The sequence below is a fragment of the Pinus tabuliformis genome, chromosome X (assembly GCF_031772625.1).
Source record: "Pinus tabuliformis cultivar Carrire ecotype Pingquan chromosome X, CPIR1, whole genome shotgun sequence".
Taxonomy (NCBI): Eukaryota; Viridiplantae; Streptophyta; class Pinopsida; order Pinales; family Pinaceae; genus Pinus; species Pinus tabuliformis.
The window spans coordinates 1,257,463,277-1,257,535,365 of record NC_142308.1 but is presented as its reverse complement, the minus strand read 5'-3'; the positions used below and the strand labels follow the sequence as shown (position 1 = coordinate 1,257,535,365).

The window sequence follows — 72,089 nt, the reverse complement described above, 5'->3', positions numbered from 1 at the left end:
TATAGTTGGATCCTTTGCTGTCGGGTTTTCTTGATATGCATGTCCATGATCCGATCACTTGTGGCTTGTTCCAAGTAGTCTGGATTTAACTCTGTAGGCATGAGCTGTTTTGCAATTTATGATGTGTCCAACAATGGTCGAAGGTATGGTTGAAGGCAGTCCACATTGAACACTGGATGCATACCAAGGAATGGGGGAATGCTAAGCTCAAATTCATTCTCTCCCATAGCCTTGGTAATTGTGTAAGGACCATATAAAAGTGGTCTGAGTTTCCAATAGGCTCTGGTAAGGCGTTCCTTTTACAAATGCAACCAGACTTTGTTGCCCACCTAAAACTTGTGTGGCACCAGATGTTGATCATGTCGCAACTTGTACTTGGCATTTGATTTCTCCAGAATGTCGTGGACCTATTGACGGATGTGTTGGATGTTCTCAATGAAGTTGTTTGCCTTGTCGGCTTCAGACTGGACATGAACTGAATCTTACTGAGTAGCTGCAAATGGTATGGCCACATCAATGAGACATATTGGCCAGAATCCCAAGCCCACCTTAAAAGGGTTTTGTCCAGTCAAGCTGTGGAGAGCCCGGTTGTAGTTGTGTTGGACATAGGGGGGGCTCTCATCCCATGTGCGTGGATGCTTTGAGTTGTACATGTGCAGAATGTGTACGATCATCATGTTGACGACCTCTGCCTGGCCATCAGTTTGGGGATGGAAAGTTGTGGACTTAGTGAGCTTGGTGTACAACATCAACTAGAGATTGGACCAAAATGTACTGAGGAACCTGCTGTCCCAATCTAAGATGATAGATAGTGGGATCCCAAAGTGTACCCACACTCGTTCAAAGAAGAGTTTAGGAGTGTCTTCTGTTGTGATATTCTTCTTGCAGGGCACCATAATGGCCATCTTCGAGAATATGTAGGCAACCACAAAAACGCAGTTGTTTCCATGTTAAGTAGAACGAAGGCCTGACATGTAATCCATGGAGATGGATTCCCAAGGTCGGCTAGGGGTGGGAAACAAAGTATAGAGGCCTTGCTTCTTGATGGTCGATTTGGAAATGACATAGATAATGCAGGATCTAATGTACTTCCCGACATCCTATCGAAGATTCGGCCAATAAAAATAATTCTCCAGTACTGCCACCATTTTCTCGACCCCAAAATGCCCAACGTCCCGACTGTAGTGCGCTTCCCAAATCATCTTGGCACACTTGCTTGAAGGAACAAAAAGGTGTCCCGGGTGGCATAACAATGCATCATGGAGGTGAAAATCTGGAACTTGCTGACCCTCCAAGACCGTTTGTTATGTGTGGCCACATTTTGGGTCGCTTTTGTAGAGAAGCGGTCAATCAAAGGTCTCTTGCCCACAAGAGTTAAGCATGGTGATTAACGCCATGATCGGTGGCCGGCTGAGGCAGTCTGCAACATTATTGGTGTTTCCCTTCTTGTACTTTATATTCAAATGGAATTGTTACAGGTATGTGGACCACTTCTAATGGCGATCATTCTACAATTTCCCTTGTGTCTATATGAACTATAGGGTCGGTGGTCTATGTGGACGACCTTTTCCTTCCTCAAAATGTAATGCATCCATCGTCGGTAGACTTGCACAATGGATTACATGTCTTTGTCACAAGTGGGATACTTCCGGACTGTGTCTGAAAGTGTCTCACGATGATATGCCACTGGATGCCCCTATTGAGTAAGCACTGCCATAGTGAGAGGCATCTGTCTCGATCTCAAATGTTTGTTGGAAGTCTGGTAATGTGAGAACTGGTGTAGAATAGAGGCGATATTTCAACTCTGTGAGTGTCTTCTATTGAGATTCAGACCAAAAGAATTTTTCTTTCGCTCCTCCCTTGGTGACTTGACTCAAGGGCTAAGTGCTATGAGATAACCCCAATAAGAACCTACGGTAGAAGTTAGCAAGACCCAGAAAGCTATAGAGCTCGGTCAAAGTGGTTGAGGCTCGCCAATCCCGAATGACTTAGATCTTGGCTAGATCCACATGCACCTTCCATTCATCAATAATGTATCCCAGATACTAAACCTGGGTCATGCCAAAAGTGTATTTCTCAAAATTGGCACACATCTTGTGTTTCCGCAATTTTAGGAGAACTTGTCGAATGTGATGGAGGTGCTCTTCCCAACCCTAGATGAAGATCAAGATGTCATCCAAGTATACCACTACAAATGAGTTGGTGAATGGCCACAATATGTCATACATCAACCTCATGAATGTTGCATAATCATTCATCAACCTGAAAGGCATAACCAACCATTCGAAAAGGCCCTCTTGGCTTTGAAGCCAGTCTTCCACACATCAGATGGTTTGATTGGTACCTGGTGATATCCAGACTTCAAGTCGATCTTGCTGAAATATTTTCCCCCCTTGAGTTGGTCCAGAAGGTCATCAATCCATGGGATTGGGTACCTATTCTAGACAATGATCTTGTTCAGTGCCTGATAGTCAATACTGAATATCCAAGTCCAATCCTTCTTCTGTACCAACACGATCGGGCTCCCACAGGATGATGAACTCGGTCACATTTAAACTTTCTGCAGCAACTCCTAAATCTGTCTCTTGATTTTGTCATTCTCCAGAACAAAGCGCAGATAGATTGGTCCATTAGGCAACGACACACCTAGGTTAGATCAATGGAGTGCTTGACCTGACAATGCAGAGGCACCCCTGCGGGGGAGGTGAAGATGTCCTTGTACTCCTCCACAACATTTTCCACCTGTTGTTGTCGTGTGAAGGGGCCCTGTCTGGAGATCATGGCCACCGTCTTCTTCTTTCCCCGAGGGCGTATCATTAGGAAAACAAATTTCCCAGTTTTGGAAATGAGTTTACTGCATTGTTTTGCAGTAACCAAAGAGATGGAGGTAGGCGGTGCTACCTATAGTATCTTGTATAACTTATTTCCCAAGGTAACATTAACAATGCAAGGCCTTGACTCATATACAACATGTCACTTCCACAAGTATGGTTGGCCTAATAATACATCACAAACATCAAGGGGAGCAACGTTACATAATACCTCATCCATGAAGGGCTTGATGTTGTATGGAAGGAAACACTGTTGGTTGAGGTGAAGATCCTGTCCTTGGTGAGATCACCTAGTGGTATACAGTTGTGGGTGTGATGTGGTCGGTAAGCCCAGTCGATTCACGACCTCCATTGAAATGAGGTTCTTTTGGCTTCCACTGTCAACAATGAACTGTAGCGGGGAACCTTTTACCCACATCTGGGAGTGGAAGAGGCTTTCCTCCTCCTCTGTATCTTCTGGTTCCTCCTTCTGGATCTTCATGGTGGAAACAGTGGCATTGGGCTATGCATCGATAATTTTCTTCTCTTTGTCATTTCCCTTGTCAAGCTCTGACACAGAGTCGAAACATGCATCTGACTCAGAAGCCTTCAGCTCAGTCACTAGTGACTGCTTGGTCCAACACTCACTTGTGTTGTGAGTGGATCTCTTATGGAACTCACACCACTTGTTTAGTCTATTTAGTGTCCTAAATTTCTTTCATGAATTATCAACCGAGGTTTGGAGACTGATGAAGTGTGATGCACTAGATGTGCTTAGTTAAATTTTCTCTTGCTTCGTTGTTTTGTATTTTTATGTATGTTTTGGGGGTTTCTATTCTCTGGCATCTAAGAATATACAATCTATGAGAGATTTACATGGATCTAATGAGTTTTAAAAGGAAGGATAGGTTACTAAGTTAGTCTAGTCCCTTAAAATGGACTAAGAATCATTTTTAACTAGTTAGGACCTAATAAGAGAAACAGAGCATCTAACTTATCTACCATTTAGTTCTAATCCATGGATCTAATTCCTACAACCAAAAGTAATATTGATGCAGAAGGTAATCCAATAATTGCATTCATTTAGCCATTCAACCATTCAATTTTGGAACATGATAGAATCAATCTCCTTGAGATGATTTTTTGGGATGTCAAGTGATGCAACTAATGACCTGAAAACATAAAAGAAAAGATGACAAATTGTAAAAATGACAATATGCTGAGTAAGCTCAATCACTACATGAATTAGATATTCAACCAATTAAGTTAGAATTGTCATTATTTTGAGAACATCTATTAATATAGATAATTGACAGTTCTATGCTAAGAAATGAGTAATCAAAATAGTAAGAAGCTAAACAATTGTGTATTCTCATTTCTTCATTTTTCATCAAATCATTTCTCATACAATATCTCAGAAGAATAAGACTTACACAGTTGTGATTTTTTACCCTCACACTTTTGGTTACAAACTGAAATGAAACAAAACTAAAGAAAATGGACTTGCAGAAAAAATAGAGTAGTAGAAATTAAAATGAAAACAACAAGTGAAAAACCTCCTTCAGTGTAGGGGCCCTCTACAAACTAATGTGGCTAGGTAAAAACTAATTAAAGATGCACTTTTAAACCACCATTTACAAAATAGAGTTTGTATTATCAAAAAAACGAAGTCTGAATAGAGTTTTTAACAAAAAGCATGTAATCCTTCCTTAGCTTCGAACTACTTCTCGGTCTCATTTAACCAATATTTATAGAAAAACAACATAACTATCTAAGAGAAAATCTTGTTACAGGTGGCTTAATCCGAATCTATCATGACTATTTATAGAAAGACATGCTACAAATGGCTTAATTCAAATTGTAATGAGACTGTTAAACTTCTGAACAGCTACAGGTGGCCTGATATGCATTAACTCCTCAACTCCTGATCAGCTACAAGTGGCTTACTCCGCATTAACTCTTCAACAAAACTGTTAGACTCCTGATCAACTACGAAATATCAAGAGTCCTACTGCTACTAGATAACGTATTTGACTCCATCTTTGACCAAGACTTTAGGCATGCTTTTCTATCGACCTGGATTGAGTGAGTAGGATAGAATCCATGTAGAGATGATTCTAGAGATGCCCATGTGGCCCAGTTCTTCATTTGACACCTATAACCTGCCAAACCATGAGAGTAGCTATGGAACCCACAATTAGCTGCAGAATAGGTTGCGTTCTGTAGCTAATTTTCAAAAATCTATTAAAATAGCAAGAACATGAAAATATAATATGGTGATCATTTTAATGCTTTCCTAAGACAAAATCTAGCATTTATCATTGATTGGATCTGTAGTCTTGTGAGAAATCAAGAGAAAAAAGTAAGAAAAAATGTCAAGGGGAAGGTAATTCTGAGGTTCAACATACCCCCACTGCAAAATCATTGCATGTCCTCATGTAATTTGCCAAAAATGTGAATTCTTCTTCTCTAATGCATTTGCTCAGACCTTTTGTTAATACATCCAATTTTCTTCTTTTGCTCTTCTTTGAAGTGACTGTCATTTTGGGTTTCCTCATAAGAAGCCTGTATTTTCGGTTGATGACTGTTTTGTTCAGACTTCTATTCTTCCTCTTCAACTTCCTATTTTCTTATACCACAGTCCTAGATGCAGAATGATATTATCATGAATAGCCTTTTCCAATTTACTTTGTTCCCTCAAGGTTTCATTCTCCTTCTTAATATGTTTGTTCAATATCTCTAATTCATAAATTTCCAGTTTGAGAGAGTCAATTAGAGATTCATGTGGATTGACAGAGGGTCTGGATTCATTGAGGAATTTTTCTTCTCCATTGATTCTATATAATAATATATTTGTTATTGTACTAGGTCTATGCCTAGAGATCTTCTGCTTGGGCTGCCTTCAAAATGATGGTCATGTGAGTTTTGAGGATTGTGTGCAGAAGAGATGTTAATAGGAGAAATTTCTGGGGTTTCCTCTTCTAAGTTTATGAACTCTGTCCCTTTTGACGGCGTTTTCTTTACCAACCCTCGAAGTCTAGAGCTTCTTTTAGGTTGTGGATGACTTACATTCTCTTTCTCTGTGATCTTTTTCTCTTTTCTTATCTTTCCTCTTGCTCTGATTTGTTTCCTGATTTTTGTCAATTCTTTAGATATTAATTTTTCATCATCTTTCTATGATGAAGACACAGGTTTGTCTTCAATTACTATACCAATCTTCTTTCTTTTGCATTTTCTAACATTATCTTCTTTGGGTGACTCTGGTGCTTCCTGAAAATGATTTCTAATGAGGAAATCCTCCCAGGTATCTCCTATGCCTTTTAAATGAAACTCAATCAGTATCTTTATCAACCATGATGGTACATGGTTGTGTCTATGAATTCTATTTTTTTATGCACATTTGAGGCCATCCTTCTTAAATTATTTAGTAGGAAGAAAGGAAGATTGATTTCTCCATTTTCTAGGAAATTCATCAATAAATGTATATGGTAGACATACATGCACCCGAATCTCCCCTCACAGGTGATAAATCTTTGTAATATCAAAAGCATGCTTCTCCATTTACTTTTAAGAGTTGAATTGGGAATTCCTTTTCTAAAAATAGAGACATCCATACCTGGGTTCCTGAGGATTACTTTCCATGATTCATTGTGGAATTCCTTGTTTTTGAACCATCTTTCACCATGCCTTGGAAGTTTTGTAGCCTCTGTTATGAAGGATTTTGTTACTGCAAACTTAATATCTCCAATTTCTACTTCTATACCATCAAAACATCTAGAAAAAGATTTTGTGATCTCTTTATGAAAACCATCAAATTTTTCGATGAATTTGAGACATCTAGCCTTCTGCAGCATTTCCTTGAGCTGTGGGTATCCTTCCATATATTTTTCTCCTACCGGTTCTGACTTGACAATGAGTCCCTTGTCTTCTGCTTCGCAAAATTCCTTAACCTTCAGAATTAGCCCTCCTGGTTTATGAAATGGATTGACTGCAGGTATGGTGAAAAAGAACTATGGGTTTGCGTGGAATAAGTAGAAGGTAAGGGTTTTGGAGAGACGTGGATAAATATGTCACGTCGTAGTCATGACCGTTAAAATAATGAGGGAGTTTAATTATGGAACGTTATGTGACGGAAGATGGATGGTGTGGTGGATATGTAGTATGATAGAGATGGGAATCAAATCAAATGATGATTTGTCATGGAGACATATGAATGCCCATATTATACATATTCTATGTTCTAACCTTTCTATTTTAAAACAATTTTTTGCACTTTTACCTCTTGGAGCTTAACTGTTTTTTCTTTGATGTTGATCTGCAGATACCCTTCTTAGCATATCAGTCTTAAAATTTTTTTATTCAATTCCCTACAATCAACATTTATCTGGAACGGAGTTGCGGACTGGAGTTATGGCTGCAGAATCAAACTGGCTGCAGAATGGAGTTAGCTGCAGAACATGATAAAGATGAAATATGGCTATGGAACATGGATGTGAAATAAAATGTAAATGGAGTGTAATGAAAGGAAAATGGAATATAATAGTCAAAGGGAATGAAAGTGAAGTGAGATGAAATAAATTTGCAAATTAGGTACTACAAATGAATGTAGCTTTATGTCACTACTTATTACAGATAGAGAAATAGGAAATATAGGATGTCAGAGATATTTGATTTTCACCAGGTATTTCCTGTATAAGTAAGCCAACAAACAATTGGTTTTCAGACTTATACAATTTATTTATATTTTTTTATGTTTTTTCTTTTTTCTTTTTCTTTTATCTATATATATGTACACGAAAACTAAGTTAATGGAGAAGAAGAATTTTTCTTCACCAACTTCATCTCAGTGTTATTTTGGAAATTTATGACAAAATCCTCCCTTAATTGGCTTATGATATATCTTTAATTGATGACCATTTACAAGAAGATGTACCTTTTTCTCATCTATTGTCCTTATTCTCACTGCTCCATTTTTAAATACTTCTTCAATCTCATATGGCCCAAGCCAATGGGTCTGAAACTTCCCTTGTAAATCTTTGAATTTTGAATCAAACAAAAGTGCCCAATCTCCTGCTTGAAACTTCTTCTCATTGATATACTTATCACGCCATTTAGCCCTTTGCTGTTGGACTAAACTGGTTCTTTGAACTACATCTTGCCTGATTTCATCAAGCTCATTAAGTTGCTCCAATCTATGTTTCTGTGCTTCTGATAAATCCAGTCCCAATTGGACTACCATCTTGAAGGTTCTAATTTGAAAATCTATAGTGAACTGGACTTGTTTCCCATAAACAAGCTCATAGGGAGTATGTCCTGTTGTGTTCCTCCATGTAGTTCTGTAGGCCCATAAGGCTTTAGGAAGCCTTTCTGCCCAATCTTTTCTATGTAGATGTACAGTCTTAGTGAGAATTCCTTCTATCACCTTATTGGTAGATTCAACTTGACCGTTTTATTGTGGATGGTAAGGAGTATACTTCCTATGTTTTATCTTGTATTCTTCTACAAGTCTTTCCACCATTTTAGATGTCAATTGAGATCCTTGATCTCTCACTATTTCTCTTGGAACGCCAAAATGAGTGAAGATGTCCTCAAAAAGAAAATTAACTACAGATTTTTCATTAGCAAAAGGAAATGCTTTAGCTTCTACCAATTTAGTGACATAATAAGTGCATACCAAAATATACTTCTTTTGTTTAGATGGAGGATTAATTGGTCCAACAAAATCCCAGGCCCATTTTTCAAAAGGTTCAATGAATACTTGAGTTTGTAGTGGCATTCCATCTGAAGGAGCAGATTTCCCTACCCTTTGACAATTGTCACACCTTTTGACATACTCTTTGGCATCTCTGAAGATGGAGGGCCAATAATATCCTAAATGAAGGATTTTATAGGTTGTCCTTTTTTCAGCAAAGTGTCCACCCAAAGGTTCATCATGGCATGCCTTAAGAATTTCAGGAATTTCATCTTCTCGAACACATCTTCTTATCATGAGATCTGGACCAGTTTTATACAATTCATTAGTAATCCATGAGTAATTTTCACTTTCTTTAATGAATTTTCTTTTCTACTTAGGAAACAGATGTGAAGGTAATTTTCCTGTGACTAAATAATTAGCAATATCTGCAAACCAAGGAGTTTGAGTAGTTACTACAAAAGATATTCATCAGGAAATTTATCTTTAACTAGAGTGTTATCTTTGATATTTTGAATTCTAGACAAGAAATCAGCAACTGTATTTTGTTCTCTAGGTCTATCTAACACAGTGATGTTCAACTCTTGCAGGAGCAATAACCATATTGTAACTTTTCCATTAGTAATCAGTTTATTCATTAAGTACCTAATTGCAAAGTGATCTGTATGAACAAAGGTTTCATAGCCTGTTATATAATGTCTGAACTTGTTGTTAGCATGAACAACAACTAAGAATTCCTTTTCAGTTACAATGTAATTTAACTCAGTGGGAGTCAAATTCTTGCTTGTGTAGTAGATGGCATAAGGGATCAAATCTTTTTATCTTAATACAGCTCCGAGAGCTGTATCTGAAGCATCTGTTGAAATATGAAAAGATAGTTTCCAATTTGGACCTCTTAAGATGGGTGCCTCAAAAATTTTTGCTTTCAAGGTCTCAAATGCCAACTAGAAATCAAGATTCCAATTGAATTCACAATCCTTGGTGAGAAATTTGAAGAGTGGTGATGCTAGTTTAGTGAAATTTACTATAAATCTTCTATAATACCCTGTGAATCCTAGAAAACTTCTAACATCCTTTGGACAACTTGGAATTGATAACTTAGAGATGACTTCAACTTTAGATTTATCAACCTTAATTCCGTCTCCCGAAATGTGATGTCCTAAAACAATCCTTTCTGTAAACATCATAAAACATTTTTCATGGCTTAGTGAAAGGTTTGCTTCCTTACATATTTTAAGAACATTTTCCAAATTTTCTAATGCTTCCTCAAATGTATTTCCATGAATTGTAAAGTCATCCATATATACTTCTACACAATCATGTATCAAATCAGAAAAAATTCCTCGTACTACTCTTTGAAATGTTGCAGGTACATTGCATAATCCAAAAGGGAGTACTTGGTAGGCATAAATTCCCCATAGGCAGGTGAATGTGGTTTTATCTTGATCTTTAGGTGCTACCTGAATCTGATTGTAACCACTAGAACCATCCAAGAATGAGAAGTACTGTTTACCTGCTAATGTATCTAACACTTGATCTATAAAGGTCAAAGGAAAATGATCTTTCAGGGTAGCTTTAATCAATTCTCGATAATCAATACATACCCTCCATTTACCATTCTTTTTAGGCACAATCACTAGAGGAGAAACCCACCGACTATTTGAAATTGGGCAGACAATATTTACATTCAACAATTTTTGCAACTCTTCTTTCATAATTTCACTAAGATTTGGATTCATTCTTCTTTGAGCTTTTTTGTTAGGTTTGCAATTTTCCTCAATGCAGATGTGATGTATACAATTCGTAGGACTAATTCCTTTCATATCAGTGTATTCCCATGCATATGCAAAAGAATGTTGTTATAAAGTTTTGATTAGCTTTTCCTGTTGTAATTTTTCCAAGTTATTGTTTATGTTCAATGTTTTCCGTGGAAAGATTTCGACTGTAGAGCTACCAAATTCTTCCATAGAATAAAGAAATATCTGCCTAGATGATAAATATTCAATATTAGATATTTATTGAAACTGATCATGTTCATATTCTGGAGATGATTCAAAATTTTCCATTGTATTCAAGATTTGACTATCTTCACTAACGGTTGAAATAGTAAAGAGAGTTTGAATATCATTTTCATCATCAATCCATTCTTTGTCATCTATCTTTGTGATTGTTCTTTCTAGAGGATATACAGTGAATTTCTTAGTTGAATTACCATCAGAGATATACATATCACCAAATCTACAGCTAATGAATGCATCAACCATAGCCAGCCAAGGTCTTCCTAATATAAGTGGATGTCCTCCTAGATTTCTCTTTGGGGTTAGGATCATAAAATCAACGGGGTACTCCCAAGAGTCTAAGGAAACTGAAATATCTTCTAACACACCATCTGCTTTGATTACAAATCTATTTGCTAATTGCAGTAATGTAGGTGTATAAAGAACACTGGGAAGTTTGAGTTGTTCCATGGTTTGTTTGCTCATAATTTTTATTGCTGCTCCTAAGTTAATCAGTGTATTTGGGGTTTCCACTCCATTGATAAGTGTTTTTACAACTGGATTTCCTGGATCTACATATTTTTGTATCGCAATTTTTCCCATCATTATGTCTGCTATTTTTCCTGCTAGGTGAATTCTTTTTACTTCTTTTATTTTTCTTCCTGGTTTCTTCATGCTCAACTCTTTTATTGTTTTAGCTAGAATTGGAATCTCCTTAATGGCTTTTAACAAAGGGATTTTGATACAGACATTTTTCAATTCATCTAGAAAATCATAATTAGGCAGCATAATATGCTTTTCTACCCCTTTATCAACTTGTAATATTTCTGGAAAAGGAGGTGTAGAAGTAGATACTGGTTGTTGCTCTATGATAGGAGTTTAGTTTATTGGTTCTTCCTGTTTTTTATTTTCAGTGTTCTGGTTTTGGGGAGATGTTCCTTCAAAACTTTTATTTTGCTATAGAGAATCTTCCTCAGAATTGTCTTCTTCTTAAATAACCACAGAATGTTTTTTCTTTTCTAATATTTACCAGATCTCGATTGGACATCATTGAGATCTAATGGAGTGATCATGTAAGTTGGAAATTGTTGTCCTTCTACCATGTAGGTATTCTGAGGATTTTTATTGTTGGGGTTAGGTAATGGTTGGGCAAGTAACTGATTTGGTCTTTGTGGAAATGGCAGCGAAATTTGAGGGTTTTGGTTTTGAAGTTTGCGTTGTTGATTTTGTTGAGGAATTTGTTAGGGAGGATAGTTTGGATATGATGGAGGATATTAATAGTATGGAGAGAATCTTCCATAAGGATTCTGCATTCCTTGAGCCCAAGGTTGAGTTTGAGACAGAGATTGAGGCCAAGGTTGTTGCCAAGAATTCTAATTTGGAGGGGGCTACATATACATTTGGTTGTTAAAACCCTGATTTTGCCACCCTTGCCAAGGTCTTCTAGAGATAAATCAAAGAGTCTCTATTGGATTTGAAACTGTTTCATCTTGAAAAATAGCCTTAAGACCAGGGATTGAAGGACAACTTTTGGTCTCATGATTTTCTGAACAAATCACACAAGTCTCTATAACTTTTGCATCTAAAGGGAATTCTCTTAAAGCGTGCTTCTTTCTGCATTTGGGACAGAAAATAGCCAAAGCATTAGTCTCGGTTTTCTTATTTTTTTGTAACTTAAGGGTGTCTATCTATTCACTAAGGCTCCCTAGAATATCTGTTTTAAATTCATCAAACATGTTTCCAATTTCTGCCCTACTCACTGATCTAGTTACAAATTTATTCACCTTAACAAGAGAAGGATCTCTTGGACCTTTCCCAGTTTTGGATTTTCTCTTGAGAGATGAACACATAATTCTCCTATTTCACTTAATGGGAGTTGAGAGATATCTCCCTTCCCCATCATGTTAAGGATATTTATTCACTCATCTCTAATGGCTTTTAATAGAAGAGCTTTTAAAGTATCTTGATCTAGGTTATCCATTTTTGCTCTTTTTAAGTTATAGTTGAATCTCTCAATTAAATCCTCTAAATTTTCATCCTCTCTTTGCATCATTTTGAACACTTCATCCTTGTGATTGATAGGCATGCAATAATCCAAATATCTGTCCAAAAACATTTTCTTCATCTCATTCCATGTTCTAATGGACTGAGTGACCAACCCCATGAACCACTTTAAAAGAGCTCCTTTCAACGCTGAAGGGAACAATTTGAGTTTTTGAGAGTCTTGTAAATAATCATAAGTTCTACAAAAGACTTCAAATTCAAATAAGAAGGTTTTAGGGTCTTCACTTTTTAATCCATGAAAGTTTGGGAGGACAAAAGGTGAGATATTTTTCATTGTGGCATCTGTTTCTTCATCAACTATAGGGAATCCAAAAGAATTATCAACTTCCCTATTTCCTCTACCTCCTCCATTATTTCCTTTGCCTTCTCCATTATTTCCTCTACCTCCTCCTCCTCCAAACAGTGTGAATTCTCCATCCTCTCCTTCTTCTACCATTATAGTTTCTTCAGAGTCAATATAAGATTCAACCTGCAAGGTAAATTACTCTTTCTCTGGTTCCTCTATTAATGGTATGTGGGAGAGAGGTTCTACTTCTTCTTCTTCACTAGGTATTCTTAATTCTTCAACTAAAATATGTTCCCCTGTGGAGGTGAAAAAGGCTACTCCTTTTGTTGGAGATCCAAGATTTTCCTCCTCTAGGACTGCCTCAATGGATGAATTTGGAGATCCTCTTGATTGAATTTCTAACCTTAGAACTTCAGGAGGTCTATGGATAGGAATATGAGCTTGGGATGGAGGTGTATCTCTTCTTAGTCTTGGTGGAGTAGGCGGTGTTGTAGGAATTGAACTCCTGCCTACAGTTACAAATCTACCCCTAGAGTCTCTTTCTCTACGCATATCATTTTTTCTTTTGAATGTAAGAGATAAGGTTACCTAATTACACTTCCCCGGCAATGGTGCCAAAATGTTTAGTCAATTTAGTGTCCTAAACTGCTTGCATGAATTATCAACCGAGGTTTGTAGATTGATGAAGTGTGAAGCACTATATGTGCTCAGCTAACTTTTCTCTTACTTCGTTGTTTTGCGTTTTTATGTCTGTTTTGGGGGTTTTTGTTCTCTGGTGTCTAAGAATATACAATCTATGAGATATTTACATGGATCTAATGAGTTTTAAAAGGAAGGGGAGGTTCCTAAGTTAGTCTAGTCTCCTAAAATGAACTAAGAATCATTTTTAGCTAGTTAGGACCTAATAAGAGAAACAGAGAATCTAGCTTATCTACCATTTAGTCCTAATCCATGGATATAATTCCTAAAACCAAAAGTAATACTGATGCAGAAGGTAATTCAATAATTTCATTCATTTAGCCATTCAACCATTCAATTTTGGAACATGATAGAATCAATCTCCTTGAAATGATTTTTTGGAATGTCAAGTGATGCAAATAAGTAATGACTTGAAAACAGAAAAGAAAAGATGATAGATTGTAAAACTGACAATATGCTAAGTAAGCTCAATCACTGCATGAATTAGATATTAATCCAATTAAGTTAGAATTGTCATTATTTAGAAACGGTTTTGAGTTAATACAAATAATTGACAGTTCTATGCTAAGAAAATGAGTAATCAAAATAGTAAGAAGTTAAACAACTGTGTATTCTCATTACTTCATTTTTCATTCAGTCATTTATCATACAATATCTCATAAGAATACTACTTGCACAATTATGATTTTTTATCCTCACACTTTTGGTTACAAACTGAAATGAAACAAAACTAATGTGGCTAGATAACAACTAATTAAAGATGCACTTTTAAACCACCATTGACAAAATAGAGTTTGTATTATAAACAAAACGAAGTCTGAAAAAAGTTTTTAACAAAAAGTCTGTAATCCTTCTTTAGCTTCCAACTACTTCTTGGTCTCATTTAACCGATATTTATAGAGAAACAACATAACTATCTAAGATAAAATCTTGTTACAGGTGGCTTAATCCGAATCTATCATGACTGTTTATAGAAAGACATGCTACAAATGGCTTAATTCGAATTGTAATGAGACTGTTAAACTTATGAACAGCTACAGGTGGCATGATATGCATTAACTCCTCAACTCCTGATCACCTATAGGTGGCTTACTCTGCATTAACTCTTCAACACAACCGTTAGACTCTTGATCAACTACGAAATATCAAGAGTCCTACTGCTACTAGATAACGTATTTGACTCCATCTTTGACCAAGACTTTAGGCATGCTTTTCTGTCGATTTGGATTGAGTGAGTAGGATAGAATCCATGTAGAGATGATTCTGGAGATGCCCATGTGGCCCAGTTCTTCATTTGACGCCTATAACCTGCCAAACCATGAGAGTAGCTACGGAACCCAGAGTTAGCTACAGAATAGGCTGCGTTCTATAGCTAAGTTGCAAAAATCTATTAAAATAACAAGAACATGAAAATATAATATGGTGATCATTTTAATGCTTTCCTAAGACAAATTCTATCATTTATCATTGATTGGCTCTGTAGTATTGTGAGAAATCAAGAGAAAAAAGTGATAAAAAATGTCAAGGGGAAGGTAATTCTGAGGTTCAACACCACTTTCCCATGTCATTCTTCTGCTTCGTGGTGTTGTTATTTTCTTGCAGCTTTGGTGGTTTGTCCTAGGCCACCCCACCTTGACTTTGTCCTTTGTTCTTCGGTTTGTGGGCACCTTTCCCTTGCTTCAGATTCGCGGATACAAAGTATTGCTTCTTTTGTTTAAGCTTATGCTCGATCTTGACAATGTATCGGTATGCCATGTCGAGCGAGGAGATGTCGAAGAACTCCATCTCATCCTGGATATACCTATGTAGGCAGCCACGATACTTGAGTACCAAATATTTCTCAGAATCCTTAATACCCAACTTCATGCGAAGCATATGAAAGACATTGGTAAACTCCAACACATCTTGGTCACTTCCTTGTCGCAGCGTAGTCCACTTTATGTATTTATCCTCATAGCTCCCGATAGGGTAGTACTAATCCTTGATTGTGTCACGAAACGAATTCCAAGTGGGTGCGGCTGACAATAGTGAGGGTGTACTTTCATCCTTCTCCTCATAGTAGGTTTCCCACTAGTCGTTCATGTGGGGGGCGACTTTGAGAAGAGAAAAATTAATATTTTCTCGGCTGGAAAAATCATGAACAGAAAAATATCCTTCTAGCATATTACAAATTATTCTATGGCGTCTGCATCTATTTGATCATCAAATATGGGAATGTCAAAGTTTACCTGTACCTTAAAAGGAGTGGCACCACTAGAGTGGTTGTTGGATGTGGATGAGCCGCTGGTGGGCAACCGTTGAAGAATCTGGGCAAAGTTATCCATCATCACATTACTTTATTTCTCGAGGGCCTCCTTGAGCAATATTTTGATAGGATCTCCTACTTCCTCGTCTTTTTTTTCTTCCCCCATGGGAGGTCGTTGGGATTTACGAGGTTGGTCTTGCAAAGGTTCGAACAATTCAAGCCCTAACTCCATATATCCCGACCTCGTTAGGGACATGCAAAGAAAAATAGAGAAAGAGCAGACCACTTTGATACCACTGATTCTAATTTAAACAAGAATGCAACAAATTATGGATATAACCATAAATACAGAGATGCAGCAGGAATAACACTTCATTTCATTAATATCAAATACTGAAGTATGCTTACAAACAAAATGGAAATAAGACTAGCTCGGTCGATGGTAGCTTATTTATGAGAAGAGATGCGGCGGCTACATGCCTATGAACTCTATTACAATGAGGCTCAAAAACTTATTTATTATTAAGAAACAATGGAAAATGCTAAACATCCAAAAACCTAACCCTAGGAGACGAAGCGCCAAACTATGGGCCCCGTTTGGGTAAATTGGTACATCAACTTCCCGGGGTCGTAACTTTGGCATACGATCTCTATTTGACACGCAAAATATCTCATTAGAAAGATCTTTTTGAGGAATACAAATTTCGAGTGGCCAAGATTGGTTTTCCCAAAAAATGTTGTTAGGGCCTCAAAACGGCTCCGAAAGTTCAGGAATCGAAAAACTGCCAAAAATAGTAAATTGTGCTACAAATAAGGAAACTTAAAAATTGAAATAAATAATGGTGGGGGTCCAAGTGGAATAGGTGATTGGCCACCAATATCCACCTGGATCATTCCTCCCACATTAGGAAGCAGTGGTCCCTATTGCGTTGAGTTCCTCCATGAGATGAGGAAATTTTTTCTGAATTTGGTCCCTGGTCAGCCACCTGCCCTGATAAAGGAGTTGGCCTACTTTTACAACTCAATATAGTTGGATCCTTTACTGTCGGGTGTTATTGATCTGCATGTCCATGATCCGATCAGTTGTGTCTTGTTCCTTGTAGTCTGGATTTAACTCTGTAGGTGTGAGTTGTTCTGCAATGTTTGATGTGTCCAACAATGGTGGGAATTATGGTTGAAGGCAGTCCACATTGAACACTGGGTGCAGGCCAAGGAATGTAGGAATGTTGAGCTCAAGTGCATTGTCTCCCACAACCTTGGTAATGGTGTAAGGACCATATCAGAGTTGTCTAATTTTTTGATAGGCTCCATTAAGGCGTTCCTTCTGCAAATGCAACCATATTTTTTTGCCCACCTGAAACTTGTGTGGAACCCGATGTTGATAATGTCAGCTTGTACTTGGAATTTAATTTCTCTATAATGTCATGGACCTACTGGAGGATGTGTTGGATGTGCTCAATAGATTTGTTTGCCTTGTCAGCTTTGGATTGGACATGAGAGAAATCTTCCTCAGTAACTGCAAATGTTATGGCCACATCAATGGGACATAGTGGTTGTAATCTCAGGCTCACCTGAAAAGGTTTCTGGCTAGTTGAGCTATGGAGAGATTGGTTATAGGTGTGCTGGACATACGAGAGCATCTCATCCCATGTGCATGGATTCTTTGAGTTGTACATGTGCAGAACGTGTACGATCATCCTATTGATGACCTCTGTCTGGCCATCAGTTTGGGATCGAAAGTTGTGGACATAGTGAGCTTGGTGTCCAACATCGACTAAATACTGGACCAAAATGTACTAAGGAACATGTTGTCCCGATCCAAGATGATAGACTGTGGGATCTTGAAGTGTACCCACACTCGTTCAAAAAAGAGTTTAGGAGTGGCCTCTATTGTGATATTCTTCTTGCAAGCTGCCATAATGGCCATATTCGCTAATCTGTTGACAACCACAAAAACGCAGTCATTTCCATGCTTAGTAGAAGGAAGGCCAGACATGTAATCCATGGAGATGGATTCCCAAGGTCAAATAGGGGTAGGAAACAGAGTGTAGAGGCCTTACTTCTTGATGGTCGGTTTGGCAAAGGGACAGTCAGTGCGGGATTTGATGTACTTCTCGACATCCTGTCGAAGATTCGACCAATAAAAATAATTCTGTAGTACTACCACTATTTTCTCGACCCTGAAATGTCCAGCGACATGACTGTAGTTTGCTTCCCAAAGCATCTTGGCACACTCGCTTGAAGGAACACAAAGGTGTCCTAGGTGGCATAAAAATGCATCATAGAGGTAAAAATATGGAGCTTGTTGACCCTCCAAGAGCATATGGTATGTGTGGCTGAATTATGGGTCACTTTTGTAGAGAAGTGGCTAATCAAAAATCTGATGCCCACAAGAGTTGAGCACGGTGGTTAACGCTATGATCGGTGATTGGCTGAGGCAGTTTGCAACATTATTGGTGCTGCCCTTCTTGTACTTGATATTCAAATGGAACTGTTGCAGGTATGTGGACCACTTCTGATGTTGATCATTCTACAACTTCCCTTGTGTCTGTATGAACTGCAAGGGTTGGTGGTCTGTGTGGATGACTATTTCCTTCCCGAAAATTTCATTCTTCCATTGTCAACATACCTACATAATGGAATATATCTCTTTGTCATAAGTGGGATACTTTCATATTGTGTCTCACTGTGATATGCCATTGGATGCCCCTGTTGAGTAAGTACTGCTCCAATAACATAGTCAGAGGCATCTATCTCGATCTCAAATGGTTGTTGCAAGTCTGTTTATGTGGGAATTGTTGCAAAAAAGAAGCGATGTTTCAACTCTATGAATGCCTTCTATTGAGATTCAGACCAAAATAATTTTTCTTTCGCTCCTCCCTTGGTGACTTGACTCAAGGGCCAAGTGGTATGAGAGAACCCAAACATGAACCTGCGGTAGAAATTGGCATGATCCAAAAGGATGTATAGCTTTGTTAGAGTAACTGCGGTTGGCCAATCCCGAATGACTTGGATCTTGGCTAGATCCAAATGCACCCCCATTCATCAATAATGTATCCCAGATACTAAACTTGGGTCATTCCAAAAGTGCATTTCTCCAAATTAGCACACAACTTGTGTTGTCGCAATGTTTGGAGAACCTGTTGCATGTGGTGGAAGTGTTATTGCCAACCCTAGCTGAAGATCAAGATGTCATCTGAGTATACCACTACAAATGAGTTGGTGAATGGCTGCAAGATTTCATCCATCAGCCTCATGAAGGTTGTAGGAGCATTCATCAACCTGAAAGGCATAACCAACCATTCTAAAGGGCCCTCCTTAGCTTTGAAGGTATTCTTCCACACATCAGAGGGTTTGATTAGTACCTGGTGATATCCGAACTTCAATTCGATCTTGCTGAAATATTTTCCCCCCTTGAGTTGGTCCAGAAGGTCATCAATCCATGGGATCGGGTACCTATTCAGGACAATGATCTTGTTCAACACTCGATAATCAATACAAAGTCTCTAAGTCCCATCCTTCTTCTATACCAACACAATCGGGCTCCCACTGGGTGATGAACTTGATTGGATGTGGTCTTTCTACATTAGCTCCCAAATATGCCTCTTTATTTTGTCGTTCTCCATAATAGAGAGTCAATAGTTTGGTCCATTGGGTAATGACACACTTGGGTCAAATCGATGGATTGCTTTACCTGATAGTGTAGAGGCACCCTTGTGGGTAAGGTAAATATGTCCTCGTACTCCTCCACAACCTTGTCCACCTCTTGTTGTCATGCGAAGGGGCCCTGTCTGGAGGTCATAGCCACCGTCTTCTTCTTTCCATGTGGGCATATCATCAGTAAAAAAAATTCCCAGTTTTGGAAATGAGCTTACTGCATTGTTTTGTAGAAACTAAAGAGATGGTGGTAGGCGATGCCACCTTCAATATCTTGTATAACTTATTTACCAAGGTAACAATAAAAATGTGAGACCTTGACTCATATACAACATGTCGCTTCCACAAGTATGGTTGGCCTAATAATACATCACAAACATCAAGGGTAGCAACGTCACATAATACCTCATCCGTGAAGGGCTTGATGTTGTATGGAAGTCGACACTGCTGGCTGACGCAAAGATCCCATCCTTGGTGACACCACCCAATGGTGTACCATTGTGGGTGTGTTGTGGTCAGTAAGTTGAGTCGTTTCATGACCTCTAGTGAAATGAGGCTCTTTTGGCTCCCGCAGTCGACAATGAATTGTAGTGGGGAACCCTTTACCCACATCTAAGAGAGGAAGAGGCGCTCCTCCTCCTCTAGATCTTTGAGTTCCTCCTTCTGGATCTTCGTACTGGAAATGTGGCGTTGGGCTCCGCATCGATAATCTGCTTCCCTTTTTCATTCCCCTTGTTAGGTTCTAACTCAGAGTCAAAATATGGATCTAATTCAAAAGTCTTCAACTCGGCCACTAGTGACTGCTTGGCCCGACACTCACTTATGTTGTGAGGGGAGCTCTTTTGGAACTCACACTAGTTTATCGTGTCCTTCTTCGGCTTCGAGGTGTTGCTTTTTGCTTGCGGCTTTGGTGGGTTGTCCTGTGCCACCCCACCTTTGATTTTCACTTTGTTTTGTGGTTTGGGGGCACCTTTCCCTTGCTTCAGATTCGCAGATACACAGTCTCACTTCTTTTGTTTAAGCTTCTGATCGATCTTGACAGTCTATCAGTGTGCCGTGCCAAGCAAGGAGATGTCCAAGAACTCCATCTCATCCTTGATGTACCTGTGTAAGCAGTTGTAGTACTTGAGTACCAAATGTTTCTCAGAATCCTTGATACCCAACTTCGTGCAAAGCGTATGAAAGACATTGGTAAAATCCGACACATCTTGTTCCCTTCCCTGCCACAGTGTAGTCCACTTTATGTATTTATCCTCATAGCTCCCGACAGGGTAGTACTGCTCCTTGATGGAATCCCAGAACGAATTCCCAGTGGGTGTTCCTAAAAATAGTGAGGGCGTACTTTCGTCATTATGCTCATAGTAGGTTTCCCACTAGTCCTTGACGTGGGGGGTAGCTTTAAGAAGAGAAAAAGTAATATTTTCCGTGTTGGAAAAATTATGAACATAAAAATATCCTTTTAGTAGATTTAACCATTTATTTATGACTTCTACATCTATTTGGCCCTCAAATATGGGAATGTCAAAGTTTACTTGTACCTTAAAAGGAGTGATGCCACCAAAGTGGCTACTGGATGTGGATGCACCACCGGTGGGAAACCGTTGAAGGATCTGGGAAAAGTTATCTATCATTGCGTTCCTTTGTTTCTCAAGGGTCTCCTTGAGTAATATTTTGATAGGATCTCTTGCTCCCTCGTCTTTATTTTCTTCCCCCATGGGAGGCCATCGGGATTTGTGAGGCTGGTCTTGCAAAGGTTTGACCAGCTCAAACCCTAACACCTTATGTCCTGACATCGTTAGGGGCATGCAAAAGAAAAAGAGAGAAAGAGCAGACCACTCTGATACCACTGATCCAAATTTAAATAGGAACACAAAAAATTACAGATATAACCATAACTATATAGATGCAACAGAAATAACACTTCATTTCATTAATGTCAAATACTGAAGTATGCTTATAAACGTAATGGAAATAAGATTAGGTCGAGTGATGGTAGCTTATCTCTAAGAAGAGATGTGGCAACTACATGCCTATAAACTATGTTACAATGAGGCTCAAAGGCCTATTTATTATTGAGAAACAATGGAAAACCCTAAACATGAAAAAATCTAACCCTAGGAGATGAAGCGCCAAACTATGGGCCCCGTTTGGGTAAAATTGGTACATCAACTTCCTGGGGTCGTAACTTTGGCATACAATTCCGTTTGACACACAAAATACCTCGTTAGAAAGATCTCTCTGAGGAATACAAATTTTGAGATGTAAACATTGGTTTTCCCAAAAAAACATCGATTAGGGCCTCAAAACGACTCCAAAATTTCAGGACCCAAAAAACTGCTAAAAATAGTAAATTGTGCTACAAATAAGGAAAATGAAAGAAGCAATTGTGCGGGTCCAAGTGGAATAAGTGGGTAGCCACCAATATCCACCTAGATCATTCCTCCCCCCTAGGAAGAAATGTTCCCCATTGCGTTAAGTTCCTCCATGAGATGATGAAACTTCTGCTAAACTTGGTCCCTAGTGAAGGAGTTGGCCTACTTTAACAACTCGATATAGTTGGATCCTTTGTTGTCAGGTGTTCTTGAAATGAGTGTCCATGATCTGATCAATTGTGGCTTGTTCCATGAAGTATGGATTTAACTCTGTAGGTGTGAGTTGTTCTGCAATGTCTGATGTGTCCAACAATGGTGGGAAGCATGGTCGAAGGCAGTCCACATTGAACACTCGGTGCAGGCCAAGGAATGGGGGAATGTTGAGCTCAAATGCATTGCCTCCCACAACCTTGGTAATGGTGTAAGGATCTTATCATAGTGGTTTGAGTTTCCAATAGGCTCTGCTAAGGCCATCGTTCTGCAAATGCAACCAGACTTTGTCGCCCACTTGAAACTTGTGTGGCACTCGATGTTGATCATGTCATTGATTGTACTTGACATTTGATTTCTCTAGAATGTCATGGACCTGTTGGTGGATGTGCTCAATGAAGTTGTTTTCCTTGTCAGCTTTGGCCTGTACATGAGCTGAATCTGCCTGAGTAGCTGCAAATAGTATGACCACATCAATGGGATATAGTGGTTGGAATCCCAAGCCCACCTGTAAAGGGTTGTGGCCAGTCAAGCTATGGAGAGCATGGTTGTCGTTGTGCTGGACATACGGGAGTCTCTCATCCCATGTGTGTGGATTCTTTGAGTTGTACATGCGCAGAATGTGTACGATCATCTTGTTGACGACCTCTGTCTCGCCATCAGTTTGGGGATCGGAATCTATGGACGTAGTGAGCTTGGTGTCCATCATCGACCAGAGACTAGACCAAAATGTACTAAGGAACCCGTTGTCCTGATTTGAGATGATAGATTGTGCGACCCTAAAGTTTACTCACACTCATTCAAAGAATAGTTTAGCAGTGGCTTTTGATGTGATATTCATTTTACAAGCTGCCATAATGGCTATCTTCGAGAATCTTTTGACAACCCAAAAAACGCAGTCATTGGCATGCTTAGTAGAAGGAAGGCCTGACATGTAATCCATGGAGATGGATTCCCAAGGTTGTCTAGCGGTATGAAATAGAGTATAGAAGCCTTGCTTCATGATGGTTGGTTTGTCAATGGCGCAGGCAGTGCAAGATATAATGTACTTCCTGACATCCTGTCGAAGATTCGGCCAATAAAAATACTTTTGCAGTATTGTCACCTTTTTCTAGACCCTAAAATTCCCAACGACCTGACTGTAGTGCACTTCCCCAATCATCTTGGCATGCTCATTTGAAGGAACACAAAGGTGTCCCAGGTGGCATAACAATGCATCATGGAGGTTAAAATATGGAACTTGTTGACTGTCCAACAACTTTCGGTATATGTGGCCGAATTTCGGGTTGATTTTGTAGAGAAGTGGCCAATTAGAAGTCTTGTGCCCAGAAGAGCTGAAAACGGTGGTTAACACCATGATCGGTGGTCAGTTGAGGCAGTCTGCAACATTATTGGTGATGCCCTTCTTGTACTTGATATTCAAATGGAAATGTTGCAAGTATGTGGATCACTTCTGATGGCGATCATTCTACAAATTCCCTTTTGTCTGTATGAGATGTAGGGGTCGGTGATCTATGTGGATGACCGTTTCCTTCCCTAAAATGTAATGCTTCCATTGTCAGCATGCCTACACACTGGAATACATCTCTTTGTCATAAGTAAGATACTTCTGGATTGTGTATGAAAGTGTCTCACTGTGATATGCCACTGGATGCCCTTGTTGAGTAAGGACTGCCCCAATAGCATAGTCAGAGGCATCCGTCTTGATATCAAAGGGTAGTCGCAATTCTGGTAATGTGAGCATTGGTGTAGAGCAGAGGCGATGTTTCAACTTTACGAATGCCTTCTATTGAGATTCAAACCAAAAGAATTTGGCTTTCACTCCTCCCATGGTGACTTGACTCAAGGGCCAAGTGATATGAGAGAACCCCAACAAGATCACACAGTAGAAATTGGCCTGAACTAGAGAGTTGCGGAGCTTGGTCAGAATTGTTGGGGTTGGTTGATCCTGAATGACTTGGATCTTGGTTGAATCCGCATGCACCCCCCATTCATCAATAATGTATCCAAAATACTGAACTTGGATCATGTCAAAAGTGCATTTCTCCAAATTGGCACACAAATTGTGTTGCCATAGTGTTTGGAGAACCTATTGGTCGTGGTGGAGCTACTCTTCCCAACCCTTGCTGAAGATCAGGATATCATCCAAGTATACCACTACAAATGATTTGGTGAATGGCTGCAAGATGTCATCCATCAGCCTCATGAAGGTTGTAGGAGCATTCATCAACCCGAAAGGCATAACAACCATCCGAGAAGGCCCTAATTGGCTTTCAAGGCAGTCTTCCACACATCAGAGGGTTCGATTGGTACCTAGTGATATTTGGAGTTCAAGTCGATCTTGCTGAAATATTTTCCCCCTTGAGTTGGTCCAAAAGGTCATCAATCTGTGGGATCGCGTACCTATTCTGGCCAATGATCTTGTTCAGTGCTTGATAGTCAATACAGATTCTCCAAGTCCCATCCTTCTTCTATACCAACACGATCGAGCTCCCATAGGGAGATGGACTTGGACAAATGTGAAATTTCTGCAACAGCTCCCGAGCCTACCTCTTGATTTCGTCGTTCTCCAGAATAGAGTGTTGATAGATTGGTCCATTGGGAAACATCGCACCTGTGGTCAGATCGATGGAGTGCTTGACCTGACAGTGTAGAGGCACCCCTGCAGGGGAGGTGAATATGTGCTCGTACTCTTCCACGACCTTGTGCACCTGTTGATGTCGTGCAGAGCGGCCCTGTCTAGAGGTCGTGGCCATCGTCTTCTTCTTTTGCTGAGGGCATATCATCAGGAAAACATATTTCCCAATTTTGGAAATGAGCTTATTGCATTTTTTTGCAATAACCAAAGAGATGTCGGTAAGTGGTGCTACCTTCGGTATCCTATATAACTTATTTCCCAAGGTAAAAATAACAGCGCGAGGCCTTGACTCATATACAACATGTCACTTCCACAAGTATGGTTGGCCTACATCACAAACATCAAGGGGAGCAACGTCACATAATACCTCATCCATGAAGGGCTTGATGCTGTATGGAAGGTGGCACTGCTGGTTGACGTGAAGATCCCATCCTTGGTGAAGCCACTCGATGGTGTATGGTTGTGGGTGTGTTGTAGTCGGTAAGCCCAACCGCTTCACGACCTATGCTTAAAACAAGTTCTTTTGGCTCCCATTTTCGATAATGAACTGTAGCAGGGAACCCTTTACCCACATCTGGGAGTGGAAGAGGCACTCCTCCTCCTCTGTATCTTTGGGTTCCTCCTTCTGGATCTCCATGGTGGAAATTGTGGCGTTGGGCTCTACATCAATAATCTACTTCCCTTTATCATTACCCTTGTCAGGTTCTAACTCAGAGTTGAAACATGCATCTGATTTAGAAGCTTTTAGCTTGGCCATCAGTGACTGCTTGGCCCGACGCTCACTTTTGTTGTGAGTGTATCTCTTATGGAACTCACACCACTTTCCTGTGTCCTTCTTCAACTTCATTGTGTTGTTCTTTGCTTGTGGCTTTGGCAAGCTATCCTAGGCCACCCCTCCTTGGCTTTGTCCTTTGTTCTGTGCTACTTGAGTACCAAATGTTTGTCAAAATCCTTGATACCCAACTTCGTGTGAAGCGTATGAAAGACATCAGTAAATTCTGACACATCTTAGTCCCTTCCCTGCCACAACGTAGTCCACGTTATGTATTTTTCCTCATAGCTCTCAACAGGGTAGTACTGCTCCTTGGTGGTGTCCCGTAACGAATTCCATGTGGGTGCGGCTGAAAATAGTGAGGGCTTACTTTCATCCTTTTGCTCATAGTAGGATTCCCGCTAGTCCTTGATGCGGGGGGCGGCTTTGAGAAGAGAAAAAGTAATATTTTCCCAGCTAGAAAAAACATGAACAAAAAAATATCCTTCTAGAAGATTTAACCATTTATCTACGACTTCTGCATCTATTTGGCCCTCAAATATGGGAATGTCAAAGTTTACTTGTACCTTAAAAGGAGTTGTGCCACTAGAGTGGCTACTAGATGTGGATGTGCTATCGATGGGCAAATGTTGAAGGATCTGGGTAAAGTTATCCATCATCGCAGTCCTTTATTTATCGAGGGCCTCCTCAAGCAATATTTTGATAGGATCTCCTGCTCCCTCGTCTTTCTTTTCTTCCCCCATGATAGTTCATCAGGATTTGTGAGGTTAGCATTGCAAATATTTGACTAGTTCAAGCCCTAACTCCTTATATTCCAACCTCGATGGGGACATGCAAACAAAAATAGAGAAAGAGAAGATCACTCTGATACCACTGATTTGAATTTAAACAGAAACACAACAAATTAGGGATATAACCATAAATAGAGATGCAACAGAAATAACCCTTCATTTCATTAATATCAAATACAAGAGTATGCTTACAAACATAATGGAAATAAGACTAACTCGGGCGATGGTAGCTTATCTCTTAGAAGAGATGTGGTAGCGACATGCATCTGTACTGTGTTACAATGAGGCTCAAAGTCCTATTTATTATTGAGAAACAATGGAAAACCCTAAACATCAAAAAACCTAACTTTAGGAGATGAAGCTCCAAACTATGGTCCCCATTTGGGTAAATTGGAACATGAACTTCCCGAGGTCATAACTTTGGCATACAATCTTCATTCGATGCTCACAATACCTCGTTAGAAAGATCTATCTGAGGACTACAATTTTAGAGTGGCCAATAATGGTTTTCCCAAAAAACGTCGTTTAGGGCTGTCAGAAAATTATATATTATAAGAACACATAAAATATATTGCAGAAATATAAACACATAAAACAAGAGAGACACAGATATACGTTGTTCACCCAATTTGGGCTACGTCCATGAAGAAACAGCCAATCCTTCCTTTTATATTATCCAACAAAATGAAGAGATACAACCTACAACAAATTCGATGTAATTCCCTCTTCGCTTTCACACAATCCCCTCTCTCTTTCTCACTCAAAATATTGATCTACATAGACGCAATAAAATTCCCTCATATATAGTGAGGGGTTATCTTCTAGGGAAAAAAAACCATAAATTAAACATAACTTCTAACATCATAGCTCTGTCTACTGAACGACCCAGATTGACTACGAAATTACAACATTTTACAAGGGAATTTTACATCTATTTTTAGATTCGGGGGTGCTGCCCCGGATCCCCCGCCAGGAGGGGGTTCCCAAAGATCGCAGCCGCCCCCCTTGGACTCCCCTTGCAGCGCAAATATTACGGGTAGCGTTGCTACTACATTATGAACTGGGGTCCAATGCGGTGATACCTCTGAATAAAGAAGATAATTAGGCTCCACACACAACAATCTCCCACTTAGAGACTAATTATAGCAACTCCACCACTGCTTCATTCGCTGGACAATGACTCCACTTTGGACCTGGTTGTTTCTCATCCTCTTTATCATACTTGAAGACCAATTGAAACTGAGCAGAATCTCAGTTTCTCCCTGGTTACAACTTTTGTTAACATATCTGCAGGATTCTGGCTAGTATCTTTTCTAGCTTCAATTGTCCATCTTCCAACACTGACTGTATGAAATGGTACTTGAGCTGTATATGTTTAGTCTTGGAATTAAATGTAGAGTTCTTTGCAAGATGTCCGACACTCTGGTTGTCACTGTATAACCTGCCCAACTTCTACTTCTTACCCAATTCATCCAGAAACCTTTGTAAGCAAATCATTTCTTTACTAGCATCTGTAGCAGCAACATACTCTGCTTTCGTTGTTGAGAGAGCAACAACACTTTGCAGTTTTGAAACCCAATTGACAACTATTCCACCTACAGTAAACACATACCCTGTGGTGCTCCTCATGTTATCTCTATCACTTTCCATATCTGCATCAACATATCCCTGCAGAGCAATGTTTGAACCACCAAAGCATAATGCTTAATTTGTGGTACCTCTCAAATACCTGGGAATCCACTTCACCGCCATCCAATGTTATTTTCCTGGATTGTTCATGTACCTGCTTAAAACTCCCATTGCATGTGCAATATCAGGCCTTGTACAAACCATTGCATACATTAAGCTTCCAACTGCTGATGCATATGGAACTTTAGACATATAAGCCATTTGTTCCTGAGTCTTGGGACACACCTCTTTACTTAGTTTGAAATGGCTAGCCAAAGGTATACTAACTGGTTTTGCATTTTGCATATTAAATCTTTTCAACACCTTTTCTATGTACTCACTTTGAGACAATGTTAATTTTCTATTCGTCTTGTCTCTAGTTATTCTAATACCAAGGATTTGTTTTGCACCACCCAAATCCTTCATTGCAAATGAGTTTGCCAATTTTCTTTTGAGCGCATTTATTTCCTGCATGTTAGAACCTGCAACAAGTATGTCATCTACATACAATAACAATATAATATAGCTGCCATCATTTTTCCTTTTGAGATAAACACAATGATCAGAGCGGCATCTAGTATAACCTTGTTTAGACATAAACCTATCAAATTTTAGATACCACTGACTTGGAGCCTGTTTAAAGCCATACAAGCTCTTCTTCAACCTACACACTAGTTTCTCTTTCCCTTTAACCTCATATCCTTGTGGATGTTGCATATATATCTTTTCCTCCAAATCCCCATGGAAAAAGGTTGTCTTTACATCTAACTGCTCAAGATGCAAATCTTCAGCTGCTACTAGACTTAAAATAGTTATGATTGAAGTCATTTTAATAACAGGAGAAAATATCTCATCAAAGTCTATACCCTTTTTTTTGTGCAAGCCCCTTCACCACAAGTCTAGCTTTATACCTTTTTATGTCTCCATATTCTTCCTTCAACCTATAAACCCATTTATTCTGCAATGTTGTTTTACCTACAGGAAACCTGACTAAGTCCCAAGTCTGGTTATGTGATAAGGAGTCCATCTCTTCTTTCATGGCTTTCTCCCCACTTCTTCCTACTTTTGTACTTGCACTGCTTCTTCATAACGTTCTGGTTCACCAGGAGCGTATCGTTCAGGGGGTCTACTTATCCTGGTAGATCTTCTAACACCACTTTCAGGTGTTAGAGGTGTTTTTTGTTGTCATGGTTGTTGTTGTTGTTGTTATGGCTGTTGATCATTATGATTTTTAGGCACCATCACTTTTTCTGTGATCTCATCAAGCACTGTGTATTCTCTATTTTCTTTTTCCTGTTTCTTTTCCTACAGCTGATCCTTATACAAAACTTTTTCATTGAATATGATATCTCTACTTCTAATGATTTTTCTTTTTTCATAATCATAAAAGCGATAATCAAAATCATTAACACCATATCCAACAAAGGTAAATTTCTTTGATTTTGCCTCAAGTTTCGTTCTATTTTCTTTATTAATGTGGACAAAGGCTTCACAACCCAAAGTCTTTAAAAATGAGTAGTTTACCTTTTTACCTGTCCATGCCTCCTCTGGAATACCACCATACAAGGAACTTGAAGGCCCTCTTTTTATTAGATAAACAACAGTATCTACAACATCTTCCCAAAATTGTAAAGGTAATCCTGCATGCAATCTCATGGACCTTTCACACTCCATGATTGTCCTGTTCATCCTTTCTAACACACCATTTTCTTGTGGTGTTCTTGCAACTGTCTTCTCTCTGTGAATTCCATTCTCTTAATAGTACCTATCAAACTCTTTGCTGCAATATTCACCTCCATTGTCTGATATGAGACACTTCAACCTTTTTCCTGTCTCATTTTCAACCAAAGCTTTCCATTTCTTGAAAGTATCAAATACATCATATTTATTTCAAATACAATAAATCCAGGTTTTTCTGGTTGCATCATCGATAAAAGTAACATAATAACGAGAGCCACTGAGAGATGATACCTGAGCAAGTCCCCATACATCTGTATGCACAAGCTCTAATTTTTTGCTCTTATTTTCTTTACCAACTCTGGACAATCTGACTCTCTTCTGTTTTCCATAAACATAATTCTCACAGAATTTTAAATCAACATGCTTCAAACCTGGCAACAGATTTATTGAGTGAAGAATCTGCATCCCCTTTTCACTCATGTTCCCAAGCCTATGATGCCATAATGTCGTATCTTCTCCTGTACAGGTTAAATCATTAACAAAATTAGAAATACCATTGCATAAATACAATGTACCAACCTTTTCTCCTTTTTCTATTACCAGGGATCCTTTAGTGACCTTCTAGGTTTTATCTATAAAAGTAGTCACATAGCCTTCACCCCCCAACTGCCCTGTTGAAATTATATTTTTCTTCAGATCTGGGACATGCCTTACCTCCTTCAATAGCCATTGATTTCCATTACGTTGTTTTATGAAAATTGTACCCATTCCAATGATTTCACAGGGTTTATCATCACCCAATCGAACCTGTCCAAAATATCCTTGAACATAATCATGAAAATGTTTCATATCAGGTGTAGCATGGAATAAGGCCCCTGAATCTACCACCCAGGCATCAATAATATTTTCTAATGAAAGAATCAAAGCATCTTGCAACACATCACCTGTCAAATTCACTTCATGATTGTTTTCTTGTTGCGCGTCTCCTTCTTTTCCCTTCCGAGACTTGCAATCTTTCTTCAGGTGTCCTTTATTACCGCACTTCCAGCACACTATCCCTGACTTGGACTTGGATCTGCCTTTCATTGACTTACTGTGATATCCTAGGTTATTTCCTCTTTCCATTTTTCTTCCCCTAGTCTCTATAGTCAAAGCATTACCTGATGTCTCATCGGAGCTTTTCTATCGCATTTCCTCGCTAAGGATTTCACCAACAACATCATCAAACTTTAAAGTGCTAGATCTAGAGATAGAGTTACTAATGGCCATAACTAAACCATTCCAACTTTTTGGCAATGAGCATAGAAATAACATAGCCCTAACTTCATCATCAAAAGTTACCCCTACAGAACTTAACTGACTCGTAATTGTATTAAATTCATTTAAATGATCAACAATAGATCCACCTTCTGACATCCTCATATTAAATAAACACTTCATAAGAAATACCTTATTTGAGGCCAATGGTTTTTCATATAGTTTGGCCAATGCTGACATTAAACCCTCTATTGTCATTTCCTTTGAAATATTGAAGGCTACTGACGTCACTAGGCACAACCGTATTGTTCCAAGTGCCTTTCTGTCGAGAATATCACATTCTGTATCTATCATACTCATTGGCTTCATTTCCTTTCCGCTCAATGGTTAGTACATATCTTTTTGGTACAAATAATCTTCCATCTACATCTTCCATAGCTGGTAGTTTTGACTGTTAAATTTTTTGACCCTAAACCTACCATCTTTCACCATTGCTCCCACTCGAACTAGGAACCCTTCTCTCCCGCGAGTTTATCAGCGAAATAGACCTTCGGCTCTGATACTAGATGTTAGAAAATTATATATTACAGAGCAATGGAACACATAAAATATATTGAAATATAAACACATAAAACACATAAAACAAGAGAGACACAGATATATGTGGTTCACCAAATTGGGTTACGTCCACAGGGAAACAACCAGTCCTTCCTTTTATATTATCCAACAAAATGAAGAGATACAACCTACAGCAGATCCGTTGTAATTCCCTCTTCTCTCTCAGACAATATCCTCTTTCTTTCTCACTCAGAATACAGATCTACATGGATGCAATACGATTCCTTAATATATAGTGAGGGGTTGCCTTCTAGGGAAAAAAACCCTAAATTAAACATAACTTCTACTGTCAGATCTCTGCCTAATGAACGACCCAGATTGGCTATGAAATTACAACATTTTACAAGGCAATTTTACATCTATTTTTAGCTTCGAGGGCGCTACCCCTAATCCCCCGCCAAGCGGGGGCTCCCAAAGATCGCAACCGCCCCCCCTGGACCCCCCTTCTAGCGCAAATATTATAGGCAGCAACAAACTAGAGTCAAATGCGGTGATACCTCTAAATAAAGATGATAATCAGGCTCCACACCCAACAAGGGCCTCAACGGCTCCAGAAGTTCAAGACCTGAAAAATGGACAAAAATAGTAAATTGTGCTACAAATAAGGAAACTGAAAAAATGAAAGAAACAATGATGGGGTTCTAAGTGGAATAGATGGGTGGCCACCAATATCCACCTAGATCATGGGGCTTGGTTTTCACCCCCAATAACTAGGAAAAATATATGTCTTTGTGGCAATGACTAAAAATAACCATTGTAAGAAGAATCGTCAGATTGATGGTATTTCGGGACTTTATGATAGTCATCCAAATGTTGAAAAAACTTAAGGAAAAATGCAACCTCCTTAGTTACCCTATATTGCAAAGAATCACATCACAACTAAGAAATTTTGAAATGATTTAGTTTTATCCTGTTAAAAGACAATTGAATGCAAAGGAAAATACATTGGCCAATAAAATCTCAAGCGTAAATCAAGGTATGTTGGATTAAGATGGTACCACAATAAAATTCAATCTGTTACCATGACTATGGGAATCATCTGCATGGAAAGGCATGTGGCATAAGAATAAGTGAATGATAGAAGGAGAAATCTTCAAAATACTGGATGGCACCAACCGCATTCTCATTTAGCAGAGCTCTTTCAAGGGCAGTTGGAATGGCATCCCATTAAAATCGTTGAACGTGCTTTAAAATTCCCACTTCATAAAATAACCCATTTGTCGTAGGTAGAAGACATCAACATGTGGTACATCTGGAGGAACAACCATATTCACAAAAATTAGGAAAGGAGTTTGTAGGGATTCAACATAAATAACCCGACTAGGATGGCACACACAAATTATGGAGTTTTAATGGAGAAAATCTGGAGAGATATCAAGGTAACAATCAATGAGGAATGTTTGGGTGACTCCGTGAATGTGGCAGGACTGATCTTAATTTCTATTGAATGGCCACCTTGGGTGAGGAGAGTCAGAATACAAGGTTGGTTAATTTATTAAAGGACCACAACTCTGTCTCATTTACGTAGCCCAAGGGGGGTTAGCAGATAACAAGGAATATCAATTGGGATTGTAGAGCTCAAGATAGGTATGAGAATGGAGATAGATATACCGACTCTTCTAGCCATGGAGTAGGAGAAATGAAGCTTCTTTTGGATAATTTAATAAAGACATTAGAGTGCATTCTAACCCTACTCAATAGATGAAGTGAATGGAGGCAAAGGAGAAGGAAGTGTAGTTGGATTTATTGGATCTAAAATGTGATATGTTTCAAAGAAAATTTGTGAAACTTTAGGCTTCTGGAAGTGGAGGTGGCGATACTGGACCTAAGGCTAAAAAGGTTAGAGCGAGATACCAACAAAGAAGCATGAGACCCTTTTATAGGAATTAAATATTCCAAGAACATGGAATGGCATGACACACTTGTTTAGGCATAACAGGAGCAGAGAAAAGCAACTACATGAGAAAAGAAAAATTCTGAAGCTAGGTCGTCCAACTAGGTTAGACAATATGTTTTCTGCAGATTTATGTACTACATATACATTTTGTCTTTAGGTGCTTTTTGGAATCAAATTAGGAGATATCACTATAGATACATAGCTAACATAAAGCAGGGTGAATGGATGAAAAGGAGAAGCAATTGTAGTTGATTTACTAGATCTAAAATGTGATATGTTGCAAAGAAAATTTGTGAAACTATAGGCTTCTGGAAGAGGAGGTGGAAATATTGGACCTAATGCTAAAAAGGTTAGAGTTGGATACCAACAAAGAAGCAAGGGACCCTTCTGTAGGCAGTGGATATTCCAAGAACTTGGAATCACATGACACACTCGTTTAGGCATAGTAGGAGTAGAGAAAAGCAGTTGCATGGGCAAAGAACAATTCTAAAGTTTGGTCATCTAAGTAGGTTAGACAATATGTTTTCCATAAATTTATGTACTGCAGATACATTTTCTCTTTAGGTGTTTTGTGGAAACTACTTAGGAGATATCACTATAGGTACATAGTAAACATAAAGCACAATAGGATAAACGAGTTACTGAAAATGTAAATGCCTTCAAGTAGATGAAACAATTGAATCTATAAAGGTACTAGCCTTGTAACAAGATCATGTTTATAACATAAGCTTTTACTTGTCTCTTAACAAAAATAAGAAAATGAAATATTGTCTTTTAAATTTAGGTTTAAATTTTATTTATAACACGTTTTTCTTTATAAATCAATTATTAATATAGTTGTGAGTTATTAGAAATATTTTAGTATGATTTATGACTAAAAAGATACAATAAATACTAATTATCTCTATTTATTTATAATGGAAAGAAATTGTATAATGAATATATTTTTTCCCAATTTTTTTTTTAATAGAAATGTTCTCAATCATTTCCCTATATTTTGTGAATGGTGTTACCTTAAATCAATCAATTTTCATTATGACCCTAATTGGATAAAGATAGATATTGAGTGAAGCATACAATAAAAGCAATCAATCACTCCAACTAACTAACTTATGTATCACTCCAACTAACTAACTTATGTATTACACAATAGATATACACATTTTTTTTAATAAAATACATTTCTTAAAGATAGTAAAAAAAAACACTTCTCTTTACTCTATGAATAATATTCAAAATAAATAAAATTCTTTGAAAAGTAAAACCATATATTTATTAAATGGAGACCTTTTCAAGAATCGGAATGGCGAGCGTTAGGGTTTGAAGAGATTGTAGCGCGGCCGCAGCCGGTCCAAAGAATGTTGCAGAGGCCGACGGCGTTCCAGGGTGCGGGGTTACGGTGAGCAGCACTCCCTACGCTGCTGTAAGGGCCTCCTCCGGAAAATGGCGCAGGCAAATGGATCAAACCTTTGCAGACTACCACGGCAACGAATCTTTGAGGTTTTCGGCCTCAAGGAACCAGGTTTTCTGCCATCATGACAAACAGCACTTAGAGGCAAGAACGAGCCAGTCACAGATCATGCGGAGAAATGGCATACGGGGTCTGCATGATACAGATCGGAGCCCCCTTTTAATACGTTGGCCAGAACCTCGCAGATCCGTGCTAGATCTACCTGTTCCAGCCAACAGCCGAGGCCCCAGGCAGCAGATCGATGACATCAAGCAGAGGACTCGTAGATCCAGACATGCACAAGGAAAGACGACTCAAAACGAGGTCAGATCTGGAGTTTTGTTCGCAGCCAGGGAAGGTAAGAACAAATCGTTTTCAGATTTTTGTTAAACCCCCTGCGGGGAAAACTCGAATAGTGTGGGTTCATGCAGGAGACACCATCTTGCAGCTAAAACAGCAGATATGGACAGAGATGGGATACCCAGTCCAGATCCAACATCTGGTCAGGGGTAGGTGGTCCCTCCAGGACTCCAGAACAATGAAAAACTATGAGATCAGCCCAGGAACAAACATTGTTCTAAATCTGAGGATGAGAGGAGGGGCTTAGCCTCAGGGGCAGTCAAGCTCCTCAGGGGGAGATAAGGGGAAGACAGCACCCCAACAACACCCCAAGGGAGGCACATCCTACAAAAACATTCTACAAGGCAACAGGAACTCAGGGCCCTCGCCAGACAACGGAGGATATAAGCCCAGGCCATACATAGTAGATCAACTGGGGCAATCCCCAGCACTGAACCTTGATGCAACAGGACTTGAGGATTTCATAAAGTCCTACGAAACGCAGGCCCTTATATGCCGTTTTAACAGTTTTTGGCCTAAGCCATTGGATCTATTCCACTGGATCTTCACCAATTGGACCATGGAATGTGATATACATCTATGCTCCAAGGGGTTTTTTATTGTAAGATTTACAGACAAGGAAGTCAGAGATACAGTCATCAGCGCTGGGCCTTGGTTTTGGGGAACAGCGGGGCTGTTTATGACCCCATGGTTTCCAGACTTTGATCCAAACAAAATGACTGTAACCACAGTGTCGGTTTGGGTCCGCCTACACAACCTTCCACTTCACTTCTGGAGTGAACAAGTACTGGAAGGTATTGGGAACAGCATAGGGAAATACATCAAAACAGATCTGGAAAGGATTGATGAAAGGATCTACACTTTCGCACGCATTTGTGTCGAAGTAGATCTAAGCAAAGGATTGCCGGACAACATCAGGCTGATTTACAAACAACAAACTTGGTTGCAAGTATTAGACTATGAAAACACCGCTTTCAGATGCAGGCTCTGTAGGCAGACAGGACACTTGCAAAGCACATGTCCAGAAGCCAAGAAAACAAACAGTAAAAAGAAGCAGAAAGGGAAGCAGAGGAAAGGATGGCAATTCTCCACCCCAGACTTAGAAGACGAAGAATCACAAGCAGCGGAGGAAGAGCCTCTCGCAGAGAATGCAGAGTTGGCCCAAGAAAAGGAGAACCAGAAGGGTACCACCTCAGTCACAAAGGACTCACAGTTTCACGCAGATCAGGCAGAGAAGAATCAGGCAGAGATGTCAAGAGCGGAACAAAGTATGGGAGGCATCAAACGGCATCACCTCTCAGATACCTCAGACTCGGACAAAGAAATCGGCACACAGAATACAGAAACACAGCTAGTCATTGCATCGATCGAGCCCACTCAAGGAGAGTGGCGCAAGGTCGAAAAGAAAAAGGGGAGAAAAACTTGAAGCGTGAGTTTCACTCATTGCCGGAATTCAGTTCTTTTTGCCCTTTTTCTTTCTCTCTCCTCTCTTCTCTCTTCTTATTCTTTATGCACGTTAGTCCCCTAACGTTGCGTAGGGTGCGAAAGCACTCATGCCCATGTGGCAGCTTACGGAATGCTTCAATGCATCTGCTAGTGTAACTTTTCATTAATTTCGTTAATAAAAGGTTACCGTTTTTTTCCTTGGAAAAACCATATATTTATTAAAACCTCAACATTATTATTTATAAAAATAAACATCAAATCTAAAAAATAACATTCTTCTTACCTAAATAAAATCCTTTAAAAATAAAACAATATTTTTTTTAAAAAATTCAACATTATTATTTATAAAAATAAATATTAAATCTAAAAAATAACATTCCTCTCACCCATCCAAACTAAATTCAGTTAACTAGATTAAAATATTATATAACAAATATATATTAACAACTTACATCTATTTTAATTCAAACATTTTTTAAATAATAAAAAATTTTTATATCTCAACTCAATTTAATTTAATTTTAAAATTTATGAAAGTTAAATAAATTTATATAAGTATGAATTAAAATTCATTTATATTTTTAAATGGAAATATAAATGGATTAAATATTATTATATAATTAATTTTATTTAAAAGATTAAAATTTTTATTTTATATATTAAAAATAATTTATATATTTTAAATTTGAAATGTTTATATAATTAAAATTCATTTATATTTTTAAATAGAAATATAAATAGATTAAATATTATTATATAATTAATTTTATTTAAAATATAAAATTAAAATTTTTATTTTATATATTAAAAATAATTTATATATTTTAAATTTGAAATATTTATATATATTGAATTTAAGTAAGTATATAAAAATTCTTCATGGTGGGTACACACTATGACACTTTTCTCCACACATCTATCATCACTTGCACCTGTAATAACGTGGCTAGGGTAACATGTATGAATGAACAAACTATGTGTTAATTTGATGACAAAGGCAATTACAGAAATCATGTTGAGCCTAGTATAGACTCTTCGATGTACACTCTCTCACTTAACCACTATTGCAATTCAACCCTTGTGCACTCTTCAACTATGATGACACCGATCTCATTGCTATGAGTAGCTAGTTTTTAAAAGGTCCATATTGTTGGAGGGACACCCAACTTTGTATGTTATTTGGTTAAGTTACATTTAATTCTCTACTTTTATGTCACATTTTCCAATCTTGTAGGTATCCTTCGGTGATTTCTGCCTTCAATTTGACCTTCCACTCTATCATATTGGGATTGCATCCTCTTTGTTTATTTCCCTACCCTCTATATCTGCATGCCTTTGCTTGCTATTGGGCACAACTCTCTCCTCTCTTTTCTCTATGCACTCCCCACTGATGGTTGGCATCGGGTCTAGTCGCTCTACGCCCTGCCCTCCAAGCTTGTATCCTTTATATCCCTCCCATCCCTTGCTTGAAATTTATCATGTTGCACAATAGCTCTTGACATAACCATCATGGAAAATTTTGGAGAAGGAAACCTCCCTGTTCAGGGCATCAAGCAAACACAGAATCTTCGGTTTCCTGTTATTGAACACACGAATTCCATAGAGCTAGGGAGAAAATAGACTTGGTTGAACATAAAACTATAGTAGAAAGGAGGTTTATATTTGAAACAAAGGTAGAAGAAAACATAAGTTAATGAATACTAGACATGAGAGACATCTAATCTTAGCATACCAAATATATGTAGACAATCGGTATCTATTGGTATATCAAAACCATTATGGGCAAAGTATTAGTGGAACTATGCAGGCACAACAAGAAATATTACTTAGCATTGATGCCTTGTTATTGTAGCTCACAAAACAAGACAACATAGTTTTTTTGCTTGCAAAAAAAGCTGTGGACTTGGTCCTCCCTAATAGTGATGAGGAAAAGATTGACCTTGTAACCATTTAGGCAGAGGCTTCCACTGCTTAATTGATGATATTTATTTTGACCTTTTTCCACCTAAGCATGCAAGCTTGCGTAGCTAATAACTTAAGTTATAGGATAATCAACAATTTTCCTAATAGACCTAGGCCTAGACTCAATATTTACTATAAATATGTTTTGATAAATACACTAAAATTTTTGATGAAAACTTTATACCTATATCACTAGTCCAATTTCCTAAGTTATAAACTAGCTTTACAAAAACATTACCCTTCCCTTAAAATAATATAAAATTATCACTCATTATGAATATATAAATAAAATAATAATATAATAACCCAATATTAAATATATATATATATATATATATATATATATATAATATAATAACAATAATGCTAACATAATTAATCGAATTAAACATCACTTTGATTTATAAAATATCTTCTCCTGAATGAATTTTTTATTTCCAAAAAAAATCATCTTCACATAACTATTTATTTATTAATTAAAGAAACAAATATTCACCTAACCATTTATTTATTAATATTTAAAAACAAATATTATTATATAAAGGCACCCTACTACGCTACAATATAATAGCACACCGACAAAAATATTAAGAATCAGTGATGCATCAAACGCCAATAATGTAAATATTTTCACTGTGCAAGTTGCTTGGAGAATGTAACTAAAAGCAAATAATCATGAGATAAGTTGGAAGGAGAGTAAAGTTAAAGAAAGCGTTGGCATAATAAAGACAAAGGTGTTATGGAGCATAATATTTGTATATGTACATCAAGATTCCTAACCCATGAAAGTATCATTGTCTTTTTAATAGAGACACATTATGAGCCTTTTAATAGTTATTACCAGTGGAGAATTCCTTCACCAACCTCTCTCTTTCATTCTGTGTGCAGCACTGACTTACTGTCACAACAAGTGGCATTTTATTCATAAATTCAGGAAATAGTTTATAGTTTTCATTAATTATTAAAAGTATATAACTATAAATAAACTTTGTGCTTGACTCTACTCTATTAGGGTATGTTTTCAATTTGATTTCACTATTAATTTTGATTATTTTTAGGTTAATATTCTAAATTTTGTATTTTTTATAATATTATTATTATTGTTGAAAAATGTAGTTAGAAATTTTCAATTTAATTTTGTTTTTATGAAATTGAGAAAATTCGAATTTTTATAATAACAGATAACTTGAATGATGTTAACTTGTGTGATATGGCTTGTGTCACTAAGTTTACTTAATAAATTCAAGTTGGAGGAGTTAGAATTTAGCTCTACATGTGTGATTGCTAATCTGTAGCAATTAAGGTTAGTTATTTCAGGTTGTTTTCAGTTAAACTAGTTCCAACTTTTGGAGGAACTAGTGAAAAGTTAGTTAAGTAGTGAGACTTTAGTCAAACTCAGTTATCATCCAGTTAATTGATCAATCAACCTAAAATAGCTAGTGCATGCAGAGAATTCAAGTTCCCCAGGCTTGGTGAAGATTCCATGGCAGTGTAACATCAGTTATAGACTAGTCTTGGGTGTACAAGTGTTGCATGCAATCAGAGGATCAACTTAAAGGAATTGCACAATCAATTTGAGGAATTTCCTAAATAATAGGGGCTCAATTCCTTAAGGAACAATGCAAGGAAATAGGATCTCAAGTAGAGGAAAATTTTGACTAAGTCTAGGTTAGAGGCCTTTAGTGAGAAGAGAGATAGGTTATACACTTATAGGTTGTGCTCTCATGAGCAAAGCAATTGTAATACATCTCTATTCTTTTGATTTAATGTAAGCAAACATTGGGGTTTTTAGCAGTTTGTTTTCCCTGGGAAAAATACTTGTTGCATGTGTGTGATTTCTTATCCCATGTCTAAAACTTTTGTTCTAGATTGTGAATTACTTTCCGTAGAGTAGTAGAGTAGGTTTGTGTCTCGTGATCTTCATTAAAATTTCATGAGGAACTACAAATCTACATCGTAATTTCTACATGGTTTCAGAGTAGGATTCACATTAGAGTAGGAAGTTCGAAGTTGTTTCTCAGGAGGTTCGAATTTGGAGTTCAGTGCAGCAGGATATCTTCAGAGCTAAGAACATGACCTTCAATGGACTAAGGTTAGAGTATGCCTTGGAAGGCACCTCTAATTTTGTTGCATGGAAGGATCACATGGAGACTGTATTGGACGACAATGGACTGCTAGAATACATCAAGAGAGATATTGCAAAGTTGTTGGAATATGATGCCCAGAACCATGCTTAGTGGAAGAAAGATGTAGCCAAGGCGAGGAGAATAATATTGGAGGGATTACTGGACCACATTGTCACCAATATCCACGAGAAAGAAACTCCTTATGCAACGTGGCAATCACTCATAGATTTGTTCTAGAATAAGTTGGCGCTCAAGGATAAACTTCGAAATATCAAGATGTAGAAGAATGACCCTATTCCGCAATACCTAAGCAAGTTCACAAAAGTTTGCGATGAGCTTGCAGGAGTTGGTGTTACTGTTTCAAATGATGATTTGGTAAGCCTAACCCTTCTGGACCTTTCCAAGAGCTGGCATAACTACCAAGATTTTGTGATCAGGGGGGAGAAATTACCGAATTGGGAGCGCTTATGGTTTGATTTGGTACAGGAGGAAATAAGGCGGAATATCAAAGATGAAGACTTCATCCAAGGGTGAGGATGATGAAAAATTTGCAATGGCTGGAGAGGTAAAGAAGGGAAAAAGGGAAGAAATCCCAATCCAAATTAGAATCCAGTCAAGGGGGAAAGAAGAAATATTTTTCAAAAATTAAATGCTTCCATTGTCATGAATTCAGGTATTGTGCCACGAAGTGTCCACAAAAGAAGGCAAGAAAGAAGACCTCAGGAGGAGTGGTAGGTGCAGCCTTAGCTTCACAATTCGAGCTTGACTTTACCCTCATTGCATGCATGACCAACACAATGATGGGGAGTGAGTGGTACTTGGACTCAAGTGCATCGTTCCACATGACAGGGTGTAGAGACATTTTTAGTGATATGGAGGAGAACGATTTGCAAATGCACATCTTGATGGGGGACAACGAAAGGTATAGTGCGACTAGTGTTGGTACAGTCCTCTTTCAGAGGGAGTTGAGCTCCCCTCTCAGACTCAAGGATTTCATGTTCGTTTTGGGTCTAAAGAAAAATCTTGCCTCTGTTGTAGTTTTGGAAGACCATGGTTATGATGTGATCTTCAACAAAGGAAAAACATTCCTAAGACACATAGCCACAAGACAGGTGAAGTAGATCAATGTTTGTGTGAAGAGAATGTATAAGCTAGATGTGTAAGATTGTGTTGCATTAAGCACTAAGGCGGAGAAGGCGCAAAGCCGCGATGTTGCTGAACTTTGGCATAGAATACTTGGCCATTTGCATCATGGCACCCTGAAGATTATGCAACAAATAACTACAGGCCTTCCCAAAGGAGCACTTGAGCAACATGATGTATGCAAAGGATGTACTTTAGGGAAGCACACAAAGTACACTTTCCATGATCGGGACAACAAAGCACATGTAGTCCTTGAAAGGATCCACTCTGATGTCTGTGGAACTTTCTTGACAACATCCACTGCTAGGCACAAATATTTTGTCATTTTTATTGATGACTTCTAACGGAAGTGTTGGATCTTCTTCATGCAGAAGAAATATGAGACATTCTCCAAGTTCATAGAATTCAAGGCATTGGTTGAGAAAGAAATTGACAAGAAGGTGAAGGCTCTCAAGTGTGATAATGGAAATGAGTACATGTCAAATGAATTTAAAAAAATTTATGCAAAAGAAGGCATTCAACGAGAGTTGACAACACCCCAAAACCCACAACAGAATGGGGTGGTTGAGAAAATGAACCGTAGCATTGTGGGAGCAACGAGGGAAATGTTGCATGACCAAGGTATACCTCTGCACTTTTGGGCTAAGGCATGAAACACAACAATCTATTTACAAAACCAGAGGCCTCATTGGATTCTGAGATGATTACACCAAAGTAGGATTTCTTAGGGAGAAAGTCAGATGTGTTGCACTTCAGGATTTTTGGAGCCTCTATTTACTTCCATGTCTCCAAATAATCAAGGAAGAAGCTAGAGTCGACAACAAAATTGGGGGTATTTGTGGGTTACACAGAACCTCCCCACAATTACTGTGTGTACTTGCCATCCCTCAAAATGACAGTTGTGCAAAGGGATGCAAAATTTCATGAGGAGAAAACGATGTAGTGCTCTCTTGAGAGGGAGCTTCATATCCCACTAGAAGCAAAGATTTTAGCTCCAATGGACGAACCTCAAGAAGTTGTGGAGCAACCAAAAATTGAGGAGAAGAGAGTGGAGACAACCACTCAAGCATAACCACCCAGAGAAGGTAGGAAAAGGACCAAGGAAGCTAAGAGACTTGTACATGATGCGAGGGAGAATGTGGGTCCTCCTTCAAATAAGAGCAGGCAGAGAAGGTCACCAAATATATAAACTGGTTGCATGGCTCTAATGACTGAGATTGTAGAGACTAAGCCATCCTCTTTTGAGGAAGCAATAGAGAAACATGTATGGGTTGATGCAATGGTGGAGGAATATGAATCCATTATAGAGAACAGTGTTTGGTAAGTGGTCCCAAGACCAACAGACAAATCAGTTGTGGGTTCGAGATGGATCTTCAAGGTAAAGTAGGTAGCAGACGGAAGAATAGAAAAGTGCAAGTCCAAATTTGTGACCAAGGGGTACTTTCAAGTTGAAGGAATTGACTATGAGGAGACGTTTTCTCTAGTAGCAAGGTACTCATCCATTAGATCAATTATTTCTTTGGTTGCATAGATGGGCTGGAAGATCCACCTGATGGATGTAAAAACAACATTCCTCAATAGAGTTATTGAGGAGGAGGTGTACATCGAGCAACCATAAGGCTTCGAGACTTTTGATCGAGAGTCTCATGGGTGTAGACTTAAGTGAGTGTTGTACGGTCTCAAGCAAGCACCATGTGCATGGTACATTAGAGGGAAACTAAGCACATTTTATGGTACCTCAAAGGCACTACCCAGTTTGGACTTTGGTATAGATGGACAGAGGGAGTGAAGCTATGTGGTTTCACAGATGCAGATTGGGCGGAGAGTCCATCATACCGAAAGAGTACATCAGGTGGAATTTTTAGTGTTGGTTTCACAACTGAATCTTGATATAGGAGGAAGCAAAGAGCTGTGGCACTTAGCTCAACAAAAGCATAATACATGGTTGTAAGTCAAGCAACATGTGAGGCGATTTGGATGAGAAAGATACTTCTTGGATTGTTTGGCCAAATGATGGATCCAACTGTGATCTACTGTGATAATCAAAGTTGCATCAAGCTCTCTGAGAATCATGTTTTTCACAATTGTTCCAAGCATATAGATATCCAGTATCACCATTTATGGAACTTTGTGCAGAGGCGGATAATGTTGTTGCAATAAATTTTGATAGATGAACAAGATGTTGACATTTTGGCAAAGGCCTTGTCAAGAGGGAAGTTCGAGTTCCATAGGTGTAGGATAGGGGTGTTTGATAATCCCTTTCTTACTGAGAGGGAGTGTTGAAAAATGCAACAAGAAATTCTCGATTTGGTTTTGCCTTGATTGAATTGAGAAAATTCAAATTTCCACATCAACAGACAACTTGGATGATGTTAACTTGTGTGACATGGCTTGTGTCACCCAGTTCACTTAGTAAATTCAAGTTGGAGGAGTTAGAGTTCATTTCTGCATGTGTGATTTCTAATTTGTAGCAATCAAGGTCAATTATCTCAGGTTGTTTTCAGTTAAACTAGTTCCAACTTTTGGAGGAACTAGTGGAAGGTCGGTTAAGTAGCGGGACTTCAACCAAACTCAGTGATCATCCAGTTAACTGATCAATTATCCCAAAATAGCAAGTGCATGCAGAGAATTTGAGTTTCCCATGATTGGTGGAGATTCCAAGGTAGTGTAACATCAATTGTAAACTAGTTGTGAGTGTATAGGTGTTATATGCAGTCAGAGGATCAACCTAAAGGAATTGCGCAATCAATTTGAGGATATTCTTAAATAATAGAGCTCAAATCTTAAGGAACAACGCAAGGAAATAGGAGCTCAAGTAGAGGCAAAATTTTACTAAGTCTAGGTCAGAGGCCTTCACCGAGGAGAGAGACAAGTTATGCACTTGCAGGTTGTGCTCAGTTGAGCAAAACAATTATAATACATCTCTATTCTTCTGATTTAATGCAAGTAGGCATTGAGGATTTTAGTAGTGTTCTTTCCCCTAGAAAAATACTTGTTGCATGTGTGTGATTTCTTATTGCATGTCTAAAACTTTTATTTTAGATTGTAAATTACTTTCCGCAAAGCAATAGAGTAGATTTGTATCTTGTGATCTTGGTTAAAATTTCATAAACAACTATAAATCTACATCATAATTTCTACTATTATTATCATTATTTAAAATAATTTTTTTATTTGTTTATTTAAATAAATTATATATTTTTATTATAATATAAATTATTTTTTATCTAAAACTTTTTAATTTCATAAATTAAAAATCACGTCAGAAATAATAAACATAAACCAAATAAAATAACCCAAACCAAATAAACCAATTAAAATAATAAACAAATAAGAAATTATCCAAATAAACTAATTAAAATAATAAACCAAGTAAGAAATTATTATGATTAGTCAAATCAATTTAATAACTAAAGACTACTTTATTTAAAATAATAAAGTAATGGGTAAGTCGATATTTAATAAAGACTAAAGACTACTTTATTTAAAATAATAATGTAATACACATGAATTTAGTAATTCACTACAGCATTTATATTGAAAAAATGTTAACTAGAAAACATTTGCAAAGTCATCCTAATCAAAACAATATTGGTTATGGGTAAGTCGATATTTAATAAATTCCAACTTATTAAATATTGGTTATAACTTTTGTATTTTATTCCAACTTTATATCTATATATATATATAGACACTTTAGTTTTGGATGGGAGTGAGATAGTGCAATATCATTTTTGTATTGATGGAGAACATGTATTGTTATTAATCTTATATAAATAAATAAGAATTAAAAGTGAAGATAGATTATTTTAAGTTAAGAAACACTTTAGTTTTGGATGGGAGTGAGATAGTGGAATATCATTTTTGTATTGATGGAGCACATCTATTGTTATTAATCTTATATAAATAAATAAGAATTATAAAATGAACCTAGATTATTTTAAGTTAAGAAACACTTTCTATAGAATAAGTGAATGTGTCACATATGATGATATATTTTTTTTTAATAATTAAAATAAATAGAAAATATAATATTAATTTAAATAAAGAAATAAATAAATTTATCTAAATTACATTAATAAAATATAATTTATATAAAATTTTCAAAACCTTTAAGTCAGTGATTATTTCTCTACAATTGCAACTTGGCACACAACATTAGGTTCTAGATTAAAAGCGTCTCAACTAGCATTTCCCCTCTTCCCCTCTACTTTCTTTATAGCCTCTAATACAACACCTTGCTAATATAGTTTCATTTTAATTAAATTAGTAATTTAATACACATTATTGTTGTGCATAAACTTCTGGCTAAAATCTAATCACTTAATATTGATTTCTAACATTCTTCACTATATTCATATAATCTAATTTCAACCATTTTAAATATCTTGAAAAAATCCAATAAAATTTATTAAATATCTTTCTCAAGAACGACAAATTTTTTAACTTGGAAATCCTTTCCCTTTTTATATAAAGTTTATTTATATAATCTAATTTCAACAACTTTAAATATCTTTAAAAAAATCTAATAAAATTTATTAAATATATTTCCCACAAACCATAAAATTTTTAATTTGGAGATCCCTTCTCTTTTCCATATAAAATTGTAGTGCCTTCTTAAATGCCATATAAATCGACAATTTTAAATTTATCACATAATTAAGTTTATATGAGCATAAAGACAACTTACACTCATGTAAAGAACAATCAAAAGGAAAATCTACATTCATTTAGCTTGAGAGCATGAGCCACGTTATAAATAAAACATGGAATTAGGAAAAGGTATATATAGAATTTAATTTTTATTATATAATTATATAAATTTTATTATTGATTATAATGATTATAACATATACACACAGCTAGAATTAACAATGAAATTGAGATAAGTGTAGAGAGTGTTATGACTATGAGTGATATATGAAATTATAAGTAATGGGAGTAAATTTTAGAAGGCTTTGGGGTTTTGGTGGTTTAGCTATTGTAATGGAGATCATGTAATGGATTACAAATATTTGACTCTTCAAACTCATTGACTTTTGGGATATGGATTCTTCACTTTTTATTTTACATTAATTTTGATATCAAATTAATATGATCCTTTTTACAACTTATAATTTAATCATTGAGTTCTTATCTTCCTTCTTCAAATGCATTAATTTAAATTTAGCATTATTATGTTCATATTTAAATCACATTAATTAAATAACATTGAAAATAACATAATTAATCTTATGATGCATCAATTTAAGCATAGAGTTCTTAAGTTCCTTATTAAAGTGTGCATTCATTTTAATGTATAATTATTATGCTCCCCTCACACTATGTTATTAAGTTATTTATTTCGATGTGTTGATTTTTGTAATAAGTGATAATGTTTCTTCTTACAAAGCATTGAATTGAGTTTTCTTATGTGTAATAGGATATGCCTATAGAATAAAATTTTTAACAAAACATAATTATCTTTTCATACTATTGAAATTGAAGAACACAGATAGGTAGTGCAAGGATAGATAGGAGACAAAGAGAATGAATCACATGAGAAAATGGAAGAATAAAATATGATGTCCCTAGATGCTTTCCTTGGACATCCAACACTAGCAACAAGGTTTCTTAAACTTAGTAACCATCTATGAGGCTAGACTTAATCTATATTAATAACACAATTTATAGATGAATATAAAATAGTAGTAATAAACATTGCATATTTAGAATTCATTCAGTACCCATTGACTTCAATACATCAACAAAATAGATAAACATCCCATAAGGAGATGACCATGAATACTTGTTTGCAATTAAAGCCATGTCCACCAAACTAGTTGTTGAGAAGCATTTTCCACCCAACCATAGGAATTAACTAAGGATACCGGTAGATTAAAGGAATATCCTATCGGCTCTAAGCTTACTTATCCCAACCCATTACTCCCATCACAAGTCTCTCAATAGTCTCTCATAGTACTCTTCCCTTACAATGCTCTTCAATTTGAATATAAAGAGTCCAATGATGTTTACCTTCTGGAAATACAAAAAGAACTTAGCCTCAAGATAGTCTACAAGCATAAATAACAAGGTTGTAGGTCTGAAGGTGCTATATCAATTATTACATACATTCCAAACTTGGTCCATCACTTCAACCATCCCATTTCATTCTCATTTCAATGGAAAGCTTTTCTAACTATTATGGATTTTCACTACCCATAAGCACATGGGAAACTCTTGTTATTTTTAGCCATAACACCGAAGGGAAAACATCCCCATAACATAGGAGCTTGTCTCCCCTCCTTAGCCAAAAATGGTTTCTCCCTTGCATAGAATAATAGAATTCCATGAAAAAGGCAATTCAAGACATTTATTATATAAAATCTACTTGATTCCCATACATGACGCTTGTACTTTGTACATACATATAAGTCAAATATTGATGAGACAACTTGTACAAAAGCACAAGCATGAAATGATAATATCTCCAAAGGATAATGACATGGTCCCATCACCCAATAACCACATTTCCTTTTCTCTTGTGTGGTATCATGGTCCCTGTGTTGCTTTCTTGAGCCACCATTTTGGTGGATTCATATTATTGTGTATTTTTCCTCCTCATACATGACTTGACATATATATAAGTATATCGGGGAAAATATATCCACCATGTTGTAAACATGTCCCCCACTTGGACTCCTATGAATTGACTAGTAGGGCCTTAGCCTTGAGCTCCATACTAGAAATATTTACAATGTATTTTACATATTTGCAACACATGTCCATTATATCTTAGCCAATGTGGTTTGATTCTAGTCACAAAATCCACCTCAAATGATAATACATAATGTATTAAACATGTTATATTCTACGGGTCAAAATTGAAATATTGCATAAATTGTGAATGACAAAGCTTGCAAAGAGCAAATAAGCCATAACATATGGCTCCAAAACAAAGGGGTGAGCAAACAAGATCAATTAATGAATTAAAAAATTGTAGTGAGAAAAATGTAGATATAGAATTATGGAAGATGTATTGAAATTAATTGTGAATAATAGAAAGTTTTACTTAATTAGAATGGTTAGATATATCTTTAAATTGAGTCTCCTTTATAGAAGATTTCCCTGTGTCTTTTTGTCCAGGTGTGAACTTTACATTTTATATATTATTGGAAAACAACTAAATTAAAAAGATTATATTTAATTAGCTTCATTAAAAAGATGAGAAATGTCAAATATTTTCTTAATGAAGATAATTTTATAAAGAAAAAAAATATTAATAACATAAAATATTTTGAACTTTAAATTTACTTTAAAATTCTCGTATTCTTGATAAAAAGTTAATTATATAATGATTCCAAACAATTTCCCTCCTCTTTTTATTTATAAAGTTAAACCTGAAATAAATTCTTTTCTTTTTATAAAATTAAACATGAAATAAATTCTTTTCCTGGTAAAGTTAAACCTGGAATACATCCTTAGTTAACTATATTCTTCATTTCCCTGGGTATCATGATATACATTTTAAAAAAATATCAACCTTGAATTAATTAAATTTTTAATTTCTTTTTACAACTATTATGCCTCCTCTACCATGAGAGTTAAGGGTTATTGTTTATACAGTGTTACAAACACAATCCTGGCTGAGCAGGTAGAGAGCAATCAATCACATTTAAACAGAGGACAACAATGTACAACTTGCAAACCTTTAAAGAGATTTTTGCCAAAGTCGGTTGAGGTCCCATTTTGGATTTGTAAGTACAGAGATTCGAGTTCCATCATACTTAAAGTTAGCTCTAGCTTCTAATTGTTGATTTGCTGTCCATGTTAGGCGATTTTTACCCATACAAACAAAATCATTTACATTCATGTATTAATTGTTATTTATCATTTATGTGGTGGCTTTCTTTCCTCTGTTACAGTGGATTGTCCATAATATGTTTATTTCCACAGAAGAAGATGGTTCTTCGCAAAAACATGGGACCACCAAATTTTAATGTTCTCTAGATGTTGGTGGCAGATCCTGTGTCTCTCTCTTTCGCTGGCTTCAGATTCCTGCAGCTGCCCATGGCATTTTTTTTCCCTTCTGTACAAGAAAAAGCAAAAAGAAGAAAATAGTTTATTTTACTCTCTCCCTTATTCACAGGAATACTCCTTTTCCTTTTCCAAACAACTAGAACATGCTTACACAGATGTCCAGCGCTGAGAGGACGTAATAACAATATTTTCATGTCTAAGTCTCTGTATTCTGAAAATCCATTCCCTCTTTCTTAGCCTGCAAAATGGAGGAAGAATACCAATTTGTGCACAAGAGATTTTTCCATTACAGGTTCTCACAAACTATTTTGATATTTGCAGCTCTTTCAGGTTTGTTAATTATTAAAGCTGCTGCTCAATCCAGTCTCTGTAGGACAAGCTGTGGTGGCTTACCCATCCAGTATCCTTTTGGCATTGATGATGGGTGTGGGAGTTTTGAATATAGATCATTGCTTGTGTGCACCAATGACACCAAACTTGAACTAAGGACACCCACAGGGAGATATCTTGTGAAGAACATCAGCTATGCTAATCCACATATAATTATCTCAGATCCTTCTATGTGGAGTTGCAGTGCAGGAGATGAACTTCCCCATAGCATAAGCTTTAGTCTTGACATCAGCAGAAAGTTCTCCATTTCAAATTTCAATACTTTTCTCTACTTCAATTGCAATGCGTCCTCTGTCCTTGTCAAGCCTCAGCCTAGTGATTGTGAGGACCAGACCAGCCGATGTGAGTCTATCTGTGATAGCAACAATTACCTCTGCAAAAGTTTGCCTGATTGCCCAAAAGCTCTCTCTAAGGTCTCTTGCTGCTCTTACTATCCAAGGACCTCAGATTCCTTGAGACTCATGCTCCAAAACTGTGAATCATACACTAGCATATATTGGGATATTACCAATGCATCTGGAAATTCTTTCTATAACCAAATTCCTGCCTATGGTATTCGCTTGAATTACGAGAATCTAAGCACAAATCACTGCCTGAGCTGCCAGTATGATGGGTATGGAAGAGGGACCTGTGGCTATGAGACAGAATTTGGCAATTTCCTGTGTCTCTGCAAGGACAGGAATGTCAGTACTTACTGTTCAGGTATGCTGGTTACAGACTGCAAACTACTTTCTAATCTGTATTTACAAATCTAAATTTGATGCCCCTTTTATTTGATATTATTTTTCGTTAAACACAACTTGTGCATGAAAACCAAGCCTGCATCAGTGTACTTACGAATCAGAAAGTTTGAGCCAGTTTCAACTTGAAACTGGTTTATTTCTTCTAAGTACACGTGACACAAGTTGGCTGAATTCAAGGAATCTCTGTGGATTGGTATTAGCTTAGTCTTGGAAACCCCGTTTAATCAGGAAGGCAATCCACTGCTGTTTCCTGGCCATCAAAATTTACAGATACTCTGAGATTGTTCTTGGGTATTTGCTCAATTGATTGCCAGGGGAAAAGGGAAAAAATTTAGGAGATTTAGATATCATTTTTAAATAACTAGACATTAACTAGAATACCTCTCTTTTAATTTAGGATATATTATTCATTAAAGTGGTTGGATACATTAAGATTTGCATCTTAAAAATTTTCTATTTCTGTAAAAACTTAGTTCCATAGTTAACATGATTCTATGTTTCTATATTAGTATAGATTCTATTCTTTATATTGAATTCAACATATCTCTGTAGTGGAATTTAAACATTTATCACTTTGATAGGATTGTGGAAACAATGTTTTTCTTTAAATTTTAAGCCGCCATGTGTAGTTTAATTGGTAATTGTCATGATAATGAAGTGTTATGTACCATTGCCAAAAGATTCGAGGTTCAAATCATCTGATTGACCCATGTCTAAGAAAGAAATAGATGTAGGCACCTATAAGTTGGGTGAAATCAACTCTGTACCCAGTTGCCCATTCCTTTAGTCATTAAAGAATAAAAGTCCACCTCTAAAGATCTATATCCATAGATGAAAAATTTGAAAATTTTGATGTTTGGAATAAATTTACAAGTAATCCTACCATATATTAATATCAACTTTCCGCTGATAACAAAATGTATCTTCCAAAAGAGGACTACAAATTTTAGCAATTGATATATGCTTGCTTGTTTACAGATCATGGCCATCTTCACCACAAAACCGGCCGGGTGATTGCAGGTAAAACATAGGACTCAATTATGGATTACATGAACAGTTCCAGTGGTTTCATTTGATCTGCTTTTATTCATGCATTTGAAACTTGAAAGTTAACGTTGCCTTCTTGGATGACAGGGACCGTGGTCGGGGTTGCTGTTGGTGGATTGATTTCTGCAGGTGTTATACTTTGGTATTTCAGGAGGATCAAACCAAACAGACCTGTGAGAATTGGGGTTGATAACAGTAGAAATGGCGATATGTAGTCAGTTTACCATTCTTAACTGATTTCTTTTCCTTTCTTAGATATGAGGCTTTAGGATTAGGACCTTATCTGATCAGACCTCAGGGCCAACCTTTTAGTCCAGGCCTTAAGGTATTGCCCATTTTTACAAAGAAAAGGCCTTACCTAATCTCAGATACGGTCTTGGTATTTGGTGAGTTACAAGTGTTGGTCTTTACATCTGAGTAGTAAGGTTTATATGTTGAAAACAAGGCCATGATTCTGCACTGCAGAATTTTACAGCAGTCGTCACCATGATCAAGAGTTGTGCAGCCATAGAAAAGATGCTGTTAGCCTTTGTGTGGGGTTTTCTGGGTTTTCCAGATATTTTATTTGTTCAAAGTAAATCATAAAATCTATACTTTACATATCCTACTGAAATAATAACATTTTTTTCTCTCAAGTCCACTGGTGGATAAATTAAGTATTGAGCTTGGAAACTTATTTGACATTACAATGTGAAATTTTGAAACTACCGTAACGGCCTGAAAAATATAATATTGGGAGTCCTATCTGTTACCTTTATTGGCCTTCACCATGTAGGCAAACCAGTTTCTGAGTTGGCCAGTTTGCAGTGTTCAGAGATTCTGTAAACGATATATGGGTTTTACACGTGGATTCATCGTATTCATCAATCTGATAAAAGATTCTCTGCATAAATTTTAAAGGAACATTAAAATTTATTTTATTTTTATTTAATTATATTTTTTCCGAAATATGATTGGACAATCTCACATCACAAGTCAGAGGAATAAGATACATACATATATCCACATTAGTGTTAAAGGTGGATTATCATCACAGATTTAATGTTGTTGGGGGCATTAAGGTGAAATAATATTTATCGTTGATATGGTTGAGAGTCAGTGAATTTAATCATGATATATATGAGGATTGATAAAGATTACGTTGAAGTTAGATCACCAAATTACTCATAGTTGATAATTAATAAAGAATATTTATTTTTATTTAATTATATTTTTTCCGAAATATGATTGGACAATCTGACATCACAAGTCAGAGGAATAAGATACATATATCCACATTAGTGTTAAAGGTGGATTATCATCACAGATTTAATGTTGTTGGGACCATTAAGGTGAAATAATATTTATCGTTGATATGGTTGAGAGTCAGTGAATTTAATCATGATATATATGAGGATTGATAAAGATTAGGTTGAAGTTAGATCACCAACTTACTCATAGCTGATAATTAATAAAGAATATTTATTTTTATTTAATTATATTTTTTCCGAAATATGATTGGACAATCTGACATCACAAGTCAGAGGAATAAGATACATACATATATCCACATTAGTTTTTTAAAGGTGGATTATCATCACAGATTTAATGTTGTTGGGGGCATTAAGGTGAAATAATATTTAATGATTGAAACTCGGGTCTCGTGTATTATGTGATTCACAACCAGTGTTGAAGTTAAGAGCTAAGGTTTTGTTGCATAATTACAATGGTTAGTTGTAACACAGTAAATAAACCAAAATGTATGCATATTGTTGTGAATAATTAGAGGGTGAACTTTTATATTTAATTATCATAAAAAATTTACCTCAGGTGTATTGTATTATTCCTTGTATATAGGGGTGTGACATAGGCATAAAAAAAGGGCAAAGATGAAATAGAAGCAGGCGTAATCATTATTAGTCCTTGCATTTTAGAACTGGATTATTTTATTGCAAGCTGACTGTTTCCATTACAAGTTTGATGAACTCTTGTCAAAAGTTTCAACTGTCATTAATTGGGACATACAAACACTAGCAGACTCAAGCCAATGAGTTCAAAGACAAATAGGGTTTTTTTAGTTACATTGCATTCATTTTTAATCGAAATGCTTGTTTTCATAAATTTTTGGGATGCATGCATTACTTTCTATAATTTTTAAGGTGCAGGAAGGGGAAATTAATTGTTTCTCTATATTTTCATTAAAATAATTAATGATAGTTTTTAATAATGTATTAATGGTGATATAAAGTAAACTCCATACTGGAATAACATCCTAGAGAAGATCCTACAGAACTAGAGAAGACCCCTTTGTGTAAGTCTAATCAAATTACTCAAATTATCAATTTTTTTTGGAAGCATGCAATTAGAACGAATGAATTCCATTTCAAACTCTGAGAGAAGGAGAAGTTCATAATAACAAAGTACATAAAACAAAAAATGATAATATCCACAGTTAAATATTGGTTCAGACAACTGATGGAATGGAATTCATGGACTTTACAAACGAACATATGCAATGGAATTCATGGAATTTACAAACGAACATATGCTGCAAAATAAAATGAGATGAGACAAATAGGGTTTTTTAGGTTACATTGCATTCATTTTTAATCGAAATGCTTGTTTTCATAAATTTTTGGGATGCATGCATTACTTTCTATAATTTTTTAGGTGCATGAAGGGGAAATTAATTGTTTCTCTATATTTTCATTAAAATAATTAGTGATAGTTTTTAATAATGTATTAACAGTGATATAAAGTAAACTCCATACTGGAATAACTTCCTAGAGAAGATCCTACAGAACTAGAGAAGACCCCTTTGTGTAAGTCTAATCAAATTACTCAAATTATCAATTTTTTTTGGAAGCATGCAATTAGAACGAATGAATTCCATTTCAAACTCTGAGAGAATGAGAAGTTCATAATAACAATGTACATAAAACAAAAAATGATAATATGCACAGTTAAATATTGGTTCAGACAACCGATGGAATGCAATTCATGGAATTTACAAACGAACATATGCAATGGAATTCATGAAATTTACAAACGAACATATGCTGCAAAATAAAATGAGATGAGATAATAATATTTACATTGCTATGCATTTAAACTTAAATTTCCACCCACGACCTACCAAGTACTGTCAACTGTCCATGTTTTAGCTTTTTCATCTCATGGCTTAAATTGGATTAAGCTTTAAAATGTTACTTTAATTAATATTTTTCAATATATATTTCTCATTTATTTAAAAAATTAAATATTTGCATTCTTCTATTTATGCTTTACAGCGTTTCCTTTGCAACATCTGGTGCAAATGCTAGTTAATAAATAATATTTATTTTTATTTAATTATATTTTTTCCGAAATATGATTGGACAATCTGACATCACAAGTCACAGAAATAAGATACATACAACAAGTCAGAGGAATAAGATACATACATATATCCACTTTAGTGTTAAAGGTGGATTATCATCACAGATTTAATGTTGTTGGGGGCATTAAGGTGAAATAATATTTATCGTTGATATGGTTGAGAGTCAGTGAATTTAATCATGATATATATGAGGATTGATAAAGATTACGTTGAAGTTAGATCACCAACTTACTCATAGTTGATAATTAATAAAGAATATTTATTTTTATTTAATTATATTTTTTTGGAAATATGATTGGACAATCTGACATCACAAGTCAGAGGAATAAGATACATACATATATCCACATTAGTGTTAAAGGTGGATTATCATCACAGATTTAATGTTGTTGGGGGCATTAAGGTGAAATAATATTTATCGTTGATATGGTTGAGAGTCACTGAATTTAATCATGATATATATGAGGATTGATAAAGATTACGTTGAAGTTAGATCACCAACTTACTCATAGTTGATAATTAATAAAGAATATTTTTTTAATTGCAATAGTAAGGTGAATTAACAATCTAATTATGATTTACTCGAGAGTTAAATATTTGTGTTTCTAAATTTTTAAATGTTTGGGTTTATGATAGATTTTGAGTTATTTAGAATGAGAGAGGTATATTAATATTGTAAAAAGAATAGTTGTTTGGTAAGTAAAGTAAGTTTTGAAATGATTCGTATGTTTAATTTATGGTTTAAATAATTATGATTTAGGGGTATCTAAGTCATCAAAATTATCCAGTGATAGTACTCGGGCCACATTAGCATTTAGCATGACTAGATTTTTACCCACGAAGTTTCAAACTCATGACCTTTTCACCATAAAGTGTCTTAAGAGAGCACACTGCTATGTCCCTTGAGCAACAAACACCTCACAATAATTAAGGATAACAACTTATATTAAGATCATAGCAAGTTGGATTAAAATCATAACTTGAGATTCTTATTATAAAGACTTTTGGCTAGTTGAAAAGAGAAAGATAGATTAATATTGAAGATTAATATTATACCTTTGAATTGTTATAGAGTCGGAAAGAAAGATCTTGAATTAGTTGAGGTTAGCCAGCTAAATTAATAGTATATTTTTTGTTTTTGTGTAAAATAATTAGAGATAAAGTATATTGTTAAGGCACTTTTTGTATAAAAGTTGTTGATTCAAAACCTCCTAAAACTACTTAACAAAAAAAATTATACTTTGGATTTAAAATTAGAAAGATTTAAAAACATTAAACTTTGGATTTAAAAATGGAAAGTTTTAAATTAGTTTGAATTATGGAAATGAATTAGTATTACTTATTTTAATAATGTGATTAATAAATAAATATATTATTTTTAATATTTTACAAAAATATATTATCATCTATTTCATTAATAATTCTTAATTAATAATAAATAAATCATTCTTAGGATTTACATGAAAATGTATTTTTTGTTTTCTAATAGCAGTCAGAATGTTTTTTAGACAAGAATTTAGTTGTATACTCCTTGTAGAAAACACCTAGAATTAAACAAAATCTAACATTCATACTAAATTATATAGGAGGGTGGTCATTGGTCTAATTGTGAGGATCTACATGCTCTAGAGGTGGTAACTTCAAGTTCAAATCAAGAACAAGGGAGATAGACGAGCTTGTTAGACTCACTGATGGAGAGGGAGACAAAGTACCAAGAATGCATGCAATTTGGAGATTTTCTAATTGGCCTTGTAGACTGCCAATTTCATCATTGGGTCTATGAATTTGTTGCCAATGTTTAGTCAGAATGTCCATGGTTGCTACCAATTAAGTAACCAATTGCTCCGTATGGAGATGAGGTTGATTAATGTTATCCCAGAGACATGCAATGTCATCTAGAGAAGCTAGAGGCACCTTCCTCCAACCAATGGAGCATATGAGGCTCGTTAGGGCAACATAAGAAGGAGCAGGTTGTCTCTAATCCAACCCTCCTCCAAAGACTAAACCCAAAGGTGGAGCATAATGAAATCCTTTAACCTCATGGAATCCATGAGGCATGCCATTATGTGGAGAGGCCTATGGACAAAAGCCAGAGCACCATAAATTTCCATTATTCATGTCATGAGTCCATGTTCTTTGTTGTATATGAATGGGATGAACCTCTTAGGATGATGATTTTATTATTTAATGGAGATCACATACTTTGTGGTAGCCAAGGTTTTATGAGAATATCTTGATCGGCCAATTGACACATGGAGGGAGAATCACATGTCACCATAATTTCTAAGGGATGGATTGGAAGTAGGAGAATGAGTTGATTGTAACAGTTCTTTCAGGGCTCTCCATCACTCGTGAAGCACGAGAGTTAGCAAAAAAGTTGTTGCTTCGTAACACATGGAATGAAGTCACCTCATGGATGGAGCCTAGTGATATGTGAATTCTTTAAAAAATATATTGTAATTTAAAACTCGAAAAAAAATTTACTTACAAAAAATTCTTGAAAGTAATCAATTTACAAGAAAATAAATCACTATTAAATTTATACTTTAGAAAATGACATAAACTTCTACTTAATTATTAGTGAATTAACACCCGTACACCTGCCAACACTAATACATAATAAATAAATAAATAAAATAATATATTATTATCTATCTACTTATTTTATAATCCTTTCATTCCGGAGTCTCGTAGTTCTCTAGAGTCTAAGTGACACAAAATATATATATATATGGTTCAATGATAATACATCGAAAGGACAATATATATTATTTTTTTATTCGAGTGTATTCAAGAAAAGGGATATGTTATATAAAATTATATCTTTATGTCCCAAAAATATAGGTATTCATTGTCTAATCAATGAATGTGTTTATTGCATTCATAATTACATGTGAACATGATGGATGAAGGCAGAATAATGTAGTTATGCCTTAGTTTGATAAATTAAAATTGATAAATGGAAGAATAAAGCGAAAGTTGAGATTATTAAAGGGAACAATGCATTTTTTCTGGAAAGATATTTAAGTTAACGAGATCGAGAAAATGGACGGCCCCACATCGAAACTAATATTGTTTTTAATAAATAATATTTTACTTTACTTTATAAATAAAATATAATAAGAATGATGTTAATGGTTTAACTTATTAAGTATAAGTTTAGTTACGGGTAAGGATTACTTTTTTGAATTTAAGAAAAGTATAGAAACATTTTTGAATGAGGATTAGGTAAATTTACAGATAATTAAGTACAGGTTTTTGTTTTGTATTAAGGATGAGGATTATTAAGGATAGGTAAAGTAAGATGTATTTTTTATTGGGATTTGATATTAATCGTTACTTTTTTAAAGTTTTTTTATCTAAGTAATGGTGGTCTACTTAAAATAGGTTTTTTTGGATCAAAATAGAAGTTTACAAGTTTAAGAGCTTGGGGTTTTATTATGTGGGTTTTCAATGGTTAATATTTTAGTTAAGAAATAAAATTTAGGTTAAAAAAGGGAGAAAATTAAGTTTGAAGTAATTAATAGGTATGATGAACAATAGCATATAAAAAAAATAGTATTTAATTTTAATTGGGATATGTATATATAAAAGATGGTGATTGGATTAATGTAGTTGTGACACATGTATAGATCAATGCATGCATCATTTATAAAATTGCTTTGTCTCCTATTCATTACTATTGGTAGGATAATGTCTTTGAAGCACGAGGAATCATCTTATGGGTCTTCGGCTTGTAATTTCATTGCATTTGGTTTTCAACTAGGGTTCAACGTTGGTTATTTTCCCCTCTAAATCATCCCTATGAGATCCTAGCTCCGGGGTATGGTTGGCTCTTCAACATTTTATCTCTAGTTTGACTTGAACTAGCAGAATTCAATTAACATCATATTGATCTTTTTCTCCAATTTAACTTGGTTTCATTGAATTAAGGTGCTTTAAAGGCTTCCATGGCTTTTGTGAGCTTTATGGCTCTCATCAAGGAAAATTTAAGGTGCTAATATTCACAAGTGGGTTACTTTTCTATGATTTTTCTAAAAAAAATATTCTCCAATTTCCACTTTTTTCTAACAATTACTCATCCAAATTTTATAGCATAAAGTTATTTTACCTTAAAAATAGCCAAAATGTTACAAAGACTATATAAAATCATTAGAAATTTGGATATATTTAAAAAAAATATCACCAAACATTTTACAGTTTGCATATTAGGGACAAGTAATATTTGCCAAGGTTTCTAAACTTTAAGATAATTTTTTGATCCTTAAATTTTTCGTTAACTTTCATCATTGGCATGGCTTCTATGATCTTTGTGGCTTCTTAATTTATGGGATTGTTTTCATTGTGTCTTGGCATTAATGTTTCCATCGAATTAGTTATGGTGGCTTTAGTGGCTTTCGTGACTCTCATCAAGTTGGTGACTTTTGTGGTTCCTATGACTATCATCATTGCCATGGATTTTATGTCTATTATGGCCCCCCAATCATTGCAATGCAATCTTTCATTTTGGCTCAACATTGATGGTGTCTTGTTTTGCTGAAGGTAAACTATCAACCCTATATTATTGGTCTTATTGGGATGCCATATAGGGATTTTAGAAATTCCAGGTTATGTGGGGGCAATGGTAAAATAGGGTTGTCTCTAGGTTATGTTGGGAGTCCTTAATGGATCATGGGCATGTTGGTTAGTGCTCGATTTTTGAGACCTCAAAAATTTGTACTCTAAGAAGGTGCAATGCTTACTGTTGGAGCAGTCAGTGCAACTAAACAATAAACAAGCAACAGCAGATCAAAACACATTACAAAAGAGACACAGGAGTTTTACGTGGTTCACCCAACCAATCTGGGTTACGTCCACCAAACATAGGCATCGGCAATCTTATTATTAATCAGGAGATTACAAAATGATCATTTTCCTCACAAACTCTCACGCACACAACCCAATCCGTCTGGACACCTGTTTTATAGCTAAGAGGATCTAACTGCCTCATAAATCCTCCTACAGCAAATATAGGATGCATTAACTCACTCCCAACAAAATAGAGCTAATATAGCAACCAAATCAGATTGTTGTCACCTACTGAGATTTTTTGCCTATTTTATTAAAACAGAAAATCTCAACAATCTCCACCTTGACAACAATTAGCCTGATGACCTGTTTCTTTATTATTTGTTTTTTCTGCAAGCCAAGAGAAGCCAAACACCAACGCAGCTTCTCCAACAAAACTGGTTTCGTGAACATGTATGCACAGTTTTCCTTTGTATGCACCTTTTCAAGAGAGACTCCCCTTTCAGTGATAACCTGTCTTACAAAATGATACTTAATTGGAATATGCTTTGATTTTCTATGATAGGCCAGATTCTTAGCCAAATGTATTGCACTTTGACTATCACAAAGTAACCTGATGTTGTCCTGTAACCTACCAAACTCACCAAACAAACCTTTCAACCAAACCGCCTCTTTGCAAGCATGCGAAGCAGCAAGGTATTCTGCTTCCGTAGTGGATAAAGCAACAATGTTTTGTAGCTTTGTCATCCAGCTAATAGCTCCAAACAATGTAAACTTTGAAACGGGAACTGATACTGTTACCCGTTTTGTAGAGATAGCAAAAAAGTGACCCGATTTTGAAAAGGGGTGATGCAGAACACACATGTTTTTTTTAGAGCATAGTTTTTGGCACTTTAATTTTTTTAAATTCTTGTTATGTACATTGTGTTTTAGAATGGTAGTGATTTTCATGCCGATTTAAAAAAGTGGTTATTCTGCATCAGACCCTTTTTTTAAAAAGCCCGTTTTCTTGATTTTAACTTTTCTAATGTATGAAATGTAAATAATTATTTTGTAAATTTAATAATTTTGGAAGTGGTCTTCCTCTTCATAGTTTTTTGTTTTTATTTTTATTTTTATTTTTTTTGTAGTGAGGTTTTTATTGATTTGCATATTTAAAGAAGAAAGTCGATATTTTTCATTTTCGATATTTTACATATTTATACATCGTTAATTAAATTTTCAATCCAAATGAAATAATTCTCTCTAAAAAACAAATAAAAAATTATATATAAAAAAGACAAAAATAAAAAATAAAAAATGTTAAAAAAAATATCTTATAAACCATAAAACAATTTGGAAATAAAAAACAAAATTAATATAGATATATATAAGTCAGTAAAAATTGAGGGAAAAAAAACATGAGCAAAAACTAGGGAAAAAAAATTAAAAACAAACTAATTAAAAAAAAAAAATTAATGAAAAAAATTTAAAAAATAGTAAAATTAATATTTAAAAAAAAATGTTAAAAAAATTATCTCACAAACCATAAAAGGATTTGGAAAACAAAAAAAACACAAAAATATATATATATATATATTAAGTAAGTAAAAATAGAGAAATAAAAAAAAACATTAGAAAAAACCGGGAAAAAAAAAAAAACAAAAAACAAACTAGTTTAAAAAAAAATAGAAATTAATGAAAAAATTTAAAAACTAATAAAATTAATATTTAAAAACAAAAAAAAATTCAAATAAAAAAAAAAAAAATGTAATTATTTTTTATTAAACATAGATATTTTGTTAAAAAAAAAAAAAAAACAACAACAACAACAACTTTTTTTATTATTAAAAACAAATTTTACTTTTATTTAAAAATAAAATTATTTAACAGATCTTTTATATTTTAAAAAAAAATAAACCTATATTTTATATTTAAAAAAAAATTACATTAATTTTTAAAAAAATGAAAATTATCTTTTTTTTTTTAACAATTATTTTTTTTTAAACCATTTTTTTTGTTATAATTAAGAATAGTTTTTTTTTAAACCATTATAATTTTTTTTTTTTTTTTAAATTTTAAAAATTATTAAAAAAAAATTAAAAATTTTAAAAATGAAATCGGTTGTGTGTTTTTTTTTTTTTTTTTTTTTAATTAAAAATTTAAAAAATTTAAAATTAAATAAAATTAAATAAAATTAAAAATTTTAAAAAATTAATATCGTTTTTTTATTTTATTTTTTAATTAAAAATTTTAAATTTTAAATTTTTAAAAATTAAATTTTTTTTTATTAATTAAAAAAAAAAAATTTGGCGCCCCCGGTCGCCCGTGGTGGCGCTGCTGGGGGCGGAGGGCCTGCGCGCAGGCCCCTCCGCCCCCGACAGCGCCACCACGGGCGGCCGGGGGGCGGCCCTCGATTTAATGTAATTTTTTTTTTTTAAATATAAAATATAGGTTTATTTTTTTTTAAATATAAAAGATCTGTGGAATAATTTTATTTTTAAATAAAAAATAGAAATAAAAGTAAAATTTGTTTTTAATAATAAAAAACGTTTAAAAAAAAAAAAAAAAATTGATTTTTTTTTTTTTAAACAAAATATCTATGTTTAATAAAAACTAATTACATTTTTTTTTTAAATAAAAGATACACTTTTTTTTGTTTTTTTTGTTTTTTTTTTTTTTTTTAGTTTTTTTTTTTTTTTTCATTAATTTTTTTTTTTTTTTTTTTTAAACTAGTTTGTTTTTATTTTTTTATTTTTTTTTTTTTTTTTTTCTAATGTTTTTTTTTTAATTTCTCTATTTTTACTTTTTTAATATATTTATAATATATATATATATATATATATATATATATTTTTTAATTTTGTTTTTTTGTCTTCCAAATTCTTTTATGGTTTGTGAGATAATTTTTTTAACATTTTTTGTTTTTTTATTTTTGTCTTTTATATATATTTTTATATTTGTTTTTTAAGTAATCAATATTTTAATCTTAATTTTAGTAGCTTTTAATTTTATTTTTTTAATTTTCTTTTTTTTTTTTTAAATTTAGTTTGTTTTTAATTTTAATTTTTAATTTTTTTGTTTTCTTGTTTTTTTGTTTTTATTTATTTTTATTTTTTTTTTTTTTTTTTTTTTTTTTTTTTTTGTTTTTTATTTTGCCAATTTTTTTTGGTTTACAAGATTACTCATTTTTTTCCCCATTTTTTTAAAATATTTTTTTTACTATTTAATTGTTTATAATTTTTTTTTTTAGTTTTTTAGTTCTTATCATTAATTTCGTTCTTTTTACATTTTATGATTGATTTTTTTTTTTCATTTTTTATTTTTGTTTTATATTTTTCTTTTAATAGATATTTTAATCTATGTTTTGTTTTTTTGGTTTTTTTTTTGTGTTTTTTCATTGTTTTAATTTTTTTTTTTTTTTTTAATTTTATGTTTTCATTATTTTTTTTAAATTTAATGTTTTTTCGGGGTCATGATAAAATATTTCATGCCATTATTTCGAGATGTTGAAATTTAACTTTTGAAAAAAAAAGTCTTCTTCCAGAATTAACCCTTTTCATTTTGAGGGTGTTTTTTGGATAATTTATGCGCAAAAAATTGGTTTTCACCACCATTTTTAAAACATGTTGAAAATTTACCCAAGAAAAGAAAATGTGTTATTCCAGCATCAACACTTTTCACTTTTAGTACTGTTTTTGATGTTTTTCCGGGGTTTTTTGGCCAGAGTTCCCATTTTGAGTTTATTGTTCCCATTTCAAAGTTTACATTGTTTCCACCTGCAAGAGTAAAGACGTACCCTAAAGTTGACCTTCTCTTATCCAAATCACCTGCAAAATCAGAATCAACATACCCGCAAACAGATTCACTACTCTTATTGTAAGTAATACAATAACTACTTGTGCCTTTCAAATACCGAAGCACCCATTTCACTGTTGACCAGTGTTCTTTACCCGGATTTGCCATATACCTACTGACAACCCCAACTGCATGTGAAATATCTGGTCGCGTACAAACCATCGCATACATCAAACATCCTACTACATTGGCATATGGAATTCGAGACATATAATCCTTTTCTTGATCTGTATTAGGACATAAACTGGAAGAAAGCTTAAAATGGGAAGCTAAAGGGATTGACACAGGCTTCACATTATTCATACCAAACCTCACAAGTATTTTCTCAATATACTTTTGTTGTGATAGCCACAACTTACCATTGCTCCTGCCTCTGAAAATCTCCATGCCCAAAATCTGTCTTGCTGCTCCTAGATCTTTCATATCAAATGTCCTTGCCATCTGAGTCTTCAACCTATTGATTTCTTCAATGCTTTTGCTTGCTAAAAGCATATCGTTAACATACAACACTAAGATAATGAACATGCCATTACTTAACTGCTTAAAGTAAACACAATGATCATATTCACTTCTTATATATTTTTGACTCAACATGAAAGAATCAAACCATACAATGACTTCTTGAGCCTGCAACAAAAGTATATGACTTCTTGAGCCTGTAGACAAAAGTATACGACTTCTTGAGCCTGCAGACAAAAGTATATTCACTTCTTATTCAGAAGTTCAACCAGATCCCACGTGCCATTCTTACCTAAGGCCATCATTTCTTCCTTCATGGCTGCCTTCCATTTGTCACTCTTTGAACCTTCTACAGCTTCCTGATAACACAAAGGTTCATTATCGTTAGCGGTCAAAGAAACTGAAGTAACATAATCATCATACCTTCTCGGAGGGCGTTTGATTCTTGTAGACCTCCTTAAGGATGTTTCTGGTGCTTCCGCAATTGGCTGACTACCATCTGTAGGAACTTCTTCATGACCACCATCTGTGACCTGTTCATGACCTACATATGAACCCTATTCATAATCTGATTCTGAAACCTGTTCATGACTAGAATCTGAACTATGGTCATCATGACTATCATCAGAAGTGCTGTCAAACTAAATGAGTTGAAAATCAGATACATCATCCTGTTTCAATTTATTATCTACATCTAACTGTACAAGAGAGGATTCATCAAACTTTACATCTCTGTTGATGATGATTTTGCGGGTAGTAGGATCCCACAATCTAAATCCCTTTGTTCCATCACCATACCCAACAAAGATATACCTTTTCGATTTCGGATCTAATTTAGTTCGCTGATGTTTAGGCACTAGAGCATATGCATCACAACCAAACACTCTGAGTTTAGAATAATCACAAGGGTGACCTTTCCATACCTCTTGAGGAATCTTGCAACCTATCGCTGTCGATGGCGATCGATTTATCACATAACAAGCTGTAGCCACTGCTTCTGTCCACAACTGCTTCTGCAAACCAGCGTTACTCAACATACTCCTTGCTCTCTCCAAAAGAGTCCTGTTCATGCGTTTAGCAACTCCATTTTGCTGAGGAGTATAAATAGTAGTCTTGTGTCTCTCGATCCCTGCATCCTTGCAATAGTTGTCAAACTCCTCGGAAGTAAACTCACCACCATTGTCAATTCTTAAACATTTTATAGTTCTACCAGTGATGTTTTCTACCAATGCTCTAAACTGTTTGAAAACTGTAAAAACATTAGACTTCCTTTTCAACATGTAGACCCACACTTTCCTAGAAAAGTCATCAATAAACGATACAAAATATGACGAGCCACCATACGAGGCTGTAGGTGCTGGACCCCAAACATCTGAATGGATATAATCAAGTATTCCTTTACTAGTATGTTTGCCTGTTTTAAACTTTTTCTTACTTTGTTTTCCAAACAGACAATGTTTACAGAAATCTAAATTTCCAGATCTTAGATTAGGAAGTAACTTGCGATCAGCCAAAATCTTTAACCCTCTTTCACTCATATGGCCCAACCTCTGATGCCATAGGCGAATGGAACTACTGTCATGTTCAGACACGGTAGACACATGAACTGACCCTGTTCTTCCTTCTAACTGAAACATATTTCCTACTTTCTTAGCTTTCATTACTAGTAAAATACCTTTGTAAATTTTCATTACTCCACCTTGAATGACAGTTTTATATCCATTTGTATCAAGTGCCCCCAGTGAAATTAGATTTTTTCTTAAATCTGGTACATGTCTTACATCAGTTAACATTTTGGTTGTCCCATCAAACATTTGCAGCTGTATACTCCCTATTCCCACAATATTAGATGTGACATCATTACCCATGTACACGACTCCATCATTCACTGATCTATATGTCTTAAACCAGTCTCTATGAATACACATGTGGTTTGATGCACCGGAATCTAACAACCAATGTTGATCATGATTTGACAAATTAACTGATAAGACTTCGTCGCTCATACCTGAACCAGATGCTGAACCTGTATCAGTCGTGTTCGCTTCCTTCTTTTCTGTCGATGAAGCTTCTTTAGAAGTTTGTTGTCGCTTCCAGCAATCCTTCTTCAAATGCCCTGATTTGCCGCAGAACCAGCACTTTACTTTACTCTTCTTCCCCTTGGACTTTGAACGCGAATCGCTGCGCTTACCAAAGCGTCTTTCTCTAGAACGACCTCTAGCCATCATTGCCTCTGATGTAGAGGTGTCAGCATTCGACCGCTTCCTGGTCTCCTCGGACAACAAAGCTCTGACGACATCATCAAATTCAATGGTTTCGGATGAACTAAGACTTATAGAAGTAACAAAATGATCCCACGACTCAGGCAACGAGCACAATAAAGTTATGGCTTTATCCTCGGCTTCAAATTTTACTTCTATGCTTTCTAATTGTACCATTAGAGTATTAAAAACATTCAAATGATCAGTAATGGAAGTACCTTCCTTCATTCGCAAACTGTATAGCTGCCGCTTCAGGAGAATCCGATTTGTCAAGGATTTTGTCATATACAGCTTCTCCAACTTCGTCCACAAACCAGCTGCAGTCTTCTCTGACACGATGTTAAATAAAACATCATCAGCCAAACACAAACGAATTCCGCTCAAGGCTCTTCCATCCAATTCATTCCACTCATCATCTGTCACGGGGTAAGGCAGTTTGGATCTGCCCAACAACGCCTTCGCCACGCCTTGTTGTACCAACAGATCATGCATCTTTACCTTCCAGATCTCGAAATTATTTTTGCCATTAAATTTCTCGATTTCAAATCGGGCACTCTGAGTTTTCGCCATCTCGTTTAAAAAATCAAAGAATCTCCAATTCCAATTTAAAAAATTTAATCTCAATAAATGCCTATGCCTTCTTTTACCTTTGCCTTTATTTAAAAAAAAAACAAACCCCTTTGATTTCTTTTAACCAAAAAACCCGCGCCGGAAGTAAATACACACGCACCAGAAAGGGACTTGGCGCTTGCTAACGAACACAAGAACCGTGCCAGCAAAAAATCGCTCGGTACATACGCGCCGATCCGAAATTTGGCGCACTAGCGCGCTTAATTGACTCAGATCTGCGCCATTTGAGTATTTTGGCACAACTGTGTTAACGAATTCCGCGCCAATCCGCAGCACACAATATGCAACCGGTAGCCAATCATATATCACGAACCAGCACCCAATACGCAGCAGCATAAACAATAAATATATCACGTGGAGTTCCACGTATTGTTTCAATGATTGTTACAGCGATCCGTTCACTATCAATTTAAAAACAGTGATTGACTGGCCCTCCTTGCTTACCCAAATGGCGCATGACGGATCTGCTCAACATTCATACAAAACGCAGGTCCGCTGAATATTCAAAAAACCGCAGGTTCTACATTAAAAAAAAAAACGACTTGCGCTGTGTAAAAACAGTGTTTATGCTGCGCTGTTTACAACTTGCACTGTCAGACTTTGGCGCTGGCATAACACTCTTTATTTCAATATGCAGACAAGTTTTTTTAACGTTGCGCTGTTTATGACTTGCGCTGTCAGACTTTGGCGCTGGCATAACACTCTTTAAACCTCCACGCAGCCGGCAGATGGGTCTAATTTCTTCACATGAAAGTTTTACCAATTTCATGAAGCTAAGCGTAGATAGGCTCCTTCGGTATGAAAAAATCGCTTCGAAGTCACTCACGGAACATACATTTTCATGCGATAAAATGCTTCACTCCGCTCTCCTTCTTGCAGCCTCTGACATGCTCGGCATGAGGGCGAATTCTTCTCCACATATCGATCAATTGCGGGAATATGAGAACAAGAGACGACCCTTGGGGATTTATATTGATCTTTCAACCTTGCGTTTAAGTTTAATTTCCGATATCATCATTGGCGGGTCAGTATTTGTTTCCGATGTAGTACCCTAACACGAGATGACTACTGGAATTTTTATTGATCTCAACTTTGCTCGACTTTAGTGCCCCTCCAACATGCTCTGATACCAATTGTTGGAGCAATCAGTGCAGCTAAACAATAAACAAGCAACAGCAGATCAAAACACATTACAAAAGAGACACAGGAGTTTTACGTGGTTCACCCAACCAATCTGGGCTACGTCCACCAAACATAGGCATCGACAATCTTATTATTAATCAGGAGATTACAAAATGATCATTTTCCTCACAAACTCTCAAGCACACAACCCAATCTGTCTGGAAACCTGTTTTATAGCTAAGAGGATCTAAATGCCTCATCAATCCTCCTACAACAAATATAGGATGCATTAACTCACTCCCAACAAAATAGAGCTAATATAGCAACCAAATCAGATTGTTGTCACCTACTGAGATTTTTTGCCTATTTTATTAAAACAAAAAATCTCAACACTTACATTGTTGACAACAAAGCCTCAATTTCATCATTCTTAGACATCATGCAATCCCAATAAGAGGATATGGAAAAGTTCAACACAAATGAAAATTCCATGACAAAAGAACTGCATTAAGAAAAAAGCTATAGTCAATTTGGTCTTATCTAATAATGTTTGATGAAATATTTTAAAGTTTTTTTTTAGTTGTAAAAACCTTTTTTGTGCACGATAATGTTTTATGTAATATTTTAAAGATTTTTTGTTTTTAAATGAGCTTTTGTATGAATTCACTGTCATTTGTAATAGATTAGATATATATTTTTTGAAGAAATGCTTTATAATTCTAGAATGTTCTTCTTAATCTATGAACATACTTCAAGATGGTTTTGTTAGACAACTCCTTTTGCACTAAGAGGCACTCTACAACCTAGTACGGCGACGATGATGGTTTTGTTCGACAACTCCTTTTGCACTAAGAGGCACTCTACAACCTAGTACGGCGACAATGTTGCACAATGTTATGTAATGAAATGTTATGTTGATTCAGTCAACATTAAAATTAAAATTAAAATTAAAAAATAATAATTATATATAAGTTTGAGATAGTTATTTGATGAGTTTACCAATGGTGGTTTACAAGCCCATGGTATTGCATAACCTATCGCATTTGTCCATATAATTTGTTACGATGAAGCCTATTTAAAGGCTTGAGGAAATTCATTATGGAATGCAAGAATACTACCTTAGATCAATCTTAACTTTGGACTTGATCGCTATCAACACTTGGTAGATCCAGATTTAATATGAATCTAGATTGGTTTATGTATTTTTATATTAAACAATATGACTAAAACACTTATATTTTCATAAATGCATAACCATTCTTACTATTAAAGAAAAAAGTGTTTGTTTTTCTTTTAATATAATAAATAAGTGGAGGACCCAAAACCTAAAGATATTTGTTAAAAGTGAACTCTATCTCTTTATTGAATAACATTTTTTTCAAATGACATATACGTAATAATTATAAGTCAAAATTTTGAAAATATATTAATCGCATGATTTGAGAAATAACTTAATAATTAAAAACATATATTTTCTCCTAAAAAATTATAAATTCAAATTCAAAATAAAATAAAATATATACATTTCTATAAACTTAAATATTTGAATATTTTAAAACTAATAATAACCTACCATATAAATATATCACTTAAAAAAAATCATTTTAAAGCCTCCACAATTTATAAATAAAATATCATACAAAATATAATATATGGATGTAGATGTATGTGTATCATATTATGTAATGTTAAAAAGGGCACTTTACGTTGTACGCATTCTTTATAGCAAGTTGTCATTATGTTAGGCCACCTAATAATTACTTGCAAAAGATTCCCTACAAAATGAATCTATATTACTTAATTAAGGATAATATTCCCTTTCCTATATGGAAGATAGCTCATAATGTAAAGATGTTGTATTTGGTCCCCATAAATAAAAAAGTAAAGTTGATATAAAAGCATAAAGAAAAATTAAGAAAGAAGAGTGTAGTTATGAATTGACAAGCATTATCTATATTACTTAATTAAGGATAATATTCCCTTTCCTATATGGAAGATAGCTCATAATGTAAAGATGTTGTATTTGGTCCCCTAAATAAAAAAGTAAAGTTGATATAAAAGAATAAAGAAAAATTAAGAAAGAAGAGTGTAGTTATGAATTGACAAGCATATAGGACTTTTGATTTTATTTTGCATTAATTGCAGGTTTTTATCGTAAGAGAATGGATATTGAATACTATAATGAAAATGGATATTGGTATCATATTATAATATCATGGTGAAATGGATTTTTTTTTTAATTGCATTAAAATTAAAATTAGATATCACATTGAAATTGATTTTTTTTAAATTATGTTAAAACTAAAGTCGGAGATTGTTATATATTGTAATATTGCATTAAATTAATTTTTAAAGTTTTCGAATATATGTTTCACTCTTAAGAATTACTCAAATGTTACGAGAATAGATTTTGATAACATAGTATAATGAAAATGATATTGTTACTCTGTTATATTGAAATGATATTTTTTTCAAATTATATTAAATTTAAAATTGGATTTTTTTTCCTTTTTAATTCATAGATTTGAGATCGGTAATTTCTATGTCCACAAAATATTTGTATTAGGGGGATCCACTCGAAGGGATCATTTTTTATTGGCTCAACCATGGAGTTTGACCTCAAGAGTGTCAAGAGAATTAAACTCGCGACCTCTCAATAGCAAAGGTGCTTTAACAATGGGGACTCGAACAATTGAGCTAAACTGTAACACCTCCTCCCACATCTACCCACTTTTACAAGCTCCCCAAGGTAAACATGAGATGAGTTTTACTATGACATGACCCGACCTCCAAGTTCCAGTTATGGAAGTAGGGCCGACACACCAACAACTTACAGACATCCTTTTAGGAACTACAGATCACTCGGGAGCTTGCAAACCACCCCAGCTGACCAATCCTTGAGTTGGAACTTTTCTTTTCACATGGTTTACTCTCCAACCGCACCCCCAACACAACATTAATGTGGTTATGAGGTCCCAATTGCATGCATAGGCCTGCTTCCATGCAGTTATGACCCAAAACTCTAGTTTTATGCCAGTGATTCCGAGATCTCAACCTCTTTTCTAGGCCAGCCTCCAGACCACTACCCATAACTGCTTGTAACTTTCTAGAAACTTAAACAAGATGCCAACAATGCTAACCATTTAGAATTCAAGCAAGAAATTTACCTAGACATGTATAATCCATGATAGACAACATATGGTAAACATGAAAGCTACAAGTCATGAATGCATATCTGATCATAAACTTCTAAAATTCAATTGAGAATCACCAAGAAGGCTCCAAGCCATCTTTAGCTAGCTGCAACAACACTTGTTAGACCATGCATTCATCAACCATTTAATAACTTATCAAAACATGTCAAGAGACATAATACTACATCATTTAACCAACATATAACTAGCAGATAAACATAATGGAAGTCATGGAAAATTAGCCATAAAATCACCATCATAATCATGACAAATGCTCAAAGATCACAATAGGAAAATATCTCATATTAACATATGAAAATGTCAACCAAGTCAGGGGCTTCCGCATACCACCCAACCATAGATTGAGTTGAACCAAATATCCCTTTCAATAAATCACCCTC

The 72,089-nt window shown here is 35.5% G+C and overlaps 1 protein-coding gene across 1 annotated transcript; it reads left to right on the top strand.

The window, feature by feature from the left end:
• Window positions 1-49,887: 49,887 nt before the first annotated feature.
• LOC149144560 (wall-associated receptor kinase galacturonan-binding protein) lies at window positions 49,888-52,674 on the top strand. The gene is made up of 3 exons (XM_089449606.1): window positions 49,888-50,951; window positions 51,971-52,012; window positions 52,127-52,674. Exons 1-3 carry the CDS (start codon window positions 50,105-50,107, stop codon window positions 52,252-52,254), a joined length of 1,017 nt encoding a protein of 338 aa, XP_089305732.1. The 5' UTR covers window positions 49,888-50,104; the 3' UTR covers window positions 52,255-52,674.
• The last annotated feature ends 19,415 nt before the right edge of the window (window positions 52,675-72,089 follow it).

Excerpts from the sequence above, each read along its gene's own strand:
- LOC149144560 (XM_089449606.1), top strand. The coding sequence starts at position 50,105 with ATGGAGGAAGAATACCAATTTGTGCACAAGAGATTTTTCCATTACAGG. Across the intron at positions 50,952-51,970 it reads TGTCAGTACTTACTGTTCAG|ATCATGGCCATCTTCACCAC; the intron begins GTATGCTGGTTA and ends GCTTGTTTACAG. Across the intron at positions 52,013-52,126 it reads AACCGGCCGGGTGATTGCAG|GGACCGTGGTCGGGGTTGCT; the intron begins GTAAAACATAGG and ends CTTGGATGACAG.